Here is a 70796-nt window from a genome sequence, read left to right on the forward strand (position 1 = left end):
GTGGGGTTGGGGACATGGGGACATTGGTGGGGACATGGGGACAGTGATGGGGACATGGGGACATTGGTGGGGACATGGGGACAGTGATGGGGACATGGGGACATTGGTGGGGTTGGGGACATGGGGACAGTGGTGGGGACATGGGGACAGTGATGGGGACATGGGGACAGTGGTGGGGACATGGGGACACCAGTGGGGACATTGGTGGGGTTGGGGACATGAGGACACCAGTGGGGTTGGGGACATGGGGACATGGCTGGGGACATGGGGACACTGGTGGGGTTGGGGATGTGGGGATGTGGGGACATGGGGACACTGGTGGGGTTGGGAACATGAGGACACCAGTGGGGTTGGGGACATGGGGACACTGGTGAGGTTGGGGATGTGGGGACAGGGGTGGGGACATGGGGACATTGGTGGGGTTGGGTACATGGGGACACTGGTGGGGACATGGGACACCAGTGAGGTTGTGGACATGGGGACACTGGTGGGGCTGGGGACATGGGGACATTGGTGGGGACATGGGGACACCAGTGGGAATATGGGGACATTGGTGGGGACATGGGGACACTGGTGGGGACATTGGTGGGGACATGGGGACATTGGTGGGGATGTGGGGACATTGGTGGGGACATGGGAACACTGGTGAGGACATGGGGACACCAGTGGGGTTGGGGACATGGGGACACCGGTGGTGTTGGGTATATGGGGACTTTAGTGGGGACATAGGGACATTGGTGGGGAATATGGGGACACTGGTGGGGTTGGGGACATGGGGACATTGGCGGGGACATGGGGACACCAGTGGGAATATGGGGACATGAGGACATTGGTGGGGACATGGGGACACTGCTGGGGATGTGGGGACATTGGTGGGGTTGGGGACATGAGGACACTGGTGGCGTTGGGAATGTGGGGACATTGGTGGGGACGTGGGGACACTGGTGGGGAATATGGGGACACGGGTGGGGTTGGGGACATGGGGACATTGGTGGGGACATGAATGGGGTGGGGAATATGGGGACACTGGTGGGGTTGGGAATATGGGGACATTGGTGGGGCTGGGGACACTGGTGGGGCCATGGGGACACTGGTGGGGTTGGGGATGTGGGGACATTGGTGGGGACATTGGTGGGGCCATGGGGACACTGGTGGGGTTGGGGATGTGGGGACATTGGCGGGGCCATGGGGGCACTGGTGAGGTTGGGGACATGGGGACATTGGGGTTGGGGACATGGGGACACTGGTGGGGTTGGGGATGTGGGGACATTGGTGGGACATGGGGACACTGGTGGGGAATATGGGGACACGGGTGGGGTTGGGGACATGGGGACATTGGTGGGGACATTGGTGGGGTTGAGAATATGGGGCCACTGGTGGTGTTGGGAATGTGGGGACATTGGTGAGGTTGGGGACATTGGTGGGGACATGGGGACACTGGTGGGGACATGGAGACATTGGTGGGGCCATGGGACACCAGTGGGAATATGGGACGTTAGGACAATTGGGGGGGACATGGGGGGGCATGGGGACATTGGTGGGGACATGGGGACAGCAGTGGGGTTGGGGACATGGGGACATTAATGGGGACATGGGGACATTGGTGGGGACATGGGGACATTGGTGGGGACATGGGGACACCAGTGGGGCTGGGGACATGGGGACATTGGAGGGGACATGGGGACACTGGTGGGGACATGGGGACATTGATGGGGTTGGGGACATGGGGACACTGGTTGGGTTGGGGACACTGGGGGGGACATTGGTGGGGACATGGGACACCAGTGGGGTTGGGGATGTGGGGACTTTAGTGGGGCCATGGGGACATTGGTGGGACATGGGGACACTAGTGGGGTTGGGGCCATGGGGACATCGTTGGGGCCATGGGACACTTTGTGGCCGTGGTGACCCCGTGTGAGCCGCTCGTCTCGTGCAGCTGGAGGGGAAGATCCCGGAGGTCGCGTTTCTCAAGTGAGCGCCGCCCGTTCCGCTCCCGCTCCCGTTCCCGCGTTTTATCCCGCGTTTTGTAAATAAAGCCGGATCGACCCAGCCGGGCTGCGGGCGCTTTAAGAGCGGGGGGGGCGAGGGCAGCGCGGCGTCACGCCCGACACAAACATGGCGGCCGGAAGAGACGGCGGCGGCCGCGCCGGAAGAGACGGCGGCGGCCGCGCCGGAAGAGACGCCGGCCGCGCCGGAAGAGACGGCGGGCCTCATTCCTGGCCTCATTAATACTCATTATTGGCTTCATTAGCCTCGTTGGTCGCCCCCGTGGGGACCCTCCCCCCCCCCCAATTGCACCGTGTGGGTTTGGGCTCCTGTGGCCCCTTCCCCGGCCTCATTAGCCACATTAGTAGCCTAATTAGTAGCTTCATTAGCCTCATTAGCGCCATTACTAGCCTCATTATAAGCCTTATTAGCCTCAGCTTCATTAGCCTCATTACTAGCCTCATTATTAGCCGCATTAGACTCACTATTAGCCTCATTAGCCACATTACTAGCCTCATTATTACCCTCATTAGCTCCATTACTAGCCTAATTATTAGCTTCATTAGCCTCATTAGCGCCATTACTAGCCTCATTATAAGCCTTATTAGCCCCAGTTTCATTAGTCTTATTACTAGCCTCATTATTAGCCACATTAGACTCATTATTAGCCTCATTAGCCACATTACTAGCCTCATTATTAGCCTCATTAGCCTCACTGGCCTCATTATTAGCCGCATTAGCTTCAGCCTCATTAGTCCCATTACTAGCCTAATTAGTGGCATTACTAGCCTCATTATTAGCCTCAATAGACTCATTATTATCCTCAATAGCCTCATTGTTAGCCTCATTATTAGCTGCATTAGCCTCATTACTAGCCTCATTAGACTCATTATTAGCCACATTCGCCTCAGCCTCATTAGCCAGATTACTAGCCTCATTATTAACTGCATTAGCCTCATTAGCCAGATTACTAGCCTCATTAGCCTCATTATTAGCCGCATTATACTCATTATTAGCCTCAAGAGCCTCATTATTAGCCTCATTAGCCAGATTACTAGCCTCATTATTCATTATTAGCCTCATTAGCCTCATTATTAGCCGCATTATACTCATTATTAGCCTCATTAGCCACATTATTAGCCGCATTAGCCTCACTACAAGCCCCACTGGCCTCATTATTAGCGTTATTAGCCTCAGCTTCATTAGTCCCATTACTAGCCTCATTAGTGGCATTACAGCCTCATTATTAGCCGCATTAGCCTCATTATTCATTATTAGCCTCATTAGCCTCATTATTAGCCGCATTAGACTTATTATTAGCCTCAATAGCCTCATTATTAGCCTCATCATTAGCCTCATTAGCCTCACTACGAGCCTCACTGGCCTCATTATTAGCCTTATTAGCCTCAGCCTCATTAGCCTCCTTACTAGCCACATTATTAGCTGCATTAGCCCCATTACTAGCCTCATTAGTCTCATTACTAGCCTCATTAGCGGCCTCATTATTAGCCGCGTTAGACTCATTCCTAGCCTCATTAGCCTCATTATTAGCCTAATTAGCCTCATTATTAGCCTTATTAGCCTCAGCTTCATTAGTCTCATTACTAGCCTCATTATTAGCCGCATTAGACTCATTATTCGCCTCAATAGCCTCATTAGTAGCTTCATTACCCTCATTACTAGCCTCACTGGCCTCATTATTAGCCTTATTAGCCTCAGCCTCATTAGTTTCATTATTAGCCTCATTAGTGGCATTACTAGCCTCATTATTAGCCGCATTAGACTCATTATTCGCCTCAATAGCCTCATTATTAGCCTCATTATTGGCTTCATTAGCCTCATTAGCCTCACTACTAGCCTCACGGGCCTCATTATTAGCCTTATTAGCCTCAGCTTCATTAGCCTCATTAGCGGCCTCATTATTAGCCTCATTAGCCTCATTATTCCCCTCATTAGCCACATTACTAGCCTAATTATTAGCTTCATTAGCCTCATTAGCCTCATTATTCCCCTCATTAGCTCACCCACTGAAGCCGCAGCTCCCCAACCCCCTGAGCCCCATTGGGGCAACAGCAACCTGCTCCTGGGCAACCGGACGGACACACGGACGGACACACACGGATGGACACACAGACAGACACACACGGACGGACACACACGGATGGACACACGGACGGACACACACGGACGGACACACGGACAGACACACACGGACGGACACACACGGATGGACACACGGACGGACACACACGGACGGACACACGGACAGACACACACGGACGGACACACGGACAGACACACACGGACGGACACACACAGACAGACACACACGGATGGACACACACAGACAGACACATGGACGGACACACGGACGGACACACACGGACGGACACACGGACAGACACACAGACGGACACACGGACGGACACACACGGACGGACACACGGACAGACACACAGACGGACACACACAGACGGACACACACGGACGGACACACGGACGGACACACGGACAGACACACACGGACGGACATACACAGACAGACACATGGACGGACACACGGACAGACACACACGGACGGACACACGGACAGACACACACGGACGGACACACGGACGGACACACGGACGGACACACGGACAGACACACACGGACGGACACACACGGACGGATGCACGGACAGACACACACGGACACACACACAATGGACAGACACATGGACACCAGGGATGCGGCAACCAACAGGTTTATTGCCCGGCGACGGTGGTGACGCTGGTGACACCGATGACACCGATGATGCTGGTGACACCGGTTGACACTGGTGATGCCAGTGACATCAGTGACGCCAGTGACACCGATGACACTGGTGATGCCGGTGACGCCAGTGACATTGGTGAGACCAGTGACACCAGTGATGCCAGTGTCACCTGTGCCACCATGTGACGCTGGTGACACCAGTGACACCGATGACACTGGTTGATGCCAGTGACACCAGTGGTGCCGGTGTCACCAGTGCCACTGATGACACTGGTGATGCTGGTGACGCCAGTGATACCGGTGTCACCGGTGATGCCAGTGACACCAGTTGACGCTGGTGACACCGATGACACTGGTGATGGCGGTGACATCAGTGACGCCAGTGACACCGATGACACCAGTGACACCAATGACACTGGTGATGCCAATGACACCAGTTGACGCTGGTGACACCAGTGATGCCGGCGTCACCAGTGCCACCGGGTGACGCTGGTGACACCGATGATGCTGGTTGATGCCAGTGACACCAGGACACCGGTGACACCGCTGCCGCCGCTGCCGCCAGTTGACACCAGTGACACCAGTTGACACCAGTGACGCCGGTGACGCCGCTTGTTGCCGCTGCCGCTGGTGCCGCCGCCGCCGCTGCCGCCGCCGCCGCCCCTCATAGCGGCAGCAGCAGCGAGTACTCGGCCCGGGCCGCCCTGGTCGCCGCGCGCGCCGCGCGCCCGATGACCGGCAGCCGGTGCGCCGCGCGGGCGCCGGGGCCGGGGGGCGCAGGCGAGTGCGCGAAGCTGGTCTGGAAGCGCCGGCCCTGGCAGCGCCGCCCCACCGGCCGCCCCGCGATGACGAAGCTGAAGCGCGGCGCCCCCCGCGCCGCCGAGCGCCAGCGCGGGAACACGTCGGGCACGCGCGGCCGCGCCGACCGGTTCGACGGTCGCACTGTCGTCGTTGCGGTTGTTGCGTTGTCGTGGTGACGGTGACACGGGCTGCCCGCCGAATCGGCCGTGAGCTGCGGCATCTTGCGGGTGTTGTTGTTGGGTGTCGCGGCGGCACGGGGGGGGCGCTGGGGGGTGGGTGTTGGGGGGGCGCCGGTGCCGAAGCGCGTGGCCAAACTGTCGCCGAAGAAGTCGTAGAGCTCGGCGTACATGCGGGGGAGGGGGGGGGAGGGGGGATTGGGGGGCGGGGGGGATGAGGGGGGGGCGGGGGGGGTGGGGGGAGTGGGGGGAGTGGGGGTGGGGGTGGGGGGGGGTTGGGCTTTCATCTTCAGCAGGCGCTCCACGGCCACCTATGGGGGGGGTTGGGGGGTAAATTGGGGGCCTCACAACAGAACAATTGGGGGGGCGCAGGGAAATTGGGGACCAAGCAACAGCCTAATTGGGGGTCCCCCCCAAGAGCACAATTGGGGGTCCCACAACAGCCAAATTATGGGGGGTGTGCAGCCAAATTGGGGGTGGCCAAGGAACAGCCAAACTGGGGGTCCCCCCAAAAGCCCAACTGGGGGGGGGTCCCACAAGAGCCGATTGGGGATCCACCAACAGCCCAATTGGGGGTCCCCCCCACAGCCTAATTGGGGGGTCCCCCAACAGCACAATTAGGGGGAGCGCAGGCAAATTGGGGGCCCAAGCAACAGCCTAATTGGGGGGTCTCAGCCCCATGGGGATCCCCCACCAGCCCAATGGGGATCCCCCAGCAGCACCATTGGGCTGCTCAGCCCCATGGGGACCCCCCATCAGCCCCATTGGGGGGTCTCAGCCCCATGGGGATCCTCCACCAGCCCCACTGGGGGGTGCTCAGCCAATGGGGACCCCCGCACTCACCAGGATGGCCCCGTAGACCTTGTGGCCGTCGGCCTTGACCTGCGCGTTGGACACGGAGCCGTCGTCCAGCACGGGCTGCAGGTTGGTCCAGAACGCGGGGAGGTGGGGGAGAAGCACGCGCTCGACGGCCTGGACGGACGGACAACGGACAGATGGACAGACGGACAATGGACAATGAACCAACCCAATGGACTGACCCCAATGAACTGACCCCAATGAACTGACCCCAATGAATGAACTGACCCCAATGAATGAACTGACCCCAATGAACTGACCCCAATGAACTGACCCCAATGAATGAACTGACCCCAATGAACTGACCCAATGAACTGACCCCAATGAATGAACTGACCCCAATGAATGAACTGACCCCAATGAACTGACCCTAATGAATGAACTGGCCCCAATCAATGAACTGACCCCAATGAACTGACCCCAATGAATGAACTGACCCCAATGAACGAACTGACCCCAATGAACTGACCCCAATGAATGAACTGACCCCAATGAACTGACCCCAATCAATGAACTGACCCCAATGAACTGACCCTAATGAATGAACTGACCCCAATGAATGAACTGACCCCAATGAACTGACCCCAATGAATGAACTGACCCCAATGAACTGGCCCCAATGAATGAACTGACCCCAATGAATGAACTGACCCCAATGAATGAACTGACCCCAATGAACTGACCCCAATGAACTGACCCCAATGAATGAACTGACCCCAATGAACTGACCCTAATGAATGAACTGACCCCAATGAATGAACTGACCCCAATGAATGAACTGACCCCAATGAACTGACCCCAATGAATGAACTGACCCCAATGAACTGACCCAATGAACTGACCCCAATGAATGAACTGACCCCAATGAATGAACTGACCCCAATGAACTGACCCTAATGAATGAACTGACCCCAATGAATGAACTGACCCCAATGAACTGACCCAATGAACTGACCCCAATGAATGAACTGACCCCAATGAACTGGCCCCAATGAATGAACTGACCCCAATGAATGAACTGACCCCAATGAACTGACCCAATGAACTGACCCAATGAACTGACCCCAATGAACGAACTGACCCCAATGAATGAACTGACCCCAATGAACTGACCCCAATGAACTGACCCCAATGAATGAACTGACCCCAATGAACTGACCCCAATGAACTGACCCCAATGAACTGACCCCAATGAATGAACTGACCCCAATGAACTGACCCCAATGAACTGACCCCAATGAACGAACTGACCCCAATGAATGAACTGACCCCAATGAACTGACCCCAATGAACTGACCCCAATGAACTGACCCCAATGAATGAACTGACCCCAATGAACTGACCCCAATGAATGAACTGACCCCAATGAACTGACCCCAATGAATGAACTGACCCCAATGAACGAACTGACCCCAATGAATGAACTGACCCCAATGAATGAACTGACCCCAATGAATGAACTGACCCCAATGAACTGACCCCAATGAATGAACTGACCCCAATGAACGAACTGACCCCAATGAATGAACTGACCCCAATGAACTGACCCCAATGAACTGGCCCCAATGAATGAACTGACCCCAATGAATGAACTGACCCCAATGAACTGACCCCAATGAATGAACTGACCCCAATGAACGAACTGACCCCAATGAATGAACTGACCCCAATGAACTGACCCCAATGAATGAACTGACCCCCATGAAGGGACCCCCATGGTTGTACCTTCCAGCCCAGCGCGTGCAGCCCCGCGACGGCTCCGTAGTGGGAGCAGAGGGGGCGCACGGGGTCGACCAGCACCCTCTGCAGCGCCAGCAGGATGTGCTGGCACAGCCCGCTCACCGACTCGCCGTGCGTCCTGCGGGTCAATGGGGACAATGGAGATGATGGGGGACAATGGGGGCCATGGGGGCCATGGGCGAGATGGGGTTGATGGGGTCATTGGGGACGATGGGGGTGATGAGGGCATTGGGGGTGATGGGGTCAATGGGGACAATGGAGACAATGGAGACAATGGGGGTGATGGGGCCAATGGAGACAATGGGGGTGATGGGGGCCAGTGGAGACAATGGGGCCAATGGAGACAATGGGGGTGATGGGGCCAATGGGGCCAGCGGGGGCCAATGGAGACAATGGGGCCAATGTGGACAATGGGGGTGATGGGGTCAATGGGGCCGATGGAGACAATGGGGGCCAATAGAGACAATGGGGTCAATGGGGGCCAATGGGGCCAATGGAGACAATGGGGCCAATGTGGACAATGGGGCCAATGGGGCCATTGGGCTCAATGGAGACAATGGGGGCCAATGGGGTCAATGGAGCCATTGGGGTCAATGGGGCCATTGGGGCCAATGGGGCCATTGGGGCCAATGGAGACAATGGGGCCAATGGAGACAATGGGGCCAATGGAGACAATGGGGGTGATGGGGTCAATGGGGCCAATGGGGGCCATGGAGACCATGGGGACCAATGCTGCCAATGGGGCCATTGGGGCCAATGGGGCCAAAGGAGAATATGGGGGCCAATGGAGACAATGGGGGTGATGGGGTCAATGGGGTCAATGGAGACAATGGGGGCCAATGGGGCCATTGGGGTCAATGGAGACGATGGAGACGATGGGGCTGATGGGGGTGATGGGGGACAATGGAGACAATGGGGTTGATGAGGTCAATGGGGCCAATGGGGGCAATGGGGTCAATGGGGGCCAATGGGGGCCAATGGGGGCCAATGGGGGCCAATGGGGGCAATGGGGCCAATGGAGACAATGGGGGCCAATGGAGACAATGGGGGCCAATGGGGGCCAATGGGGCCAATGGGGGCCAATGGAGACAATGGGGCCAATGGAGACAATGGGGGCCAATGGAGACAATGGGGTCAATGGGGCCAATGGGGCCAATGCGGGCCAATGGGGGCCAATGGGGCCATTGGGGGCCAATGGAGACGATGGAGATGATGGGGGCCAATGGAGACAATGGAGACAATGGGGGCCAATGGGGCCAATGGGGGCCAATGGGGACCATGGGGCCATGGGGTCAATGGGGCCGATGGAGACGATGGGGGACCATGGAGATGATGGGTGCCAATGGAGATGATGGAGATGATGGGGGCCAATGGAGACGATGGGGGTGATGGGGGCCAATGGAGACGATGGGGGTGATGGGGGCCAATGGGGGCCAATGGAGATGATGAGGGTGATGGAGTCAATGGGGCCAGTGGAGATGATGGGGGTCAATGGGGCCAATGGAGATGATGGGGGCCAACGGGGGCCAATGGGGGCCAATGGGGGGCGGGCCCCTCACCAGAAGATGCGTGCCAGCAGCATGGCGGCGTAGTCGCGCAGCGGCCAGTGGTCGTTGAGCGGGTTGATGGAGGCGGCCAGCGGCTCCAGCGCGCAGTACAGGACGCTGGCGCTCAGGCTGCGCGCGTAGGGGCCCAGCGCCACGAACGGGTTGTGGAGGAGGCTGCGCGCCACGTGCAGGAGGCGGTGGAGCTGGGGGAGGTCGTGGCTGATGGACTTCACCTGGGGGGGAAGAAAAGGGACCCAGGAGTGCCCCAGGGACACAGGAGTTCAGGAAAGGGGACCCAGGAGTGCCCCAGGGACCCAGGAGTTCGGGAAAGGGACCCAGGAGTTCGGGAAAGGGACCCAAATAGGGGATCCAGGCATCTGGGGGGACCCAGGAGTTCGGGAAAAGGGACCCAGGAGTTCAGGGGGACACGGAAGTTCAGGAGAGGGGACCCAGGAGTTCAGGAGGGACCCAGGCGTTCGGGAAAGGGACCCAGTCGGTCGGGGGAACACGGGAGTTCGGGAAAGGGACCCAGGAGTTCAGGGGGACACGGGAGTTCGGGAGAGGGGACCCAGGAGTTTGGGGGGGGGGACCCAGGAGTTTGGGGAGGACCCAGGAAACCAGGGGGACCCAGGAGTTCGGGGGGGGACCCAGGAGTTCGGGAGAGGGACCCAGGAGTTCAGGGGGACCCAGGAGTTTGGGAGGGACCCAGGAGTTTGGGAGGGACCCAGGAGTTCGGGAAAGGGGACCCAGGAGTTCAGGGGGACCCAGGAATTCGAGGGGACATGGGAGTTTGGGAGGGACCCAGGAGTTCGGGAAAGGGGACCCAGGAGTTCGGGAAAGGGACCCAGGCGTCCGGCAAAGGGACCCAGGCGTCCGGGCGCCCCCGCTCTCACCCCGCTGACCACGTAGACGAAATATGGCAGGAGGGCGGCGATCTTGGCGTTGCTCTGCAGGTCCTGCAGGGCCACCTGGGGACACCGGGGACACCCCGTGGGGTCACCCCGCACCATTGGGGGGGTGTCCCCGTGGGGTCACCCTGTGGGGTCACCCCGCACCTTTGTGGGGGGGTGTCCCGGTGTCTCCATTGGGGTCCCTGGGGTGTCCCAAATTGGGCCATTGGGGTCCCCGGGTGTCTCCATTGGGGTCCCTGGGTGTCTCCATTGGGGTCCCTGGGTGTCCCCATTGGGCCATTGGGGTCCCTGGGTGTCCCCATTGGGGTCCTCGGGGTGTCCCCCATTGGACCATTGGGGTCCCTGGGTGTCTCCATTGGGCCATTGGGGTCCCTGGGTGTCCCCATTGGGGTCCCTGGGTGTCTCCATTGGGCCATTGGGGTCCATGAGTGTCCCCATTGGGGTCCCTGGGTGTCTCCATTGGGCCATTGGGGTCCCTGGGGTGTCCCCATTGGGGTCCCCGGGGTGTCCCCCATTGGACCATTGGAGTCCCTGGGGTGTCCCCCACTGGGGTCCCTGGCTGCCTCCATTGGGGTCCCGGGGTGTCCCCATTGGGACATTGGGGTCTCTGGGTGTCCCCATTGGGGTCCCTGGGTGTCCCCCATTGGGACATTGGGGTCCCTGGGGTGTCCCCATTGGGGTCCCCGGGGTGTCCCCCATTGGACCATTGGAGTCCCTGGGGTGTCCCCCACTGGGGTCCCTGGGTGCCTCCATTGGGGTCCCGGGGTGTCCCCATTGGGCCATTGGGGTCCCTGGGTGTCTCCATGGGGGTCCCTGGGTGTCCCCATTGGGGTCCCTGGGTGTCTCCACTGGGGTCCCGGGGTGTCTCCATTGGGCCATTGGGGTCCCTGGGTGTCTCCATGGAGGTCCCTGGGTGTCCCCATTGGGGTCCCTGGGTGTCCCCATGGGGGTCCCGGGGTGTCCCCATTGGGCCCGTGGGGTCTCCCCGCACCATTATGGGGGTGTCCCGGGGGGTCCCCCGGCACCATTGTGGGGTGTCCCGGGGGGTCACCCCGCACCATTATGGGGTGTCCCGTGGGGGTCCCCCGCACCACTGGGGGGTCCCGGGGGTCACCCCGCACCATTGTGGGTGTCCCGGGGGTCCCCCGCACCATTGGGGGGTGTCCCGTGGGGGGTCACCCCGCACCATTGGGGGTGTCCCCATGGGGGGGTCCCCGGCACCCACCTTCATGAGCTGCGCGTCGTCGCCCAGCGCCGCGCGGGTGACGTGGTGGTAGTACTGGAGCAGGTCGTCGCTCAGCGAGGACACGGCGCTGGGGACTGGGGGGCACACCCCCAAAGTTTGAGGGGGGGGGGAATGGCGGGAAAGTTAGCTCGGAGGGAAATGGCGGGAAAATCAGCTCAGGGTCAAAATGGCGCCAAAATCACCTCAGGATCAAAATGGCAGCCCCAGGGGCACCAATTTGAGGGTTTTAAGCCTCGATTTCATGATATAATGGAAGAAAATGTATAAAAAGTGACTAATGTGGGAATTATCAATTAATAGAGTGACCCCCAAAGTGCCTCAATATGGCGCCAAATCACCTCAGGGTCAATATGGCGGTCCCAGGGGCACCAATTCTGGGAGTTTCAGCCTCGATTTCATGATATGATGGAAGAAAATGTACAAAAAGTGACTAATGTGGGAATTATCCATGAATAGAGTGACCCCCAAAGTGCCTCAAAATGGCACCAGAATCACCTTAGGGGCAAAATGTCATTAAAATCACCTCAGGGTCAAAAGGGGGCCAAAGCACCTCAGGGGGAAATGGCGGGAAAATCACCTCAGGCTCAAAATGGTGCCAAATCACCTCAGGGGGGAAATGGTGGGAAAATCAGCTCAGGGGGGAAATGGCACCAAATCACCTCAGGGCTCAAAATGGCGCCAAAATCACCTCAGGCTCAAAATGGCGCCAAATCAGCTCAGGGGGAAAATGGCGGGAAAATCACTTCAGGGGGGAAATGGCGGGAAAATCAGCTCAGGCTCAAAATGGCGCCAAATCACCTCAGGGGCAAAATGGAGGGAAAAATCAGCTCAGGCTCAAAATGGCGCCAAATCACCTCAGTGTTAAAATGTCACTAAAATCACCTCAGGGGGAAAATGTCGGGAAAATCAGCTCGGGGGGAAAATGGCGCCAAATCACCTCAGGGGGAAAATGGCGGGAAAATCAGCTCGGGGGAAAATGGCGCCAAAATCACCTCAGGGGGGAAATGGCGGGAAAATCAACTCAGGGGAAAATGGCGGGAAAATCAGCTCAGGGTCAAAATGGCGCCAAAATCACCTCAGGATCAAAATGGCACCAAAATCACCTCAGGGGGAAATGGCAGGAAAACCAGCTCGGGGGGAAATGGCGGGAAAATCACCTCAGGGTCAAAATGGTGGGAAAATCAGCTCAGGGTCAAAATGGTGGGAAAAATCACCTCAGGGGGAAAATGGCGGGAAAATCACTTCAAGGGGGAAATGGCGGGAAAATCAGCTCAGGGGGAAAATGGGGCCAAATCAGCTCAGGGGGAAAATGGCGGGAAAATCAGCTCGGGGAAAATGGCGGGAAAATCAGCTCGGGGAAATGGCGGGAAAATCAGCTCAGGGGCAAAATGGCGCCAAATCACCTCAGGGGGGAAATGGTGGGAAAATCAGCTCAGGGGGAAAATGGTGTCAAATCACCTCAGGCTCAAAATGTCACTAAAATCACCTCAGGCTCAAAATGTCGCCAAATCACCTCATGATCAAAATGGCGCCAAATCACCTCAGGGTCAAAATGGCGCCAAATCACCTCAGGGTCAAAATGGCGCCAAATCACCTCATGATCAAAATGGCGCCAAATCACCTCATGATCAAAATGGAGCCAAATCACCTCAGGCTCAAAATGGCGCCAAATCACCTCAGGGTCAAAATCTCACTAAAATCACCTCAGGCTCAATATGGCGCCAAAATCACCTCAGGGTCAAAATGGTGGGAAAATCAACTCAGGGTCAAAATGGCGCCAAATCACCTCAGGGTCAAAATGGCGCCAAAATCACCTCAGGGTCAAAATGGTGGGAAAATCACCTCAGGCTCAAAATGGTGCCAAATCACCTCATGATCAAAATGGCGCCAAATCACCTCAGGGGTCCCCCCCCCATCCCCCCCATGTCTCACCAGTGCCCTGCGGCTCCACGTTTCCTTTCCCATCCAGATACGCCACGTGCACTGTGGGGGAGGCGGCCATGAGTGGGGTGTCCCCATTGGGGTCCCAGGGTGTCCCTATTGGGCCGAGGGGTCCCCGGGGTGTCCCCATTGGGGTCCCTGGGTGTCCCCATTAGGCCGGTGGGTCCCGGGGTGTCCCCATTGGGCCACTGGGGTCCCAGGGTGTCCCCATGGGGCCATTGGGGTCCCTGGGTGTCTCCATTGGGCCATTGGGGTCCCTGGGTGTCTACATTGCGGTCCCTGGGTGTCCCCATTGGGGTCCCTGGGTGTCCCCATTGGGCCATTGGGGTCCCTGGGTGTCTACATTGGGGTCCCTGGGTGTCCCCATTGGGCCGGTGGGTCCCGGGGTGTCCCCATTGGGGCCATTGGGGTCCCCATTGGGCCGGGGGTCCCGGGGTGTCCCCATTGGGTTCTGGTGTGTCCCCATTGGGGCCATTGGGGTGTCCATTGGGCCGGTGGGTCCTGGGGTGTCCCCATTGGGGTCCCTGGGTGTCTCCATTGGGCCATTAGGGTCCCCGGGTGTCTCCATTGGGGTCCCTGGGTGTCCCCATTGGGGTGCCGGGGTGTCCCCATTGGGGACATTGGGGTTCCTGGGTGTCCCCATTTGGGCCATTGGGGTCCCAGGGTGTCCCCATTGGGGCCATTGGGGTCCCCATTGGGCCGGTGGGTCCCTGGGTGCCCCCATTGGGCCGGTGGGTCCCGGTGTGTCCCCATTGGGGTCCCTGAGTGTCCCCATTGGGCCATTGGGGTCCCTGGGTGTCCCCATTGGGGTCCCCGGGTGTCTCCATTGGGGTCCCTGGGTGTCCCCATTGGGGACATTGGGGTCCCCATTGGGCCGGGGGTCCCTGGGTGTCCCCATTGGGGTCCCTGGGTGTCCCCATTGGGCCATTGGGGTCCCTGGGTGTCTCCATTGGGGTCCCTGGGTACCCCAATTGGTCCGGTGGGTTCCCGGGGTGTCCCCATTGGGGACATTAGGGTCCCTGGGTGTCCCCATTGGGTCCCTGGGTGTCCCCATTGGTCCGGGGGTCCCCGGGTGTCCCCATTGGGGTCCCGGGGTGTCCCCATTGGGGCCATTGGGGTCTCCATTGGGCTGGTGGGTCCCTGGGTGTCTCCATTGGGCCATTGGGGTCCCTGGGTGTCTCCATTGGGGTCCCTGGGTGTCCCCATTGGGGTCCCCGGGTGTCTCCATTGGGGTCCCTGGGTGTCCCCATTGGGCCATTGGGCTCCCTGGGTGTCTCCATTGGGGTCTTGGGGTGTCTTCATTGGGGTCCCTGGGTGTCTCCATTGAGACATTGGGGTCCCTGGGTGTCTCCATTGGGGTCCCTGGGTGTCCCCATTGGGCCATTGGGGTCCCTGGGTGTCTCCATTGGGGTCCCGGGGTGTCCCCATTGGTGTCCCGGGGTGTCCCCCATTGGGGTCCGGGGTGTCCCCCATTGGGGATATTGGGGTCTCCATTGGTCCGTGGGTCCCTGGGTGTCACCATTGGGGTCCCCGGGTGTCTCCATTGGGCCATTGGGGTCCCTGGGTGTCTCCATTGGGGTCCCTGGGTGTCCCCATTGGGGTCCCCGGGTGTCCCCATTGGGTCATTGGGGTCCCTGGGTGTCTCCATTGGGGTCCCTGGGTGTCTCCATGGGGGTCCCTGGGTGTCCCCATTGGGGAGATTGGGGTTCCTGGGTGTCCCCATTTGGGCCATTGAGGTCCCGGGGTGTCCCCATTGGGGTCCCTGGGTGTCTCCATTGGGGTCCCTGGGTGTCCCCATTGGGCCATTGAGGTCCCGGGGTGTCCCCCATTGGGCCATTGGGGTCCCTGGGTGTCCCCATTGGGGTCCCGAGGTGTCCCCATTGGGGCCATTGGGGTCCCCATTGGGCCGGTGGGTCCCTGGGTGTCCCCATTGGGCCGGTGGGTCCCGGGGTGTCCCCATTGGGGTCCCTGAGTGTCCCTATTGGGCCATTGGGGTCCCTGGGTGTCCCCACTGGGGTCCCCGGGTGTCTCCATTGGGGTCCCTGGGTGTCCCCATTGGGGACATTGGGGTCCCCATTGGGCCGGGGGTCCCTGGGTGTCCCCATTGGGGTCTCTGGGTGTCCCCATTGGGCCATTGGGGTCCCTGGGTTGTCTCCATTGGGGTCCCTGGGTGTCCCCATTGGGGTGCCGGGGTGTCCCCATTGGGCCATTGGGGTCCCCGGGTGTCTCCATTGGGGTCCCTGGGTGTCCCCATTGGGGTGCCGGGGTGTCTCCATTGGGGTCCCTGGGTGTCCCCACTAGGGTCCCCGGGTGTCTCCATTGGGGTCCCCGGGTGTCCCCATTGGGGACATTGGGGTCCCCATTGGGCCATTGGGGTCCCTGGGTGTCTCCATTGGGGTCCCTGGGTACCCCAATTGGTCCGGTGGGTTCCCGGGGTGTCCCCATTGGGGACATTAGGGTCCCTGGGTGTCCCCATTGGGTCCCTGGGTGTCCCCATTGGTCCGGGGGTCCCCGGGTGTCCCCATTGGGGTCCCGGGGTGTCCCCATTGGGGCCATTGGGGTCTCCATTGGGCTGGTGGGTCCCTGGGTGTCTCCATTGGGCCATTGGGGTCCCTGGGTGTCTCCATTGGGGTCCTTGGGTGTCTCCATTGGGGTCCCTGGGTGTCCCCATTGGGGTCCCCGGGTGTCTCCATTGGGGTCCCTGGGTGTCCCCATTGGGCCATTGGGCTCCCTGGGTGTCTCCATTGGGGTCTTGGGGTGTCTTCATTGGGGTCCCCGGGTGTCTCCATTGAGACATTGGGGTCCCTGGGTGTCTCCACTGGGGTCCCTGGGTGTCCCCATTGGTGTCCCGGGGTGTCCCCCATTGGGGTCTGGGGTGTCCCCACTGGGGATATTGGGGTCTCCATTGGTCCGTGGGTCCCTGGGTGTCCCCATTGGGGTCCCCGGGTGTCTCCATTGGGCCATTGGGGTCCCTGGGTGTCTCCATGGGGGTCCCTGGGTGTCCCCATTGGGGAGATTGGGGTTCCTGGGTGTCCCCATTTGGGCCATTGAGGTCCCGGGGTGTCCCCATTGGGGTCCCTGGGTGTCTCCATTGGGGTCCCTGGGTGTCCCCATTGGGCCATTGAGGTCCCGGGGTGTCCCCCATTGGGCCATTGGGGTCCCTGGGTGTCCCCATTGGGGTCCCGAGGTGTCCCCATTGGGGCCATTGGGGTCCCCATTGGGCCGGTGGGTCCCTGGGTGTCCCCATTGGGCCGGTGGGTCCCGGGGTGTCCCCATTGGGGTCCCTGGGTGTCCCCATTGGGTCCCGGGGTGTCCCCATTGGGTCCCGGGGGGTCCCCGGGGTGTCCCCATTGGGGCCATTGGGGTCCCTGGGTGTCCCCATTGGGTTCTGGGGTGTCCCCATTTGGGATATTGGGGTCCCGGGGTGTCCCCATTGGGGACAGGGGGTCCCACCTCGCACGGCGGCGGCGCCGCAGCCCTTGGGGATGTTGGTGGCCAGCGCCAGCTCGGGCAGGTTGACCTCGCGCTCCTCGGCGAAGAACAGCTCGGCCTCCTTGGCCACGCGGAACTGGAGCGCGTCCTGGGAGCCGGAGCCGCACACCGCCTGGGGGACAATGGGGACGATGGGGGGGATGTGGGGACATTGGGGGTGATGGGGGCGATGGGGACATTGGGGATAATGGGGGACAATGGGGGACAATGGGGGACATTGGACATAACAGGGGCAATGGGGACATTGGGGGCATTGGGGGACAATGGGGGCATTGGGGGACAATGGGAAAATGGGCGGATAATGGGGGCAATGGGGACATTGGGGACGATGGGGGAGATGGGGGACAACAGGGAAAATGGGGGGATAATGGGGTCAATGGGGGCCATGGGGATATGGGGGCAATGGGGACATTGGGGATATTGGGGACGATGGGGGATATGGGGACATTGGGGGCAATGGGGGCGATGGGGACAATGGGGACAATGGAGATGATGGGGATGATGGGGATGATGGGGGCGATGGGGATGATGGGGGCAATGGGGGCAATGGGGGCGATGGGGATATTGGGGACGATGGGGGAGATGGGGACATTGGGGGACAATGGGGGCCAATGCGGGTGATAGGGACAATGGGGGCAATAGAGATGATGGGGGACAATGGGGACATTGGGGGCAATGGGGACGATGGGGACAATGGGGGCGATGGGGGACAACAGGGAAAATGGGGGGATAACGGGGGCAATGGGGATGATGGGGCGATGGGGACAATGGGGTTATTTGGGATATTGGGGACAATGGGGGTGATGGGGACAATGGGGGATATTGGGGGACAACAGGGAAAATGGGGGGATAACAGGGGCAATGGGGACAACGGGGGACGATGGAGAGATGATGGGGGGACGATGTTCCCATGTCCCCATGTCCCCACCAATGTCCCCATGGCCCCAACTCCACCAGTGTCCCCATGTCCCCACCAATGTCCTGACATCCCCACCAATGTCCCCACAATGCCCCCATGTCCCCACCAATGTCCCCATGTCCCCATTAGTGTCCCCATGGCCCCAACCCCACTGGTGTCCCCATGTCCCCACTAATGTCCCCATGTCCCCAACCCCACCAATGTCCCCAACCCCCACAATGTCCCCATGTCCCCACTGGTGTCCCCATGTCCCCACTGGTGTCCCCAACCCCCACAATGTCCCCACGTCCCCACCAATGTCCCCAACCCCCCCAATGTCCCCATGTCCCCAACCCCACTGCTATCCCCATGTCCCCACCAGTGTCCCCATGTCCCCAACCCCACCAGTGTCCCCATGTCCCCCCCAGTGTCCCCATGTCCCCAACCCCACCAGTGTCCCCATGTCCCCACCAATGTCCCCATGTCCCCAACCCCACCAGTGTCCCCATGTCCCCACCAATGTCCCCATCCCCCCAATGTCCCCCCGTGTCCCCGTCACCTCCACGTTGCTCCAGCGCAGGGCTCTGTTAAAATCCTCCACCGTGAGCCGGCGGCGCCGCGTGTGCCGGAGGAACTGGGAGCTGTTCTGGGGACACACGGCCACCGACATGGACACACGGACACACGGACCCGGCGCCATCAGCACCGCCAATAAGTGAACTATGGTGCCCCATAAGTGACTCAGGGCCCCATAAGTGACAAATAGAGCCCCATAAGTGCCCCATAGAGATCCTTGGGTCCCTTGGGGCACTCCTGGGTCCCCTCTCCCGAACTCCTGGGTCCCTCTCCCAAACTCCTGGGTCCCCTATTTGGGTCCCTCTCCCGAACTCCTGGGTCCCTTGGGACACAAAAGTTCGGGAGGGACCCAGGAGTTCGGGAGAGGGACCCAGGAGTTCGGGAGAGGGACCCAAATAGGGGACTCAGAAGTTCGGGGAGGGACCCAGGAGTGCCCCAAGGGACCCAAATAGGGGACTCAGGAGTTCGGGATGGACCCAGGAGTGCCCCAAGGGACCCAGGAGTGCCCCATAGAGCCCCATAATTGACCCACAGAGCCCCATAAGTGACTCATAGAGCCCCATAAGCGCCCCGTAGCGTCTCCCCCGTACCCCATAGAACCCCCTCCCACCCCGCCCCAACCCCCCCCCTTCCCGCCCCCCCCCCCCACCTGCGTGGCCTCCCTCAGCCGGTAACAAACGTCCTCGGCCAGCAGCGCCGCCACCTCGTCGCTGAGCTCCAGCCCCGCGCTCTCGGCCATCAGCCGAACCGACTCCCGCGGCAGCTCCACGAACCGCCGCTCCTCCCGCTCCGCCATGCCGGCCAGGCCCCGCCCACTGCCGGCCACGCCCACGCTCCGCCCACTCGGGGGGCGTGGCCACGCCCACCGCGCTGCTCCTCCCGCTACGCTGGGGCTCCCGCCGGCCGCGCCCACGCTCCGCCCACCGCCGGGGCGTGGCCACGCCCATCGCGCCGCTCCGCCCGCTACGCTGAGCCTGCCGCTGGCTCCGCCCCGCCGCTGGCCACGCCCACCACGCCGCTCCTCCCGTTGCGCTGCGGCTGCCGCCGGCCCCGCCCACGCTCCGCCCACTCGGGGGCGTGGCCACGCCCACCGCGCCGCTCCGCCCGCTGCGCTGGGGTTGCCGCAGGCCCCGCCCACCCCCGGCCACGCCCACCGCGCCGCTCCTCCCGCTGCGCTGCGGCTGCCGCGGACCCGCCCACCGCCGGCCACGCCCACGCTCCGCCCACCGCCCCGGGGCGTGGCAACGCCCACCCCGCCGCTCCTCCCGCTGCGCTGGGGCTGCCGCGGCTCCGCCCACCGCCGGGGCGTGGCCACGCCAACCGAGCCGCTACTCCCGCTGCGCTGGGGCTGCCGCGGACCCGCCCACCGCCGGCCACGCCCACGCTCCGCCCACCGCCCCGGGGCGTGGCCACGCCCACCCCGCCGCTCCTCCCGCTGCGCTGGGGCTGCCGCAGGCCCCGCCCACTCCGGGTCCTGGCCACGCCCACCGCGCCGCTCTTCCCGCTGCGCTAGGGCTGCCGCAGACCCCGCCCACTCCGGGCCCTGGCCACGCCCACCACGCCACTCCCCATAAGTGCCACATAGAGCCCCATAAGTGACGCAAAGAGCCCCATAAGTGCCGCATAGAGGCCCATAAGTGACACATAGAGCCCCATAAGTGACTCATAGAGCCCCATAAGTGACGCATAGAGCTCCATAAGTGACACATTGTGCCCCATAAGTGACTCATAGAGCCCCATAATTGACACATGGTGCCCCATAAGTGACGCATAGAGGCCCATAAGTAACGCAGAGTGACCCATAGAAACCCATAATCTATGGGGCCCGGATGCCTGGGTCCCTTCTCTGTCAAATCTATGGGGCCCGGACGCCTGGGTCCCTCCTGAGTCAAATCTATGGGGCCCGGACGCCTGGGTCCCTCCTCGGACGAATCTATGGGGCCCGGACGCCTGGGTCCCTCCTTGGTGCAATCTATGGGGCCCGGACGCCTGGGTCCCTCCTGAGTCAAATCTATGGGGCCCGGACGCCTGAGTCCCTCCCCAGTGCAATCTATGGGGCCCGGACGCCTGGGTCCCTTCTCGTTCAAATCTATGGGGCTCGGACGCCTGGGTCCCTTCTCGTTCAAATCTATGGGGCCCGGATGCCTGGGTCCCTCCCCAGTGTAATCTATGGGGCCCGGACTCCTGGGTCCCTTGTCGGTCAAATCTATGGGGCCCGGACGCCTGGGTCCCTTTTCTGTGAAATCTATGGGGCCCGGACGCCTGGGTCCCTTCTCAGTGAAATCTATGGGGCCCGGACGCCTGGGTCCCTTCCTGGTCAAATCTATGGTGCCTGGACGTCTGGGTCCCTCTTCATTCCAATCTATGGGGCCTGGACGCCTGGGTCCCTCCCCAGTGCAATGTATGGGGCCCGGACGCCTGGGTCCCTCCTTTTTTCCCCAAAAATGCCTCTTAGGGAACCCAGGAGTGCCCCAGAGGGACCCAGGAATGCCCCTTGGGGACCCAGTCTCCACTCGGGACCCTTCGGTGTTATTCGGGTCCATTCGGGTGCGTTCGTGTTTCCTTCGGGTGCGTTCGGCTCCACTCGGGTCCCTTCGGATTCGTTCGGGCCCCTTCGCGTTCGTTCGGGCCCCTTCGGGTTCGTTCGGGCCCCTTCGGGTTCGTTCGGGCCCCTTCGGATTCGTTCGGGCCCCTTCGGGTTCGTTCGGGCCCCTTCGCGTTCGTTCGGGCCCCTTCGGGTTCGTTCGGGCCCCTTCGGATTCGTTCGGGCCCCTTCGGGTCCGTTCGGCTCCGCTCGGGTCCGTTCGGCTCCGCTCGGGTCCCGTTCGGCTCTGCTCGGTCCCGTTCGGCTCCGCTCGGGTCCCGTTCAGCTCCGCTCGGGTGCGTTCGGCTCCGCTCGGGTTCGTTCGGCTCCGCTCGGGCGCGTTCGGCTCCGCTCGGGTCCCATTCGGCTCCGCTCGGGTTCGTTCGGCTCCGCTCGGGTCCCATTCGGCTCCGCTCGGGTCCCGTTCGGCTCCGCTCGGGTCCCGTTCGGCTCCGCTCGGGCCCCGTTCGGCTCCGCTCGGGTTCGTTCGGCTCCGCTCGGGTCCCGTTGGGCTTCTTTCGTCTCCGCTCGTTTTCCCGCCCTTTCCCCGCCCGTCCCCTCACAGCGCGAAGCTCGGGGACACCCGGCGACACTTTTTAGTGCTTTTCCCGAGGTGACATTGGGGGGTCAGTGGGGACATTGGGGTCAGTGAGGATAATGGAGACATTGGGGATAACGAGGACATTGGGGGGACATTGAGGACATTGGGGACTTTGGGGTCAATGGGGATAATGGGGACATTGGGGACAAAGGGGACATTGGGGGGACAATGGGGACATTGGGGTCAATGGGGATATTGAGGACATTGGGGTCAATGGGGACATTGGGGTCAATGGGGATAATGGGGACATTGGGGGGACAATGGGGATATTGGGGACATTGGGGTCAATGGGGACATTGGGGTCAATGGGGATAATGGGGACATTGGGGGGACAATGGGGATATTGGGGACATTGGGGTCAATGGGGATAATGGGGACATTTGGGATAATGGGGACATTGGAGTCAATGGGACATTGGGGACAATGGGGATATTGGGGTAATGGGGACATTGGGACATGATAATGGCGTCAATGGGGATATTGGGGTCAATGGGGACATTGGGAACAATGAGGACATTGGGGGGTCAATGGGGACATTGGGGTCAGTGGGGACATTGGGGGTGATGGGGACATTGGGGGGACATTGGGGTCAATGGGGACATTGGGGGGACATTGGGGAGATTGGAGTCAATGGGACATTGGGATCAATGGGACATTGGGGATATTGGGATCAATGGGGATATTGGGGTCAATGGGGATATTGGGGACAATGAGGACATTGGGGGGTCAATGGGGATATTGGGGACATTGGGGTCAATGGGGACATTGGGGATAATGGGGATAATGGGGACATTGGGGGGACAGTGGGGACATTGGGGTCAATGGGACATTGGGGATATTTGGGGCAGTGGGGATATTGGGGATATTGGGGTAAATGGGACATTGGGGATAATGGGGACAATGGGGACATTGGGGACATTGGGGTCAATGGGACATTGGGGTCAATGGGACATTGGGGACAATGGGGATATTGGGGTAATGGGGACATTGGGACATGATAATGGCGTCAATGGGGACATTGGGGGTGATGGGGACATTGGGGGGATATTGGGGTCAATGGGACGTTGGGACATTGGGGTCAATGGAGACATTGGGGGGACAATGAGGACATTGGGGTCAATGGGGTATTGGGGATATTGGGGACAATGGGGATATTGGGGTTAATGGGACATTGGGGGGACAGTGGGGACATTGGGGTCAATGGGGACATTGGGGACATTTGGGTCAGTGGGGATATTGTGGTTAATGGGGACATTGGGAACATGGGGATCAATGGGGATATTTGGGACAATGGGGATATTGGGGACATTGGGATCAATGGGGACATTGGGGGGACAGTGGGGACATTGGGGATATTGGGATCAATGGGGATATTTGGGACATTGGGGTCAATGGGACATTGGGATCAATGGGGATATTGGGGTTAATGGGGACATGGGGACATTGGGGTCATTGGGGTCAATGGGGACATTGGGGATAATGGGGATAATGGGGACATTGGGGGGACAATGGGGACAATGGGGACGTTGGTGATAATGGGGACATTGGGGTCAATGGGACATTGGGGACAATGGGGATATTGGGGCAATGGGGACATTGGGACATGATAATGGCGTCAATGGGGATATTGGGGGCGATGGGGACATTGGGGGGATATTGGGATCAATGGGACGTTGGGACATTGGGGTCAATGGAGACATTGGGGGGACAATGGGGACATTGGGGTCAATGGGGACAATGGGGACGTTGGTGATAATGGGGACATTGGGGTCAATGGGGACATTTGGGACAATGAGGATTATGGGGTAATGGGGACATTGGGACATGATAATGGCGTCAATGGGGACATTGGGGTCAATAGGGATATTGGGGTTAATGGGGACATTGGGGACATGAGCATCAATGGGACATTGGGGATATTGGGATCAATGGGGATATTGGGGTCAATGGGGATAATGGGGACAACTGGGACATTGGAGACATTGGGGTCAATGGGGATAATGGGGACATTGGGGATAATGGGGACATTGGGGTCATTGGGACATTGGGGACATGGGGATATTGGGGTAATGGGGACATTGGGACATGATAATGGCATCAATGGGGACATTGGGGTCAATGGGGTCGATGGGGACATTGGGGTCAATGGGGTCAATGGGGACATTGGGGACAATGAGGACATTGGGGGGTCAATGGGGACATTGGGGTCAGTGGGGACATTGGGGGTGATGGGGACATTGGGGGGACATTGGGGTCAATGGGGACATTGGGGGGACAATGAGGACATTGGGGGGACATTGGGGAGATTGGAGTCAATGGGACATTGGGATCAATGGGGATATTGGGGTTAATGGGGACATTGGGGACGTGGGGATCAATGGGACATTGGGGAGATCGGGGTCAATGGGGATATTTGGGACATTAGGGTCAATGGGGATATTGGGGACATTGAGATCAATGGGGACATTGGGGATAATGGGGATAATGGGGACATTGGGGGGACAGTGGGGACATTGGGGTCAATGGGACATTGGGGATATTGGGGGCAGTGGGGATATTGGGGTAAATGGGACATTGGGGGGACAATGGGGACATTGGGGTCAATGGGGATAATGGGGACATTGGGGTCAATGGGACATTGGGGTCAATGGGACATTGGGGACAATGGGACATTGGGGACAGTGGGGACATTGGGACATGATAATGGCATCAATGGGGACATTGGGGGTGATGGGGACATTGGGGGGATATTGGGATCAATGAGACATTGGGACATTGGGGTCAATGGGGACATTGGGGGGACAATGAGGACAATGGGGACATTGGGGTCAATGGGATATTGGGGATATTGGGGACAATGGGGATATTGGGGTTAATGGGACATTGGGGGGACAGTGGGGACATTGGGGTCAATGGGGACATTGGGGGCAACGGGGATATTGGGGACATTGGGGTCAGTGGGGATATTGGGGTTAATGGGGATCAATGGGGATATTGGGGACAATGGGGATATTGGGGACATTGGGATCAATGGGGACATTGGGGTCAATGGGGACATTGGGGTCAATGGGGACATTGGGGTCAATGGGGATATTGGGGACATTGGGGTCAGTGGGGACATTGGGGGGACAATGGGGAGATTGGGGATATTGGGGTCAATGGGGATATTGGGGTCAATGGGGTCAATGGTACATTGGGATCAATGGGGGTATTGGGGTTAATGGGGACATTGGGGACATGGGGATATTGGGGTCAATGGGGATATTGGGGACATTGGGGTCAATGGGACATTGGGGACATAGGGGTCACCAAACCCAAACACCACACCGTGCTGGGCTACGGGGACACAACCAGCGCCGCGCACGCCAAACCAGCGCCGGCACACACCAAACCAGCCCGCGAACACCAAACCAGCTGTCGAGGGTTTAGATTGCGGGGTGACAGTAACACCGTGGCAGATGTATTGTTAACCTCCTCTCCCCCCTACTTCCCCCTTGTGCCCCTCCCTCTCCCCCCTTCCCACTCAGCACAGGCGATCGGGAGGGAAAGAAGAACAGAGAGAAGAGAGTTGGAAAAATAACAATGTTTTACTAATAAAAATAGAGAAAATAATACAAAATATACAAAACCAATCTTGAAAGTCTCAGCAACTGCAGGACAGGCACCCGAAGTCCTGGACTGGACTCTGCAGCAACCGGAGCTGGATTCAGTCTCTCACTGGGCCTCAGTTCACAAGCCAGCACCCAAAGTCCTGGACTGGACTCTGCAGCCAACTGGAGCTGGATTCAGTCTGTCACTGGCCTCAGTTCACAGGGACAATTAGCAAGGTCCTCTCCTAATGTCGACCATAAGCAGAAGGGACGAGATCCTCGTGATCTCCCACTTTTACATGAAGTATTCACGTGAATGGGATGTTACATACAGTCGGTCAGTTTCTTGGTCACTTGTCTCTCGTTGCCCCTCTCCCGAGATGTCCATCCGTGCTTATCAATAAGTTCACATTCCAGTGCTGTGTTCACCAAAACACGGGTCTGGTTGTCCAGGAAAATGCAGTTAATATGAAGCTTTAGCTGACAGGCAAAATTCACTGAAAGAGAAACTTGTTTGTTAACAAAACCAGGACACCAGCCCGGCACCGGCACCGGCGGCGCAGCCGGACGCTGCGTGTGGAGCAGCGTTTACTGAGTAGCCAGGAAACCAAATCACACCGAAGAAACCAGGTACACTCCCCGGGCAAAAGAGCCGCAAGCAATCGCAGGTGTGAACAGGGCAGGAAACCCCCCGGGCAGAGGAGCCGCCAACGCGGCCGGGGCAGCGCGGTGGGACCGGTGCGGTGGGACCATCGTGGTGGGACTGGTGGCCACCTCCTCCCACTGGCCCCGGGGCAGGGGCCGCATCCAGCCGCATGTCCGGTGCTCAGGCGCTGAGCACTGTGGGGACTGAGGAATAGAGCGCGTCACCCAGGGCCACCTCCCGTCCCCAACCCCGTGTCCCCATTCCCATATCCCCTCCCACAGCCCCATGTCCCCAGCCCCGCGTCACCCAGGGCCACCTCCCCGTCCCCAACCCCGTGTCCCCATCCCCGTATCCCCTCCCACAGCCCCACGTCCCCAGCCCCGTGTCACCCAGAGCCACCTCCCCGTCCCCAACCCCGTATCCCCTCCCACAGCCCCACGTCCCAGGCCCCGTGCCACCCAGGGCCACCTCCCCGTCCCCAACCCCATGTCCCCATCCCCGTGTCCCCCAGGGCCACCTCCCCGTCCCCAACCCCGTGTCCCCAACCCCGTGTCCCCTCCCGCAGCCCCATGTCCCCAGCCCCGTGTCACCCAGGGCCACCTCCCCGTCCCCAGCCCTGCATCCACTCCTGCAGCCCCGTATCTCCCTCCCGCAGCCCTGTGTCCCCGTCCCCAGCCCCGTGTCCCTCTGCTCAGGGTCCCGGGGAGCAGGGAGAGCCGGGGCCGCCCTGTCCCCCCGTCCCCCCCCGGCTCCGTCCCGCGCCGCACCTGGGGCTGCGCTGTTGGAGCCGTTGGAGCCGCCGGACCCCCCGTCCGCACCTGCAGAGAGAACCAGCCGTGAGCGCCGGCGCCGGGAGCCGCGGCCACGCTGCAGCCCCCACAGGCGCCACCAGCACCGGGGGGACAGCGACAGCGGCCACAAAGCGCAGAGAATGCAGCCGGATGCGCCCCCAGTACTCACCGGGCGCCACGCCGTAGCCCTTCTGCGTCTTCCCTAAGGAGACAAAGAGGTGCCGGCACCCACCGCGGGGGATCCCCGAGTGCCCGGCCCCCCGCGCCCTCGCCGGCCCCGCTTTACCTGAGCGGCGCCGCCAGACGGCGACTCCGGCGCCCACGGCGCTGACAAGCAGGACGGCGGTGGCCACGGCCCCCAGGATGGTGAGCAGGCTGGACTCTGGCTCTGGGGAGGGCACGGGTGTGAAGGGGGAACCGAACCCACCGTGCCCCGCGCCCCCGCGCCCACGGGCCTCACCGCTGGCGAACAGCCGCGGCTCGGGCAGGCTGGCGTGCTCCACGCGGCACCGGAACCTGTCCCGCTCCTCCGGCCGCGCCTCGATGGTCGCCCACGTGTAGTAGGTGCCGTCGCCGTTGGGCACGATGCCGCCCCACTCGGTGTCCTGGTCCCGGACCTCGCCGTCCTTGAGCCAGCTGACGCCGATGGGCCGCGGGTAGAAGCCGAACGCGCGGCAGCGCAGGGTCAGGATCCCGTGCGCCTCCGACGCCGACACCCGCACCGTGGGCGGCTCTGGAAGGGCAGCGGTGAGCGCCGGCACATGCGCCATCCCCGGTGGCTCCGGCGTCCCCAGCGTCCCCGGCGTCCCTCACCTTTCCGCTCCAGCACGTCGCACCCGTAGCTCAGGTATCTCCGCAGCCACTCGATGCAGGTGTTCTCCACGAAGTGCTTCACCCACTCGGCTTCAGCCGTGTCCTCCCACCTCCTCTTGGTGTACTGTGCCGCCACGTCCACCGCGGTGAACGTCATGGTGTCCAGGTCCAAGGCGATGTAATCCTTCCCGTCGTAGGCGGACTGAAAATACCCCCTGGTGCTGCCGTCCTCCAGGAGGTCACAGCCGAACATGCCCTGCATGGTGTGAACCCCTGAAACACAACCAGGGACAGGGGGACGTTCAGTGGGGCACAGAGCCCTGGTAGCGCCCCCACCCAGCCCTGCATGAGCCCGGGGGGTCGGGCCCACAGCACCCGGGCTGCCCCACGGAGTGTGACACAGAGCCCTGCACACGGGGCACGGCCAGGCTGCACTGGCCCCATGGCACCCGGGACAGGACGGGCTGGGACGGGGACCCAGGAGCTGGGGGGACAGGAGGGGCTGGGATGGGGGACCCAGGAGCTGGGGGGACAGGAGGGGCTGGGACGGGGACCCAGGAGCTGGGGGGACAGGAGGGGCTGGGACGGGGGACCCAGGAGCTGGGGGGACAGGAGGGGCTGGGACGGGGACCCAGGAGCTGTGTGGACAGGACGGGCTGGGACGGGGACCCAGGAGCTGTGCGGACAGGAGGGGCTGGGACGGGGGACCCAGGAGCTGTGGGGACAGGACGGGCTGGGACGGGGGACCCAGGAGATGGGGGGACAGGAGGGGCTGGGAATGGGGACCCAGGAGCTGTGGGGACAGGAGGGGCTGGGAATGGGGACCCAGGAGCTGGGAGGACAGGAGGGGCTGGGACGGGGGACCCAGGAGATGGGGGGACAGGAGGGGCTGGGACGGGGACCCAGGAGCTGGGGGGACAGGAGGGGCTGGGACGGGGACCCAGGAGCTGTGGGGACAGGAGGGGCTGGGAATGGGGACCCAGGAGCTGTGGGGACAGGAGGGGCTGGGAATGGGGACCCAGGAGCTGGGGGGACAGGAGGGGCTGGGACGGGGACCCAGGAGCTGTGGGGACAGGAGAGGCTGGGACGGGGGACCCAGGAGCTGGGGGGACAAGAGGGGCTGGGACTGGGGACCCAGGAGCTGGGGGGACAGGAGGGGCTGGGAATGGGGACCCAGGAGCTGGGGGGACAGGAGGGGCTGGGACGGGGACCCAGGAGCTGTGTGGAGAGGACGGGCTGGGACGGGGGACCCAGGAGCCCCCCAGACCTAGGACATGGGTGCTGGTGGGGGGATGTGCTGGGCTGGGCTAGGGGATCCAGAAGCCCCCCCCCGGCTCTGGGACGGGGGATCCAGAAGCCCCCCACCCAGCCCCACGGAGCCCCCCCCCCAGCCCCACGGAGCCCCACGGAGCCCCCCCCCAGCCCCACGGAGCCCCACCCGGCCCCACGGAGCCCCCACCCGGCCCCACGGAGCCCCACCCGGCCCCACGGAGCCCCCACCCGGCCCCACGGAGCCCCCACCCGGCCCCACGGAGCCCCACGGAGCCCCCCCCCAGCCCCACGGAGCCCCCACCCGGCCCCACGGAGCCCCCACTCACCCCGGCTCTGGTTGTAGTAGTCCCGCAGAATTTCCAGGTGCTCGCGGTTAATCTGCTGACAGTCCAGTGCGATCTGGGTCTCTCCGTTCCAGTAGTGCTGGTCCAGATTCGCCGCCATCCAGTTGGCCCGGGGCACCGCCCGCCCGGTGTCGCTGTCGTACTGCATGATGGGGTTCCCGTCCACGTACCCCATGGCCATGAACTCAGGCACCCCCGGGCTGGGCTCCGACACCCCAACACCAAAGTAGCGCAGGGAGTGGGGCCCTGCGGGGACGGGGGGGCAGTGAGACGGGGTGAAGGTGCCGGGACGGGTGGGGGGCCCGGGGAGCAGATGGGGTGCGGGGCAGCGTCAGGGGGGACGTGACTGGGGAGGGATATTGGGGGGGCGAGTTGTGTCCTGGGTCCAGGAACGGAAGCCCAGAAGTGGTTGGGGGACCCGAGTTGCCCAGGAAGGTGGATCCAGGGGGTCCCGGTGCCCTGGGAAGGGGGTTCAGGGGTTCCAGGGGGTCCCGGTGCCCTGGGAAGGGGGTTCAGGGGTTCCAGGGGGTCCCGGTGCCCAAGGCAAACAGTCCAGGGGGTCCTGGTGCCCAGGGAAAGGGGGTTCAGGGGGGTCCAGGGGGTTCCAGTGCCCAGGAAAGGGGGGTCCAGGGGGTCCCGGTGCCCAGGAAAGGGGGTTCCAGGGGGGTGAAGGTGGATCCAGGGGGTCCCGGTGCCCTGGGAAGGGGGTTCAGGGGTTCCAGGGGGTGCCGGTGCCCAAGGCAAAGGGTCCAGGGGGTCCCGGTGCCCAGGAAAGGGGGGTCCGGGGGGTCCAGGGGGTCCCGGCCCCCGCGCTCACCGCTCGCCGCCCCGCCCAGGGCCCCCAGCAGCAGCCGCAGAACCGCCGCCCGTCCCGGCCCCATGGCTGCGCGGCTCCGCTCCGCTCCTCTGCCGCTGCTCTCCTCAGGGGACCCGCCGCAAAGCCCCGCCCCGAGCTCCGGCTCCACCCCCGCCCCTCTCCGCCATTGGCCCCGCCGCCGCCCGCCAATGGCCGCACGGTCAGTGCCTGACGTCACCAAGCGCCAGGCAGATCCCGGCTCCGCAGGTTGGAGGCGAAAGCGAAAGCGCCGGAGGCAGCGCGGGGGGCGGGGACAGGGAACGGGGACCCCGTGACCCCCTGGCGGCCCCGCCCCGCCGGGAACCTCGGGCCGGGACCCCCACGGGGCAGCCCCGCCCCCAGCGCCCCGGACCCCTCACCAGGGTCGAGACCCCCGACCCCCCAACTCCCGGTGTCCCCTGTGCCCAGTGTCCCCTGTTTCAACTGGAATTTTAGCAATTTTGACGTGAAATTGTAAACATGTGGACGTGGATTTTCAAAATTCTAGAGAGAAGTTTCAAACTTTCAACAGAATTTCAACAATTTTGAGAGGGATTTGAAAAGGTTCAATGGGAATGTGAAGAATTGGGACGAAAATTGGAAAATTTTTAAGGGACTTTGAAAAAATTTCAACTGGAATTTTAGCAATTTTGACGTGAAATTGTAAACATGTGGACATGGATTTTGAAAATTCTTGAGAGAATTGTAAAAGCTTCATCAGGATTTCAACAATTTTGAGAGGGATTTGAAAGTTTCGTCCCAGTTCTTCACATTCAAATTGAAAATTTTCAAATCCCTCTCAACATTGTTGAAATCCTTTTGAAAGTTTAAATGCTGTTGAAGCTTTTACAATTCTCTCTAGAATTTTCAAAATCCACCTCAACATGTTTACAATTTCACGTCAAAATTGCTAAAATTCCAGTTGGAGTGTTGACAAGTTTCGAGTTCTTTTCGACCATTTGGACATCCCGGAGAAACTTCTGACACTCTCTCACAGTTTTCCAAATCCCCGACAAGACGTTGAAACTTTCACGTCAGAATCTCTAAAACTCCTTTTGAGAAACATAAAATCAATGTTGACATGTTCAGAGTTTTTTCCACCGTTTTAGATATCCCGGGGAAACTTTTGACATTCTCGCAGTTGCAAATCGCCGACAAGATTTTGATACTTTCACGTCAAAATCTCTAAAACTACTTTTGAGAATCATAAAATCAATGTTGACATGTTTCGAGGTTTTTTTCAACATTTTGGTAAACCCGGGGAGACATTTGAAATTTTCAGAAAATATTCCAAAACCCCGATAAAATGGTGACACTTTCACGTGAAAATCTCTAAAACTCCAGTGGAGATTCTTAAAATCAATGTTGACATGATTGGTATTCCCTGCAAAATGTTGAAAGTCCCGGTGAACCTTTTGAAATTCTCGGGAAATGTTCCAAATCCCCGACAAAATTGTGACACTTTCACGTCAGAATCTCTAAAACTCTAGTTGAGAATCATAAAATCAATGTTGACATGTTCAGAGTTTTTTCCACCGTTTTGGATATCCCGGGGAAACTTTTGAAATTCTCGCAAAGTTTTCCAAGTCGCCAACAAGATTTTGATACTTTCACGTCAAAATCTCTAAAACTCTTCTTGAGAATGATAAAATCAATGTTGACATGTTTCGAGGTATTTTTCAACATTTTGGTAATCCCGGTGAAACTTTTGACATTCTCGCAAAGTTTTCCAAAGCGCCGACAATATGGTGACACTTTCACCTGAAATTCTCTGAAACTCCAGTGGAGATTCTTAAAATCAATGTTGACAGCTTTGGAGTTCCCTTCAAAATTTTGAAAATCCCTGTGAAACTTTTGAAATTCTCCGGAAATTTTCCAAATCCCCGACAAAATGGTGACACTTTCATGTCAAATTCTCTAAAACTTCAGTGGAGATTCTTAAAATCAATGTTGACAGCTTTGGAGTTCCCTTCAAAATTTTGAAAATCCCGGTGAAACTTTTGAAATTCTCCGGAAATTTTCCAAACCCCCGAGAAAATTGTGACACTTTCACGTCAGAATCTCTAAAACTCCACTTGAGAATCATAAAATCAATGTTGACATGTTTCGAGGTTTGTTGACATGTTTAGAGTTTTTTCCAACATTTTGAAAATCCCGGTGAAACTTATGACATTCTCGCAAAGTTTCAAATCGCCGACAAGATTTTGATACTTTCAAGTCAAAATCTCTAAAACTCTTTTTGAGAATCATAAAATGCATGTTGACATGTTTCGAGGTTTTTTTCAACATTTTGGAAATCCCGAGGAAACATTTGAAATTTTCAGAAAATATTCCGAATTCCCGACAAAATGGTGACACTTTCACGTCAGAATCTCTAAAACTTTTTTTGAGAAACATAAAATCAGTGTTGACATGTTTCGAGTTCTTTTCGACAATTTGGAAATCCCGGTGAAACTTCTGACATTCTCGCAAAGTTTTCCAAATCCCCGAAAAGGTTTTGACACTTTCACGTCAAAATGTCTGAATCTCCAGTGGAGATTCTTAAAATCAATGTTGACATGATTGGAATTCCCTGCAAAATGTTGGAAATCCCGGTGAAACTTTTGAAATTCTTGGAAATTTTCCAAATCTCCGAGAAAATTGTGACACTTTCACGTCAGAATCTCTAAAACTCCACTTGAGAATCATAAAATCAGTGTTGGCATGTTTCGAGTTCTTTTCGACCATTTGGACATCCCGGACAAACTTCTGACATTCTCGCAAAGTTTTCCAAGTAGCCAACAAGATTTTGATACTTTCAAGTCAAAATCTCCAAAACTCTTTTTGAGAGTCATAAAATCAATGTTGACATGTTTCGAGGTTTGTTCACATGTTTAGAGTTTTTTCCAACATTTTGGGAATCCCGGTGAAACTTTTGACATTCTCGCAAAGTTTTCCAAATCGCCGACTAGATTTTGATACTTTCACGTCAAAATCTCTAAAACTCTTCTTGAGAATCATAAAATCAATGTTGACATGTTTCGAGGTATTTTTCAACGTTTTGGTAATCCCGGTGAAACTTTTGACATTCTCGCAAAGTTTTCCAAATCCCCGACAAGACGTTGAAACTTTCACGTCAAAATATCTAAAACTCCTTTTGAGAAACATAAAATCAATGTTGACATGTTTCGAGGTTTTTTTCAACATTTGGGAAATCCCGGGGAAACATTTGAAATTTTCAGAAAATATTCCAAAACCCCGACTAAATGGTGACACTTTCACGTGAAAATCTCTAAAACTCCATTGGAGATTCTTAAAATCAATGTTGACATGATTGGTATTCCCTGCAAAATGTTGAAAGTCCCGGTGAACCTTTTGAAATTCTCGGGAAATGTTCCAAATCCCCGACAAAATTGTGACACTTTCACGTCAGAATCTCTAAAACTCCAGTTGAGAATCAGAAAATCAATGTTGACATGTTTCGAGGTTTGTTGACATGCTTAGAGTTTTTTCCAACATTTTGAAAATCCCGGAGAAACTTATGACATTCTCGCAAAGTTTCAAATCGCCGACAAGATTTTGATACTTTCACGTCAAAATCTCTAAAACTCTTCTTGAGAATGATAAAATCAATGTTGACATGTTTCGAGGTATTTTTCAACATTTTGGTAATCCCGGTGAAACTTTTGACATTCTCGCAAAGTTTTCCAAATCGCCGACAAGATTTTGGTACTTTCACGTCAAAATCTCTGAAACTCCAGTGGCGATTCTTAAAATCAATGTTGACATGATTAAAATTCCCTGCAAAATGTTGGAAATCCCGGTGAAACTTTTGAAATTCTTGGAAATTTTCAAAATCCCCGAGAAAATTGTGACACTTTCACGTCAGAATCTCTAAAACTCCTTTTGAGAAACATAAAATCAGTGTAGACATGTTTCGAGTTCTTTTCGACCATTTGGACATCCCGGACAAACTTCCGACATTCTCGCAAAGTTTCCAAATCGCCAACAAGATTTTGATACTTTCAAGTCAAAATCTCCAAAACTCTTTTTGAGAATCATAAAATCAATGTTGACATGTTTCGAGGTTTTTTTCAACATTTTGGAAATCCCGAGGAAACATTTGAAATTTTCAGAAAATATTCCAAATTCCCGACAAAATGGTGACACTTTCACGTCAGAATCTCTAAAACTCCACTTGAGAATCATAAAATCAAAGTTGACATGTTTCGAGTTCTTTTCTACCATTTGGAAATCCCGGTGAAACTTCTGACATTTTCGCAAAGTTTTCCAAATCCCCGAAAAGGATTTGACACTTTCACGTCAAAATCTCTGAAACTCCAGTTGAGAATCATAAAATCAATGTTGACATGTTTCGAGGTTTGTTCACATGTTTAGAGTTTTTTCCAACATTTTGGAAATCCCGGTGAAACTTATGACATTCCGCAAAGATTCAAATCGCCGACAAGATTTTGATACTTTCACGTCAGAATCTCTAAAACTCTTCTTGAGAATCATAAAATCAATGTTGACATGTTTCGAAGTATTTTTCAACATTTTGGTAATCCCGGTGAAACTTTTGACATTCTCGCAAAGTTTTCCAAATCGCCGACAAGATTTTGGTACTTTCACGTCAAAATCTCTAAAACTCCTTTGGAGAAACATAAAATCAATGTTGACATGTTTCGAGGTTTTTTTCCACCGTTTTGGTAATCCCAGGGAAACATTTGAAATTTTCAGAAAATATTCCAAAACCCCGACAAAATGGTGACAATTTCACGTGAAAATCTCTAAAACTCCATTGGAGATTCTTAAAATCGATGTTGACATGTTTCGAGGTATTTTTCAAAATTTTTGAAATCCCGGTGAAACTTTTACTATTCTTGGAAATTTTCCAAGCCCCCGAGAAAATTGTGACACTTTCACGTCAGAATCTTTAAAATTCCACTTGAGAATCATAAAATCAATGTTGACATGTTTCGAGTTCTTTTCGACCATTTGGAAATCCCGGTGAAACTTCTGACATTCTCGCAAAGTTTTCCAAGTCCCCGATAGGGCTTTGACACTTTCACGTCAAAATCTCTGAAACTCCATTTGAGAATCATAAAATCAATGTTGACATGTTTCGAGGTTTGTTGACATGTTTAGAGTTTTTTCCAACATTTTGGAAATCCCGGTGAAACTTATGACATTCTCGCAAAGTTTCAAATCGCCGACAAGATTTTGATACTTTCACGTCAAAATCTCCAAAACTCTTCTTGAGAATGATAAAATCAATGTTGACATGTTTCGAGGTATTTTTCAACATTTTGGTAACCCCGGTGAAACTTTTGACATTCTCGCAAAGTTTTCCAAATCGCCGACAAGATTTTGGTACTTTCACGTCAAAATCTCTGAAACTCCAGTGGAGATTCTTAAAATCAATGTTGACATGATTGGAATTCCCTGCAAAATGTTGGAAATCCCGGTGAAACTTACGACATTTTCGCAAAGTTTCAAATCGCCGACAAGATTTTGATACTTTCACGTCAAAATCTCTAAAACTCCCTTGGAGAAACATAAAATCAATGTTGACATGTTTCGAGGTTTGTTGACATGTTTAGAGTTTTTTCCAACATTTTGGAAATCCCGGTGAAACTTATGACATTCTCGCAAAGTTTCCAAATCGCCAACAAGATTTTGATACTTTCAAGTCAAAATCTCCAAAACTCTTTTTGAGAATCATAAAATCAATGTTGACATGTTTCGAGGTTTTTTTCAACATTTTGGAAATCCCGAGGAAACATTTGAAATTTTCAGAAAATATTCCAAATTCCCGACAAAATGGTGACACTTTCACGTCAGAATCTCTGAAACTCCAGTTGAGAATCATAAAATCAATGTTGACATGTTTCGAGGTTTGTTGACATGTTTAGAGTTTTTTCCAACATTTTGGAAATCTCGGTGAAACTTATGACATTCCGCAAAGTTTCAAATCGCCGACAAGATTTTGATACTTTCACGTCAAAATCTCTAAAACTCTTCTTGAGAATCATAAAATCAATGTTGACATGTTTCGAAGTATTTTTCAACATTTTGGTAATCCCGGTGAAACTTTTGACATTCTCGCAAAGTTTTCCAAATCGCCGACAAGATTTTGATACTTTCACGTCAAAATCTCTAAAACTCCCTTGGAGAAACATAAAATCAATGTTGACATGTTTCGAGGTTTTTTTCCACCGTTTTGGTAATCCCGGGGAAACATTTGAAATTTTCAGAAAATATTCCAAAACCCCGACTAAATGGTGACACTTTCACGTGAAAATCTCTAAAACTCCATTGGAGATTCTTAAAATCAATGTTGACATGATTGGTATTCCCTGCAAAATGTTGAAAGTCCTGGTGAACCTTTTGAAATTCTCGGGAAATGTTCCAAATCCCCGACAAAATTGTGACACTTTCACGTCAGAATCTCTAAAACTCCTTTTGAGAATCATAAAATCAATGTTGACATGTTTCGAGTTCTTTTCGACCATTTGGAAATCCCGGTGAAACTTCTGACATTTTCGCAAAGTTTTCCAAATCCCCGATAAGGTTTTGACCGTGTCCCCCAGGGCCACCTCCCCGTCCCCAGCCCCATGTCCCCAGCCCCGTGTCACCCAGGGCCACCTCCCCGTCCCCAACCCCGTGTCCCCATCCCCGTATCCCCTCCCACAGCCCCACGTCCCCAGCCCCGTGTCACCCAGGGCCACCTCCCCGTCCCCAGCCCTGCATCCACTCCTGCAGCCCCGTATCTCCCTCCCGCAGCCCTGTGTCCCCGTCCCCAGCCCCGTGTCCCTCTGCTCGGGGTCCCGGGGAGCAGGGAGAGCCGGGGCCGCCCTGTCCCCCCGCCCCCCCCCGGCTCCGTCCCGCGCCGCACCTGGGGCTGCGCTGTTGGAGCCGTTGGAGCCGCCGGACCCCCCGTCCGCACCTGCAGAGAGAACCAGCCGTGAGCGCCGGCGCCGGGAGCCGCGGCCACGCTGCAGCCCCCACAGGCGCCACCAGCACCGGGGGGACAGCGACAGCGGCCACAAAGTGCAGAGAATGCAGCCGGATGCGCCCCCAGTACTCACCGGGCGCCACGCCGTAGCCCTTCTGCGTCTTCCCTAAGGAGACAAAGAGGTGCCGGCACCCACCGCGGGGGATCCCCGAGTGCCCGGCCCCCCGCGCCCTCGCCGGCCCCGCTTTACCTGAGCGGCGCCGCCAGACGGCGACTCCGGCGCCCACGGCGCTGACAAGCAGGACGGCGGTGGCCACGGCCCCCAGGATGGTGAGCAGGCTGGACTCTGGCTCTGGGGAGGGCACGGGTGTGAGGGGGGAACCGAACCCACCGTGCCCCGCGCCCCCGCGCCCACGGGCCTCACCGCTGGCGAACAGCCGCGGCTCGGGCAGGCTGGCGTGCTCCACGCGGCACCGGAACCTGTCCCGCTCCTCCGGCCGCGCCTCGATGGTCGCCCACGTGTAGTAGGTGCCGTCGCCGTTGGGCACGATGCCGCCCCACTCGGTGTCCTGGTCCCGGACCTCGCCGTCCTTGAGCCAGCTGACGCCGATGGGCCGCGGGTAGAAGCCGAACGCGCGGCAGCGCAGGGTCAGGATCCCGTGCGCCTCCGACGCCGACACCCGCACCGTGGGCGGCTCTGGAAGGGCAGCGGTGAGCGCCGGCACATGCGCCATCCCCGGTGGCTCCGGCGTCCCCAGCGTCCCCGGCGTCCCTCACCTTTCCGCTCCAGCACGTCGCGCCCGTAGCTCAGGTATCTCCGCAGCCACTCGATGCAGGTGTTCTCCACGAAGTGCTTCACCCACTCGGCTTCAGCCGTGTCCTCCCACCTCCTCTTGGTGTACTGTGCCGCCACGTCCACCGCGGTGAACGTCATGGTGTCCAGGTCCAAGGCGATGTAATCCTTCCCGTCGTAGGCGGACTGAAAATACCCCCTGGTGCTGCCGTCCTCCAGGAGGTCACAGCCGAACATGCCCTGCATGGTGTGAACCCCTGAAACACAACCAGGGACAGGGGGACGTTCAGTGGGGCACAGAGCCCTGGTAGCGCCCCCACCCAGCCCTGCATGAGCCCGGGGGGTCGGGCCCACAGCACCCGGGCTGCCCCACGGAGTGTGACACAGAGCCCTGCACACGGGGCACGGCCAGGCTGCACCGGCCCCATGGCACCCGGGACAGGACGGGCTGGGACGGGGACCCAGGAGCTGTGGGGACAGGACGGGCTGGGACGGGGACCCAGGAGCTGGGGGGACAGGAGGGGCTGGGACGGGGGACCCAGGAGCTGGGGGGACAGGAGGGGCTGGGACGGGGACCCAGGAGCTGGGGGGACAGGAGGGGCTGGGAATGGGGACCCAGGAGCTGGGGGGACAGGAGGGGCTGGGACGGGGGACCCAGGAGATGGGGGGACAGGACGGGCTGGGACAGGGGACCCAGGAGCTGTGGGGACAGGAGGGGCTGGGACGGGGACCCAGGAGCTGTGGGGACAGGACGGGCTGGGACGGGGGACCCAGGAGCTGTGTGGACAGGACGGGCTGGGACGGGGGACCCAGGAGCCCCCAGACCTAGGACATGGGTGCTGGTGGGGGGATGTGCTGGGCTGGGCTAGGGGATCCAGAAGCCCCCCCCCGGCTCTGGGACGGGGGATCCAGAAGCCCCCCACCCAGCCCCACGGAGCCCCCCCCCCAGCCCCACGGAGCCCCACGGAGCCCCCCCCCAGCCCCACGGAGCCCCACCCGGCCCCACGGAGCCCCCACTCACCCCGGCTCTGGTTGTAGTAGTCCCGCAGAATTTCCAGGTGCTCGCGGTTAATCTGCTGACAGTCCAGTGCGATCTGGGTCTCTCCGTTCCAGTAGTGCTGGTCCAGATTCGCCGCCATCCAGTTGGCCCGGGGCACCGCCCGCCCGGTGTCGCTGTCGTACTGCATGATGGGGTTCCCGTCCACGTACCCCATGGCCATGAACTCAGGCACCCCCGGGCTGGGCTCCGACACCCCAACACCAAAGTAGCGCAGGGAGTGGGGCCCTGCGGGGACGGGGGGGCAGTGAGACGGGGTGAAGGTGCCGGGACGGGTGGGGGGCCCGGGGAGCAGATGGGGTGCGGGGCAGCGTCAGGGGGGACGTGACTGGGGAGGGATATTGGGGGGGCGAGTTGTGTCCTGGGTCCAGGAACGGAAGCCCAGAAGTGGTTGGGGGACCCGAGTTGCCCAGGAAGGTGGATCCAGGGGGTCCCGGTGCCCTGGGAAGGGGGTTCAGGGGTTCCAGGGGGTCCCGGTGCCCAGGGAAGGGGGTTCAGGGGTTCCAGGGGGTCCCGGTGCCCAAGGCAAACAGTCCAGGGGGTCCTGGTGCCCAGGGAAAGGGGGTTCAGGGGGGTCCAGGGGGTTCCAGTGCCCAGGAAAGGGGGGTCCAGGGGGTCCCGGTGCCCAGGAAAGGGGGTTCCAGGGGGTCCCGGTGCCCAAGGCAAAGGGTCCAGGGGGTCCCGGTGCCCAGGAAAGGGGGGTCCGGGGGGTCCAGGGGGTCCCGGCCCCCGCGCTCACCGCTCGCCGCCCCGCCCAGGGCCCCCAGCAGCAGCCGCAGAACCGCCGCCCGTCCCGGCCCCATGGCTGCGCGGCTCCGCTCCGCTCCTCTGCCGCTGCTCTCCTCAGGGGACCCGCCGCAAAGCCCCGCCCCGAGCTCCGGCTCCACCCCCGCCCCTCTCCGCCATTGGCCCCGCCGCCGCCCGCCAATGGCCGCACGGTCAGTGCCTGACGTCACCAAGCGCCAGGCAGATCCCGGCTCCGCAGGTTGGAGGCGAAAGCGAAAGCGCCGGAGGCAGCGCGGGGGGCGGGGACAGGGAACGGGGACCCCGTGACCCCCTGGCGGCCCCGCCCCGCCGGGACCCTCGGGCCGGGACCCCCACGGGGCAGCCCCGCCCCCAGCGCCCCGGACCCCTCACCAGGGTCGAGACCCCCGACCCCCCAACTCCCGGTGTCCCCTGTGCCCAGTGTCCCCTGTTTCAACTGGAATTTTAGCAATTTTGACGTGAAATTGTAAACATGTGGACGTGGATTTGGAAAATTCTAGAGAGAATTGTAAAAGCTTCAACAGGATTTCAACAATGTTGAGAGGGATTTGAAAAGTTTCAATGGGAATGTGAAGTATTGGGACGAAAATTGGAAAATTTTTCAGGGACGTTGAAAAAATTACAACTGGAATTTTAGCAATTTTGACATGAAATTGTAAACATGTGGACATGGATTTTGAAAATTCTTGAGAGAATTGTAAAAGCTTCATCAGGATTTCAACAATTTTGAGAGGGATTTGAAAGTTTCGTCCCAGTTCTTCACATTCAAATTGAAAATTTTCAAATCCCTCTCAACATTGTTGAAATCCTTTTGAAAGTTTAAATGCTGTTGAAGCTTTTACAATTCTCTCTAGAATTTTCAAAATCCACCTCAACATGTTTACAATTTCACGTCAAAATTGCTAAAATTCCAGTTGGAGTGTTGACAAGTTTCGAGTTCTTTTCGACCATTTGGACATCCCGGAGAAACTTCTGACACTCTCTCACAGTTTTCCAAATCCCCGACAAGACGTTGAAACTTTCACGTCAGAATCTCTAAAACTCTAGTTGAGAATCATAAAATCAATGTTGACATGTTCAGAGTTTTTTCCACCGTTTTAGATATCCCGGGGAAACTTTTGACATTCTCGCAGTTTCAAATCGCCGACAAGATTTTGATACTTTCACGTCAAAATCTCTAAAACTACTTTTGAGAATCATAAAATCAATGTTGACATGTTTCGAGGTTTTTTTCAACATTTTGGTAAACCCGGGGAGACATTTGAAATTTTCAGAAAAGATTCCAAAACCCCGATAAAATGGTGACACTTTCACGTGAAAATCTCTAAAACTCCAGTGGAGATTCTTAAAATCAATGTTGACATGTTTAGAGTTTTTTCCAACTTTTTGGAAATCCCTGTGAATCTTTTGAAATTCTACGGAAATTTTCCAAATCCCCGACAAAATGGTGACACTTTCATGTCAAATTCTCTAAAACTTCAGTGGAGATTCTTAAAATCAATGTTGACAGCTTTGGAGTTCCCTTCAAAATTTTGAAAATCCCGGTGAAACTTTTGAAATTCTCCGGAAATTTTCCAAACCCCCGAGAAAATTGTGACACTTTCACGTCAGAATCTCTAAAACTCCACTTGAGAATCATAAAATCAATGTTGACATGTTTCGAGGTTTGTTGACATGTTTAGAGTTTTTTTCAACATTTTGGTAATCCCGGGGAAACTTTTGACATTCTCGCAAAGTTTTCCAAGTCGCCAACAAGATTTTGATACTTTCACGTCAAAATCTCTAAAACTCTTTTTGAGAATCATAAAATCAATGTTGACATGTTTCGAGGTTTTTTTCAACATTTTGGAAGTCCCGAGGAAATGTTTGAAATTTTCAGAAAATATTCCAAATTCCCGACAAAATGGTGACACTTTCACGTCAGAATCTCTAAAACTCCACTTGAGAATCATAAAATCAAAGTTGACATGTTTCGAGTTCTTTTCGACCATTTGGAAATCCCGGTGAAACTTCTGACATTCTCGCAAAGTTTTCCAAATCCCCGAAAAGGTTTTGACACTTTCACGTCAAAATCTCTGAAACTCCAGTTGAGAATCATAAAATCAATGTTGACATGTTGCGAGGTTTGTTGACATGTTTAGAGTTTTTTCCAACATTTTGAAAATCCCGGTGAAACTTATGACATTCTCGCAAAGTTTCAAATCGCCGACAAGATTTTGATACTTTCAAGTCAAAATCTCTAAAACTCTTTTTGAGAATCATAAAATGCATGTTGACATGTTTCGAGGTTTTTTTCAACATTTTGGAAATCCCGAGGAAACATTTGAAATTTTCAGAAAATATTCCAAATTCCCGACAAAATGGTGACACTTTCACGTCAGAATCTCTAAAACTTTTTTTGAGAAACATAAAATCAGTGTTGACATGTTTCGAGTTCTTTTCGACAATTTGGAAATCCCGGTGAAACTTCTGACATTCTCGCAAAGTTTTCCAAATCCCCGAAAAGGTTTTGACACTTTCACGTCAAAATGTCTGAATCTCCAGTGGAGATTCTTAAAATCAATGTTGACATGATTGGAATTCCCTGCAAAATGTTGGAAATCCCGGTGAAACTTTTGAAATTCTTGGAAATTTTCCAAATCTCCGAGAAAATTGTGACACTTTCACGTCAGAATCTCTAAAACTCCACTTGAGAATCATAAAATCAGTGTTGGCATGTTTCGAGTTCTTTTCGACCATTTGGACATCCCGGACAAACTTCTGACATTCTCGCAAAGTTTTCCAAGTAGCCAACAAGATTTTGATACTTTCAAGTCAAAATCTCCAAAACTCTTTTTGAGAATCATAAAATCAATGTTGACATGTTTCGAGGTTTGTTCACATGTTTAGAGTTTTTTCCAACATTTTGGGAATCCCGGTGAAACTTTTGACATTCTCGCAAAGTTTTCCAAATCCCCGACAAGACGTTGAAACTTTCACGTCAAAATCTCTAAAACTCCTTTTGAGAAACATAAAATCAATGTTGACATGTTTCGAGGTTTTTTTCAACATTTGGGAAATCCCGGGGAAACATTTGAAATTTTCAGAAAATATTCCAAAACCCCGACTAAATGGTGACACTTTCACGTGAAAATCTCTAAAACTCCTTTGGAGATTCTTAAAATCAATGTTGACATGATTGGTATTCCCTGCAAAATGTTGAAAGTCCCGGTGAACCTTTTGAAATTCTCGGGAAATGTTCCAAATCCCCGACAAAATTGTGACACTTTCACGTCAGAATCTCTAAAACTCCAGTTGAGAATCATAAAATCAATGTTGACATGTTTCGAGGTTTGTTGACATGTTTAGAGTTTTTTCCAACATTTTAAAAATCCCGGTGAAACTTATGACATTCTCGCAAAGTTTCAAATCGCCGACAAGATTTTGATACTTTCACGTCAAAATCTCTAAAACTCTTCTTGAGAATGATAAAATCAATGTTGACATGTTTCGAGGTATTTTTCAACATTTTGGTAATCCCGGTGAAACTTTTGACATTCTCGCAAAGTTTTCCAAATCGCCGACAAGATTTTGGTACTTTCACGTCAAAATCTCTGAAACTCCAGTGGCGATTCTTAAAGTCAATGTTGACATGATTAAAATTCCCTGCAAAATGTTGGAAATCCCGGTGAAACTTTTGAAATTCTTGGAAATTTTCAAAATCCCCGAGAAAATTGTGACACTTTCACGTCAGAATCTCTAAAACTCCTTTTGAGAAACATAAAATCAGTGTAGACATGTTTCGAGTTCTTTTCGACCATTTGGAGATCCCGGACAAACTTCTGACATTCTCGCAAAGTTTCCAAATCGCCAACAAGATTTTGATACTTTCAAGTCAAAATCTCCAAAACTCTTTTTGAGAATCATAAAATCAATGTTGACATGTTTCGAGGTTTTTTTCAACATTTTGGAAATCCCGAGGAAACATTTGAAATTTTCAGAAAATATTCCAAATTCCCGACAAAATGGTGACACTTTCACGTCAGAATCTCTGAAACTCCAGTTGAGAATCATAAAATCAAAGTTGACATGTTTCGAGTTCTTTTCTACCATTTGGAAATCCCGGTGAAACTTCTGACATTTTCGCAAAGTTTTCCAAATCCCCGAAAAGGTTTTGACACTTTCACGTCAAAATCTCTGAAACTCCAGTTGAGAATCATAAAATCAATGTTGACATGTTTCGAGGTTTGTTGACATGCTTAGAGATTTTTCCAACATTTTGGAAATCCCGGTGAAACTTATGACATTCCGCAAAGATTCAAATCGCGGACAAGATTTTGATACTTTCACGTCAGAATCTCTAAAACTCTTCTTGAGAATCATAATATCAATGTTGACATGTTTCGAAGTATTTTTCAACATTTTGGTAATCCCGGTGAAACTTTTGACATTCTCGCAAAGTTTTCCAAATCGCCGACAAGATTTTGATACTTTCACGTCAAAATCTCTAAAACTCCTTTGGAGAAACATAAAATCAATGTTGACATGTTTCGAGGTTTTTTTCCACCGTTTTGGTAATCCCGGGGAAACATTTGAAATTTTCAGAAAATATTCCAAAACCCCGACAAAATGGTGACACTTCCACGTGAAAATCTCTAAAACTCCATTGGAGATTCTTAAAATCAATGTTGACATGTTTCGAGGTATTTTTCAAAATTTTTGAAATCCCGGTGAAACTTTTACTATTCTTGGAAATTTTCCAAGCCCCCGAGAAAATTGTGACACGTTCACGTCAGAATCTTTAAAATTCCACTTGAGAATCATAAAATCAATGTTGACACGTTTCGAGTTCTTTTCGACCATTTGGAAATCTCGGTGAAACTTCTGACATTCTCGCAAAGTCTTCCAAGTCCCCGATAGGGCTTTGACACTTTCACGTCAAAATGTCTGAATCTCCAGTGGAGATTCTTAAAATCAATGTTGACATGATTGGAATTCCCTGCAAAATGTTGGAAATCCCGGTGAAACTTTTGAAATTCTTGGAAATTTTCCAAATCTCCGAGAAAATTGTGACACTTTCACGTCAGAATCTCTAAAACTCCACTTGAGAATCATAAAATCAGTGTTGGCATGTTTCGAGTTCTTTTCGACCATTTGGACATCCCGGACAAACTTCTGACATTCTCGCAAAGTTTTCCAAGTAGCCAACAAGATTTTGATACTTTCAAGTCAAAATCTCCAAAACTCTTTTTGAGAATCATAAAATCAATGTTGACATGTTTCGAGGTTTGTTCACATGTTTAGAGTTTTTTCCAACATTTTGGGAATCCCGGTGAAACTTTTGACATTCTCGCAAAGTTTTCCAAATCCCCGACAAGACGTTGAAACTTTCACGTCAAAATCTCTAAAACTCCTTTTGAGAAACATAAAATCAATGTTGACATGTTTCGAGGTTTTTTTCAACATTTGGGAAATCCCGGGGAAACATTTGAAATTTTCAGAAAATATTCCAAAACCCCGACTAAATGGTGACACTTTCACGTGAAAATCTCTAAAACTCCTTTGGAGATTCTTAAAATCAATGTTGACATGATTGGTATTCCCTGCAAAATGTTGAAAGTCCCGGTGAACCTTTTGAAATTCTCGGGAAATGTTCCAAATCCCCGACAAAATTGTGACACTTTCACGTCAGAATCTCTAAAACTCCACTTGAGAATCATAAAATCAATGTTGACATGTTTCGAGGTTTGTTGACATGTTTAGAGTTTTTTCCAACATTTTAAAAATCCCGGTGAAACTTATGACATTCTCGCAAAGTTTCAAATCGCCGACAAGATTTTGATACTTTCACGTCAAAATCTCTAAAACTCTTCTTGAGAATGATAAAATCAATGTTGACATGTTTCGAGGTATTTTTCAACATTTTGGTAATCCCGGTGAAACTTTTGACATTCTCGCAAAGTTTTCCAAATCGCCGACAAGATTTTGGTACTTTCACGTCAAAATCTCTGAAACTCCAGTGGCGATTCTTAAAGTCAATGTTGACATGATTAAAATTCCCTGCAAAATGTTGGAAATCCCGGTGAAACTTTTGAAATTCTTGGAAATTTTCAAAATCCCCGAGAAAATTGTGACACTTTCACGTCAGAATCTCTAAAACTCCTTTTGAGAAACATAAAATCAGTGTAGACATGTTTCGAGTTCTTTTCGACCATTTGGAGATCCCGGACAAACTTCTGACATTCTCGCAAAGTTTCCAAATCGCCAACAAGATTTTGATACTTTCAAGTCAAAATCTCCAAAACTCTTTTTGAGAATCATAAAATCAATGTTGACATGTTTCGAGGTTTTTTTCAACCTTTTGGAAATCCCGAGGAAACATTTGAAATTTTCAGAAAATATTCCAAATTCCCGACAAAATGGTGACACTTTCACGTCAGAATCTCTGAAACTCCAGTTGAGAATCATAAAATCAAAGTTGACATGTTTCGAGTTCTTTTCTACCATTTGGAAATCCCGGTGAAACTTCTGACATTTTCGCAAAGTTTTCCAAATCCCCGAAAAGGTTTTGACACTTTCACGTCAAAATCTCTGAAACTCCAGTTGAGAATCATAAAATCAATGTTGACATGTTTCGAGGTTTGTTGACATGCTTAGAGATTTTTCCAACATTTTGGAAATCCCGGTGAAACTTATGACATTCCGCAAAGATTCAAATCGCGGACAAGATTTTGATACTTTCACGTCAGAATCTCTAAAACTCTTCTTGAGAATCATAATATCAATGTTGACATGTTTCGAAGTATTTTTCAACATTTTGGTAATCCCGGTGAAACTTTTGACATTCTCGCAAAGTTTTCCAAATCGCCGACAAGATTTTGATACTTTCACGTCAAAATCTCTAAAACTCCTTTGGAGAAACATAAAATCAATGTTGACATGTTTCGAGGTTTTTTTCCACCGTTTTGGTAATCCCGGGGAAACATTTGAAATTTTCAGAAAATATTCCAAAACCCCGACAAAATGGTGACACTTCCACGTGAAAATCTCTAAAACTCCATTGGAGATTCTTAAAATCAATGTTGACATGTTTCGAGGTATTTTTCAAAATTTTTGAAATCCCGGTGAAACTTTTACTATTCTTGGAAATTTTCCAAGCCCCCGAGAAAATTGTGACACGTTCACGTCAGAATCTTTAAAATTCCACTTGAGAATCATAAAATCAATGTTGACACGTTTCGAGTTCTTTTCGACCATTTGGAAATCTCGGTGAAACTTCTGACATTCTCGCAAAGTCTTCCAAGTCCCCGATAGGGCTTTGACACTTTCACGTCAAAATCTCTGAAACTCCATTTGAGAATCATAAAATCAATGTTGATATGTTTCGAGGTTTATTGACATGTTTAGAGTTTTTTCCAACATTTTGGAAATCCCGGTGAAACTTACGACATTTTCGCAAAGTTTCAAATCGCCGACAAGATTTTGATACTTTCACGTCAAAATCTCTAAAACTCTTCTTGAGAATGATAAAATCAATGTTGACATGTTTCGAGGTATTTTTCAACATTTTGGTAATCCCGGTGAAACTTTTGACATTCTCGCAAAGTTTTCCAAATCGCCGACAAGATTTTGATACTTTCACGTCAAAATCTCTAAAACTCCTTTGGAGAAACATAAAATCAATGTTGACATGTTTCGAGGTTTGTTGACATGTTTAGAGTTTTTTCCAACATTTTGGAAATCCCGGTGAAACTTATGACATTCCGCAAAGTTTCAAATCGCCGACAAGATTTTGATACTTTCACGTCAAAATCTCTAAAACTCTTCTTGAGAATCATAAAATCAATGTTGACATTTTTTCGAGGTATTTTTCAACATTTTGGTAATCCCGGTGAAACTTTTGACATTCTCGCAAAGTTTTCCAAATCCCCGACAAGACGTTGAAACTTTCACGTCAAAATCTCTAAAACTCCTTTTGAGAAACATAAAATCAATGTTGACATGTTTCGAGGTTTTTTTCAACATTTGGGAAATCCCGGGGAAACATTTGAAATTTTCAGAAAATATTCCAAAACCCCGACTAAATGGTGACACTTTCACGTGAAAATCTCTAAAACTCCATTGGAGATTCTTAAAATCAATGTTGACATGATTGGTATTCCCTGCAAAATGTTGAAAGTCCTGGTGAACCTTTTGAAATTCTCGGGAAATGTTCCAAATCCCCGACAAAATTGTGACACTTTCACGTCAGAATCTCTAAAACTCCTTTTGAGAATCATAAAATCAATGTTGACATGTTTCGAGTTCTTTTCGACCATTTGGAAATCCCGGTGAAACTTCTGACATTTTCGCAAAGTTTTCCAAATCCCCGATAAGGTTTTGACCGTGTCCCCCAGGGCCACCTCCCCGTCCCCAGCCCCATGTCCCCAGCCCCGTGTCACCCAGGGCCACCTCCCCGTCCCCAACCCCGTGTCCCCATCCCCGTATCCCCTCCCACAGCCCCACGTCCCCAGCCCCGTGCCACCCAGGGCCACCTCCCCGTCCCCAACCCCGTGTCCCCTCCCGCAGCCCCATGTCCCCAGCCCCGTGTCACCCAGGGCCACCTCCCCGTCCCCAGCCCTGCATCCACTCCCGCAGCCCCTTATCTCCCTCCCGCAGCCCTGTGTCCCCGTCCCCAGCCCCGTGTCCCTCTGCTCGGGGTCCCGGGGAGCAGGGAGAGCCGGGGCCGCCCTGTCCCCCCGCCCCCCCCCGGCTCCGTCCCGCGCCGCACCTGGGGCTGCGCTGTTGGAGCCGTTGGAGCCGCCGGACCCCCCGTCCGCACCTGCAGAGAGAACCAGCCGTGAGCGCCGGCGCCGGGAGCCGCGGCCACGCTGCAGCCCCCACAGGCGCCACCAGCACCGGGGGGACAGCGACAGCGGCCACAAAGTGCAGAGAATGCAGCCGGATGCGCCCCCAGTACTCACCGGGCGCCACGCCGTAGCCCTTCTGCGTCTTCCCTAAGGAGACAAAGAGGTGCCGGCACCCACCGCGGGGGATCCCCGAGTGCCCGGCCCCCCGCGCCCTCGCCGGCCCCGCTTTACCTGAGCGGCGCCGCCAGACGGCGACTCCGGCGCCCACGGCGCTGACAAGCAGGACGGCGGTGGCCACGGCCCCCAGGATGGTGAGCAGGCTGGACTCTGGCTCTGGGGAGGGCACGGGTGTGAGGGGGGAACCGAACCCACCGTGCCCCGCGCCCCCGCGCCCACGGGCCTCACCGCTGGCGAACAGCCGCGGCTCGGGCAGGCTGGCGTGCTCCACGCGGCACCGGAACCTGTCCCGCTCCTCCGGCCGCGCCTCGATGGTCGCCCACGTGTAGTAGGTGCCGTCGCCGTTGGGCACGATGCCGCCCCACTCGGTGTCCTGGTCCCGGACCTCGCCGTCCTTGAGCCAGCTGACGCCGATGGGCCGCGGGTAGAAGCCGAACGCGCGGCAGCGCAGGGTCAGGATCCCGTGCGCCTCCGACGCCGACACCCGCACCGTGGGCGGCTCTGGAAGGGCAGCGGTGAGCGCCGGCACATGCGCCATCCCCGGTGGCTCCGGCGTCCCCAGCGTCCCCGGCGTCCCTCACCTTTCCGCTCCAGCACGTCGCGCCCGTAGCTCAGGTATCTCCGCAGCCACTCGATGCAGGTGTTCTCCACGAAGTGCTTCACCCACTCGGCTTCAGCCGTGTCCTCCCACCTCCTCTTGGTGTACTGTGCCGCCACGTCCACCGCGGTGAACGTCATGGTGTCCAGGTCCAAGGCGATGTAATCCTTCCCGTCGTAGGCGGACTGAAAATACCCCCTGGTGCTGCCGTCCTCCAGGAGGTCACAGCCGAACATGCCCTGCATGGTGTGAACCCCTGAAACACAACCAGGGACAGGGGGACGTTCAGTGGGGCACAGAGCCCTGGTAGCGCCCCCACCCAGCCCTGCATGAGCCCGGGGGGTCGGGCCCACAGCACCCGGGCTGCCCCACGGAGTGTGACACAGAGCCCTGCACACGGGGCACGGCCAGGCTGCACCGGCCCCATGGCACCCGGGACAGGACGGGCTGGGACGGGGACCCAGGAGCTGTGGGGACAGGACGGGCTGGGACGGGGACCCAGGAGCTGGGGGGACAGGAGGGGCTGGGACGGGGGACCCAGGAGCTGGGGGGACAGGACGGGCTGGGACGGGGGACCCAGGAGCTGGGGGGACAGGAGGGGCTGGGACGGGGACCCAGGAGCTGTGGGGACAGGAGGGGCTGGGAATGGGGACCCAGGAGCTGTGGGGACAGGAGGGGCTGGGACGGGGACCCAGGAGCTGGGGGGACAGGAGGGGCTGGGACGGGGACCCAGGAGCTGTGGGGACAGGAGGGGCTGGGACTGGGGACCCAGGAGCTGGGGGGACAGGAGGGGCTGGGACGGGGACCCAGGAGATGGGGGGACAGGACGGGCTGGGACAGGGGACCCAGGAGCTGTGGGGACAGGAGGGGCTGGGACGGGGACCCAGGAGCTGTGGGGACAGGACGGGCTGGGACGGGGACCCAGGAGCTGTGCAGACAGGAGGGGCTGGGACGGGGGACCCAGGAGCTGTGTGGACAGGACGGGCTGGGACGGGGGACCCAGGAGCCCCCAGACCCAGGACATGGGTGCTGGTGGGGGGATGTGCTGGGCTGGGCTAGGGGATCCAGAAGCCCCCCCCCGGCTCTGGGACGGGGGATCCAGAAGCCCCCCACCCAGCCCCACGGAGCCCCCCCCCCAGCCCCACGGAGCCCCACGGAGCCCCCCCCCAGCCCCACGGAGCCCCACCCGGCCCCACGGAGCCCCCACTCACCCCGGCTCTGGTTGTAGTAGTCCCGCAGAATTTCCAGGTGCTCGCGGTTAATCTGCTGACAGTCCAGTGCGATCTGGGTCTCTCCGTTCCAGTAGTGCTGGTCCAGATTCGCCGCCATCCAGTTGGCCCGGGGCACCGCCCGCCCGGTGTCGCTGTCGTACTGCATGATGGGGTTCCCGTCCACGTACCCCATGGCCATGAACTCAGGCACCCCCGGGCTGGGCTCCGACACCCCAACACCAAAGTAGCGCAGGGAGTGGGGCCCTGCGGGGACGGGGGGGCAGTGAGACGGGGTGAAGGTGCCGGGACGGGTGGGGGGCCCGGGGAGCAGATGGGGTGCGGGGCAGCGTCAGGGGGGACGTGACTGGGGAGGGATATTGGGGGGGCGAGTTGTGTCCTGGGTCCAGGAACGGAAGCCCAGAAGTGGTTGGGGGACCCGAGTTGCCCAGGAAGGTGGATCCAGGGGGTCCCGGTGCCCTGGGAAGGGGGTTCAGGGGTTCCAGGGGGTCCCGGTGCCCAGGGAAGGGGGTTCAGGGGTTCCAGGGGGTCCCGGTGCCCAAGGCAAACAGTCCAGGGGGTCCTGGTGCCCAGGGAAAGGGGGTTCAGGGGGGTCCAGGGGGTTCCAGTGCCCAGGAAAGGGGGGTCCAGGGGGTCCCGGTGCCCAGGAAAGGGGGGTCCAGGGGGGTGAAGGGGGTGCCGGTGCCCAGGAAAGGGGGTTCCAGGGGGTCCCGGTGCCCAAGGCAAAGGGTCCAGGGGGTCCCGGTGCCCAGGAAAGGGGGGTCCGGGGGGTCCAGGGGGTCCCGGCCCCCGCGCTCACCGCTCGCCGCCCCGCCCAGGGCCCCCAGCAGCAGCAGCAGCCGCAGAACCGCCGCCCGTCCCGGCCCCATGGCTGCGCGGCTCCGCTCCGCTCCTCTGCCGCTGCTCTCCTCAGGGGACCCGCCGCAAAGCCCCGCCCCGAGCTCCGGCTCCACCCCCGCCCCTCTCCGCCATTGGCCCCGCCGCCGCCCGCCAATGGCCGCACGGTCAGTGCCTGACGTCACCAAGCGCCAGGCAGATCCCGGCTCCGCAGGTTGGAGGCGAAAGCGAAAGCGCCGGAGGCAGCGCGGGGGGCGGGGACAGGGAACGGGGACCCCGTGACCCCCTGGCGGCCCCGCCCCGCCGGGACCCTCGGGCCGGGACCCCCACGGGGCAGCCCCGCCCCCAGCGCCCCGGACCCCTCACCAGGGTCGAGACCCCCGACCCCCCAACTCCCGGTGTCCCCTGTGCCCAGTGTCCCCTGTTTCAACTGGAATTTTAGCAATTTTGACGTGAAATTGTAAACATGTTGAGGTGGATTTGGAAAATTCTAGAGAGAATTGTAAAAGCTTCAACAGGATTTCAACAATGTTGAGAGGGATTTGAAAAGTTTCAATGGGAATGTGAAGTATTGGGACGAAAATTGGAAAATTTTTCAGGGACGTTGAAAAAATTACAACTGGAATTTTAGCAATTTTGACGTGAAATTGTAAACATGTGGACATGGATTTTGAAAATTCTTGAGAGAATTGTAAAAGCTTCATCAGGATTTCAACAATTTTGAGAGGGATTTGAAAGTTTCGTCCCAGTTCTTCACATTCAAATTGAAAATTTTCAAATCCCTCTCAACATTGTTGAAATCCTTTTGAAAGTTTAAATGCTGTTGAAGCTTTTACAATTCTCTCTAGAATTTTCAAAATCCACCTCAACATGTTTACAATTTCACGTCAAAATTGCTAAAATTCCAGTTGGAGTGTTGACAAGTTTCGAGTTCTTTTCGACCATTTGGACATCCCGGAGAAACTTCTGACACTCTCTCACAGTTTTCCAAATCCCCGACAAGACGTTGAAACTTTCACGTCAGAATCTCTAAAACACTAGTTGAGAATCATAAAATCAATGTTGACATGTTCAGAGTTTTTTCCACCGTTTTAGATATCCCGGGGAAACTTTTGACATTCTCGCAGTTTCAAATCGCCGACAAGATTTTGATACTTTCACGTCAAAATCTCTAAAACTACTTTTGAGAATCATAAAATCAATGTTGACATGTTTCGAGGTTTTTTTCAACATTTTGGTAAACCCGGGGAGACATTTGAAATTTTCAGAAAAGATTCCAAAACCCCGATAAAATGGTGACACTTTCACGTGAAAATCTCTAAAACTCCAGTGGAGATTCTTAAAATCAATGTTGACATGTTTAGAGTTTTTTCCAACTTTTTGGAAATCCCTGTGAATCTTTTGAAATTCTACGGAAATTTTCCAAATCCCCGACAAAATGGTGACACTTTCATGTCAAATTCTCTAAAACTTCAGTGGAGATTCTTAAAATCAATGTTGACAGCTTTGGAGTTCCCTTCAAAATTTTGAAAATCCCGGTGAAACTTTTGAAATTCTCCGGAAATTTTCCAAACCCCCGAGAAAATTGTGACACTTTCACGTCAGAATCTCTAAAACTCCACTTGAGAATCATAAAATCAATGTTGACATGTTTCGAGTTTTTTCCACCGTTTTGGATATCCCGGGGAAACTTTTGACATTCTCGCAAAGTTTTCCAAGTCGCCAACAAGATTTTGATACTTTCACGTCAAAATCTCTAAAACTCTTTTTGAGAATCATAAAATCAATGTTGACATGTTTCGAGGTTTTTTTCAACATTTTGGAAGTCCCGAGGAAACATTTGAAATTTTCAGAAAATATTCCAAATTCCCGACAAAATGGTGACACTTTCACGTCAGAATCTCTAAAACTCCACTTGAGAATCATAAAATCAATGTTGATATGTTTCGAGGTTTATTGACATGTTTAGAGTTTTTTCCAACATTTTGAAATCCCGGTGAAACTTACGACATTTTCGCAAAGTTTTCCAAATCCCCGAAAAGGTTTTGACACTTTCACGTCAAAATGTCTGAATCTCCAGTGGAGATTCTTAAAATCAATGTTGACATGATTGGAATTCCCTGCAAAATGTTGGAAATCCCGGTGAAACTTTTGAAATTCTTGGAAATTTTCCAAATCTCCGAGAAAATTGTGACACTTTCACGTCAGAATCTCTAAAACTCCACTTGAGAATCATAAAATCAGTGTTGGCATGTTTCGAGTTCTTTTCGACCATTTGGACATCCCGGACAAACTTCTGACATTCTCGCAAAGTTTTCCAAGTAGCCAACAAGATTTTGATACTTTCAAGTCAAAATCTCCAAAACTCTTTTTGAGAATCATAAAATCAATGTTGACATGTTTCGAGGTTTGTTCACATGTTTAGAGTTTTTTCCAACATTTTGGGAATCCCGGTGAAACTTTTGACATTCTCGCAAAGTTTTCCAAATCGCCGACTAGATTTTGATACTTTCACGTCAAAATCTCTAAAACTCTTCTTGAGAATCATAAAATCAATGTTGACATGTTTCGAGGTATTTTTCAACGTTTTGGTAATCCCGGTGAAACTTTTGACATTCTCGCAAAGTTTTCCAAATCCCCGACAAGACGTTGAAACTTTCACGTCAAAATATCTAAAACTCCTTTTGAGAAACATAAAATCAATGTTGACATGTTTCGAGGTTTTTTTCAACATTTGGGAAATCCCGGGGAAACATTTGAAATTTTCAGAAAATATTCCAAAACCCCGACTAAATGGTGACACTTTCACGTGAAAATCTCTAAAACTCCTTTGGAGATTCTTAAAATCAATGTTGACATGATTGGTATTCCCTGCAAAATGTTGAAAGTCCCGGTGAACCTTTTGAAATTCTCGGGAAATGTTCCAAATCCCCGACAAAACTGTGACACTTTCACGTCAGAATCTCTAAAACTCCAGTTGAGAATCATAAAATCAATGTTGACATGTTTCGAGGTTTGTTGACATGTTTAGAGTTTTTTCCAACATTTTGAAAATCCCGGTGAAACTTATGACATTCTCGCAAAGTTTCAAATCGCCGACAAGATTTTGATACTTTCACGTCAAAATCTCTAAAACTCTTCTTGAGAATGATAAAATCAATGTTGACATGTTTCGAGGTATTTTTCAACATTTTGGTAATCCCGGTGAAACTTTTGACATTCTCGCAAAGTTTTCCAAATCGCCGACAAGATTTTGGTACTTTCACGTCAAAATCTCTGAAACTCCAGTGGCGATTCTTAAAATCAATGTTGACATGATTAAAATTCCCTGCAAAATGTTGGAAATCCCGGTGAAACTTTTGAAATTCTTGGAAATTTTCAAAATCCCCGAGAAAATTGTGACACTTTCACGTCAGAATCTCTAAAACTCCTTTTGAGAAACATAAAATCAGTGTAGACATGTTTCGAGTTCTTTTCGACCATTTGGACATCCCGGACAAACTTCTGACATTCTCGCAAAGTTTCCAAATCGCCAACAAGATTTTGATACTTTCAAGTCAAAATCTCCAAAACTCTTTTTGAGAATCATAATATCAATGTTGACATGTTTCGAGGTTTTTTCCAACATTTTGGAAATCCCGAGGAAACATTTGAAATTTTCAGAAAATATTCCAAATTCCCAACAAAATGGTGACACTTTCACGTCAGAATCTCTGAAACTCCAGTTGAGAATCATAAAATCAATGTTGACATGTTTCGAGGTTTGTTGACATGTTTAGAGTTTTTTCCAACATTTTGGAAATCTCGGTGAAACTTATGACATTCCGCAAAGTTTCAAATCGCCGACAAGATTTTGATACTTTCACGTCAAAATCTCTAAAACTCTTCTTGAGAATCATAAAATCAATGTTGACATGTTTCGAAGTATTTTTCAACATTTTGGTAATCCCGGTGAAACTTTTGACATTCTCGCAAAGTTTTCCAAATCGCCGACAAGATTTTGATACTTTCACGTCAAAATCTCTAAAACTCTTCTTGAGAATCATAAAATCAATGTTGACATGTTTCGAAGTATTTTTCAACATTTTGGTAATCCCGGTGAAACTTTTGACATTCTCGCAAAGTTTTCCAAATCGCCGACAAGATTTTGATACTTTCACGTCAAAATCTCTAAAACTCCCTTGGAGAAACATAAAATCAATGTTGACATGTTTCGAGGTTTTTTTCCACCGTTTTGGTAATCCCGGGGAAACATTTGAAATTTTCAGAAAATATTCCAAAACCCCGACTAAATGGTGACACTTTCACGTGAAAATCTCTAAAACTCCATTGGAGATTCTTAAAATCAATGTTGACATGATTGGTATTCCCTGCAAAATGTTGAAAGTCCTGGTGAACCTTTTGAAATTCTCGGGAAATGTTCCAAATCCCCGACAAAATTGTGACACTTTCACGTCAGAATCTCTAAAACTCCTTTTGAGAATCATAAAATCAATGTTGACATGTTTCGAGTTCTTTTCGACCATTTGGAAATCCCGGTGAAACTTCTGACATTTTCGCAAAGTTTTCCAAATCCCCGATAAGGTTTTGACCGTGTCCCCCAGGGCCACCTCCCCGTCCCCAGCCCCATGTCCCCAGCCCCGTGTCACCCAGGGCCACCTCCCCGTCCCCAACCCCGTGTCCCCATCCCCGTATCCCCTCCCACAGCCCCACGTCCCCAGCCCCGTGCCACCCAGGGCCACCTCCCCGTCCCCAACCCCGTGTCCCCTCCCGCAGCCCCATGTCCCCAGCCCCGTGTCACCCAGGGCCACCTCCCCGTCCCCAGCCCTGCATCCACTCCCGCAGCCCCTTATCTCCCTCCCGCAGCCCTGTGTCCCCGTCCCCAGCCCCGTGTCCCTCTGCTCGGGGTCCCGGGGAGCAGGGAGAGCCGGGGCCGCCCTGTCCCCCCGTCCCCCCCCGGCTCCGTCCCGCGCCGCACCTGGGGCTGCGCTGTTGGAGCCGTTGGAGCCGCCGGACCCCCCGTCCGCACCTGCAGAGAGAACCAGCCGTGAGCGCCGGCGCCGGGAGCCGCGGCCACGCTGCAGCCCCCACAGGCGCCACCAGCACCGGGGGGACAGCGACAGCGGCCACAAAGTGCAGAGAATGCAGCCGGATGCGCCCCCAGTACTCACCGGGCGCCACGCCATAGCCCTTCTGCGTCTTCCCTAAGGAGACAAAGAGGTGCCGGCACCCACCGCGGGGGATCCCCGAGTGCCCGGCCCCCCGCGCCCTCGCCGGCCCCGCTTTACCTGAGCGGCGCCGCCAGACGGCGACTCCGGCGCCCACGGCGCTGACAAGCAGGACGGCGGTGGCCACGGCCCCCAGGATGGTGAGCAGGCTGGACTCTGGCTCTGGGGAGGGCACGGGTGTGAGGGGGGAACCGAACCCACCGTGCCCCGCGCCCCCGCGCCCACGGGCCTCACCGCTGGCGAACAGCCGCGGCTCGGGCAGGCTGGCGTGCTCCACGCGGCACCGGAACCTGTCCCGCTCCTCCGGCCGCGCCTCGATGGTCGCCCACGTGTAGTAGGTGCCGTCGCCGTTGGGCACGATGCCGCCCCACTCGGTGTCCTGGTCCCGGACCTCGCCGTCCTTGAGCCAGCTGACGCCGATGGGCCGCGGGTAGAAGCCGAACGCGCGGCAGCGCAGGGTCAGGATCCCGTGCGCCTCCGACGCCGACACCCGCACCGTGGGCGGCTCTGGAAGGGCAGCGGTGAGCGCCGGCACATGCGCCATCCCCGGTGGCTCCGGCGTCCCCAGCGTCCCCGGCGTCCCTCACCTTTCCGCTCCAGCACGTCGCGCCCGTAGCTCAGGTATCTCCGCAGCCACTCGATGCAGGTGTTCTCCACAAAGTGCTTCACCCACTCGGCTTCAGCCGTGTCCTCCCACCTCCTCTTGGTGTACTGTGCCGCCACGTCCACCGCGGTGAACGTCATGGTGTCCAGGTCCAAGGCGATGTAATCCTTCCCGTCGTAGGCGGACTGAAAATACCCCCTGGTGCTGCCGTCCTCCAGGAGGTCACAGCCGAACATGCCCTGCATGGTGTGAACCCCTGAAACACAACCAGGGACAGGGGGACGTTCAGTGGGGCACAGAGCCCTGGTAGCGCCCCCACCCAGCCCTGCATGAGCCCGGGGGGTTGGGCCCACAGCACCCGGGCTGCCCCACGGAGTGTGACACAGAGCCCTGCACACGGGGCACGGCCAGGCTGCACCGGCCCCACGGCACCCGGGACAGGACGGGCTGGGACGGGGGACCCAGGAGCTGTGGGGACAGGAGGGGCTGGGACGGGGGACCCAGGAGCTGTGGGGACAGGAGAGGCTGGGACGGGGGACCCAGGAGCTGGGGGGACAGGAGAGGCTGGGACGGGGGACCCAGGAGCTGGGGGGACAGGAGGGGCTGGGACGGGGGACCCAGGAGCTGGGGGGACAGGAGGGGCTGGGAATGGGGACCCAGGAGCTGGGGGGACAGGAGGGGCTGGGACGGGGACCCAGGAGCTGGGGGGACAGGAGGGGCTGGGACGGGGACCCAGGAGCTGTGGGGACAGGAGGGGCTGGGACGGGGACCCAGGAGCTGGGGGGACAGGAGGGGCTGGGACGGGGGACCCAGGAGCTGGGGGAACAGGAGGGGCTGGGAATGGGGACCCAGGAGCTGGGGGGACAGGAGGGGCTGGGACGGGGACCCAGGAGATGGGGGGACAGGAGGGGCTGGGACAGGGGACCCAGGAGCTGTGGGGACAGGACGGGCTGGGACGGGGACCCAGGAGCTGTGTGGACAGGACGGGCTGGGACGGGGGACCCAGGAGCCCCCCAGACCTAGGACATGGGTGCTGGTGGGGGGATGTGCTGGGCTGGGCTAGGGGATCCAGAAGCCCCCCCCCGGCTCTGGGACGGGGGATCCAGAAGCCCCCCACCCAGCCCCACGGAGCCCCCCCCCCAGCCCCACGGAGCCCCACGGAGCCCCCCCCCAGCCCCACGGAGCCCCACCCGGCCCCACGGAGCCCCACCCGGCCCCACGGAGCCCCCACTCACCCCGGCTCTGGTTGTAGTAGTCCCGCAGAATTTCCAGGTGCTCGCGGTTAATCTGCTGACAGTCCAGTGCGATCTGGGTCTCTCCGTTCCAGTAGTGCTGGTCCAGATTCGCCGCCATCCAGTTGGCCCGGGGCACCGCCCGCCCGGTGTCGCTGTCGTACTGCATGATGGGGTTCCCGTCCTCGTACCCCATGGCCATGAACTCAGGCACCCCCGGGCTGGGCTCCGACACCCCAACACCAAAGTAGCGCAGGGAGTGGGGCCCTGCGGGGACGGGGGGGCAGTGAGACGGGGTGAAGGTGCCGGGACGGGTGGGGGGCCCGGGGAGCAGATGGGGTGCGGGGCAGCGTCAGGGGGGACGTGACTGGGGAGGGATATTGGGGGGGCGAGTTGTGTCCTGGGTCCAGGAACGGAAGCCCAGAAGTGGTTGGGGGACCCGAGTTGCCCAGGAAGGTGGATCCAGGGGGTCCCGGTGCCCTGGGAAGGGGGTTCAGGGGTTCCAGGGGGTCCCGGTGCCCAGGGAAGGGCGTTCAGGGGTTCCAGGGGGTCCCGGTGCCCAAGGCAAACAGTCCAGGGGGTCCTGGTGCCCAGGGAAGGGGGTTCAGGGGGGTCCAGGGGGTTCCAGTGCCCAGGAAAGGGGGGTCCAGGGGGTCCCGGTGCCCAGGAAAGGGGGTTCCAGGGGGGTGAAGGTGGATCCAGGGGGTCCCGGTGCCCTGGGAAGGGGGTTCAGGGGTTCCAGGGGGTGCCGGTGCCCAAGGCAAAGGGTCCAGGGGGTCCCGGTGCCCAGGAAAGGGGGGTCCGGGGGGTCCAGGGGGTCCCGGCCCCCGCGCTCACCGCTCGCCGCCCCGCCCAGGGCCCCCAGCAGCAGACGCAGAACCGCCGCCCGTCCCGGCCCCATGGCTGCGCGGCTCCGCTCCGCTCCTCTGCCGCTGCTCTCCTCAGGGGACCCGCCGCAAAGCCCCGCCCCGAGCTCCGGCTCCACCCCCGCCCCTCTCCGCCATTGGCCCCGCCGCCGCCCGCCAATGGCCGCACGGTCAGTGCCTGACGTCACCAAGCGCCAGGCAGATCCCGGCTCCGCAGGTTGGAGGCGAAAGCGAAAGCGCCGGAGGCAGCGCGGGGGGCGGGGACAGGGAACGGGGACCCCGTGACCCCCTGGCGGCCCCGCCCCGCCGGGACCCTCGGGCCGGGACCCCCACGGGGCAGCCCCGCCCCCAGCGCCCCGGACCCCTCACCAGGGTCGAGACCCCCGACCCCCCAACTCCCGGTGTCCCCTGTGCCCAGTGTCCCCTGTTTCAACTGGAATTTTAGCAATTTTGACGTGAAATTGTAAACATGTTGAGGTGGATTTGGAAAATTCTAGAGAGAATTGTAAAAGCTTCAACAGGATTTCAACAATGTTGAGAGGGATTTGAAAAGTTTCAATGGGAATGTGAAGTATTGGGACGAAAATTGGAAAATTTTTCAGGGACGTTGAAAAAATTACAACTGGAATTTTAGCAATTTTGACGTGAAATTGTAAACATGTGGACATGGATTTTGAAAATTCTTGAGAGAATTGTAAAAGCTTCATCAGGATTTCAACAATTTTGAGAGGGATTTGAAAGTTTCGTCCCAGTTCTTCACATTCAAATTGAAAATTTTCAAATCCCTCTCAACATTGTTGAAATCCTTTTGAAAGTTTAAATGCTGTTGAAGCTTTTACAATTCTCTCTAGAATTTTCAAAATCCACCTCAACATGTTTACAATTTCACGTCAAAATTGCTAAAATTCCAGTTGGAGTGTTGACAAGTTTCGAGTTCTTTTCGACCATTTGGACATCCCGGAGAAACTTCTGACACTCTCTCACAGTTTTCCAAATCCCCGACAAGACGTTGAAACTTTCACGTCAGAATCTCTAAAACTCTAGTTGAGAATCATAAAATCAATGTTGACATGTTCAGAGTTTTTTCCACCGTTTTAGATATCCCGGGGAAACTTTTGACATTCTCGCAGTTTCAAATCGCCGACAAGATTTTGATACTTTCACGTCAAAATCTCTAAAACTACTTTTGAGAATCATAAAATCAATGTTGACATGTTTCGAGGTTTTTTTCAACATTTTGGTAAACCCGGGGAGACATTTGAAATTTTCAGAAAAGATTCCAAAACCCCGATAAAATGGTGACACTTTCACGTGAAAATCTCTAAAACTCCAGTGGAGATTCTTAAAATCAATGTTGACATGTTTAGAGTTTTTTCCAACTTTTTGGAAATCCCTGTGAATCTTTTGAAATTCTACGGAAATTTTCCAAATCCCCGACAAAATGGTGACACTTTCATGTCAAATTCTCTAAAACTTCAGTGGAGATTCTTAAAATCAATGTTGACAGCTTTGGAGTTCCCTTCAAAATTTTGAAAATCCCGGTGAAACTTTTGAAATTCTCCGGAAATTTTCCAAACCCCCGAGAAAATTGTGACACTTTCACGTCAGAATCTCTAAAACTCCAGTTGAGAATCATAATATCAATGTTGACATGTTTCGAGTTTTTTCCACCGTTTTGGATATCCCGGGGAAACTTTTGACATTCTCGCAAAGTTTTCCAAGTCGCCAACAAGATTTTGATACTTTCACGTCAAAATCTCTAAAACTCTTTTTGAGAATCATAAAATCAATGTTGACATGTTTCGAGGTTTTTTTCAACATTTTGGAAGTCCCGAGGAAACATTTGAAATTTTCAGAAAATATTCCAAATTCCCGACAAAATGGTGACACTTTCACGTCAGAATCTCTAAAACTCCACTTGAGAATCATAAAATCAATGTTGACACGTTTCGAGTTCTTTTCGACCATTTGGAAATCCCGGTGAAACTTCTGACATTCTCGCAAAGTCTTCCAAGTCCCCGATAGGGCTTTGACACTTTCACGTCAAAATCTCTGAAACTCCATTTGAGAATCATAAAATCAATGTTGATATGTTTCGAGGTTTATTGACATGTTTAGAGTTTTTTCCAACATTTTGGAAATCCCGGTGAAACTTACGACATTTTCGCAAAGTTTCAAATCGCCGACAAGATTTTGATACTTTCACGTCAAAATCTCTAAAACTCTTCTTGAGAATCATAAAATCAATGTTGACATGTTTCGAGGTATTTTTCAACATTTTGGTAATCCCGGTGAAACTTTTGACATTCTCGCAAAGTTTTCCAAATCGCCGACAAGATTTTGATACTTTCACGTCAAAATCTCTAAAACTCCTTTGGAGAAACATAAAATCAATGTTTACATGTTTCGAGGTTTGTTGACATGTTTAGAGTTTTTTCCACCGTTTTGGATATCCCGGGGAAACTTTTGACATTCTCGCAAAGTTTTCCAAGTCGCCAACAAGATTTTGAGACTTTCACGTCAAAATCTCCAAAACTCTTTTTGAGAATCATAAAATCAATGTTGACATGTTTCGAGGTTTTTTTCAACATTTCGGAAATCCCGAGGAAACATTTGAAATTTTCAGAAAATATTCCAAATTCCCGACAAAATGGTGACACTTTCACGTCAGAATCTCTAAAACTCCAGTTGAGAATCATAAAATCAATGTTGACATGTTTCGAGTTCTTTTCGACCATTTGGAAATGCCGGTGAAACTTCTGACATTCTCGCAAAGTTTTCCAAATCCCCGATAAGGTCTTGACACTTTCACGTCAAAATCTCTGAAACTCTAGTTGAGAATCATAAAATCAATGTTGACATGTTTCGAGGTTTGTTGACATGTTTAGAGTTTTTTCCAACATTTTGGAAATCTCGGTGAAACTTATGACATTCCGCAAAGTTTCAAATCGCCGACAAGATTTTGATACTTTCACGTCAAAATCTCTAAAACTCTTCTTGAGAATCATAAAATCAATGTTGACATGTTTCGAAGTATTTTTCAACATTTTGGTAACCCCGGTGAAACTTTTGACATTCTCGCAAAGTTTTCCAAATCGCCGACAAGATTTTGATACTTTCACGTCAAAATCTCTAAAACTCCCTTGGAGAAACATAAAATCAATGTTGACATGTTTCGAGGTTTTTTTCAAAATTTTTGAAATCCCGGTGAAACTTTTGACATTCTCGCAAAGTTTTCCAAGTCGCCAACAAGATTTTGATACTTTCACGTCAAAATCTCTAAAACTCTTTTTGAGAATCATAAAATCAATGTTGACATGTTTCGAGGTTTTTTTCAACATTTTGGAAGTCCCGAGGAAACATTTGAAATTTTCAGAAAATATTCCAAATTCCCGACAAAATGGTGACACTTTCACGTCAGAATCTCTAAAACTCCACTTGAGAATCATAAAATCAATGTTGACACGTTTCGAGTTCTTTTCGACCATTTGGAAATCCCGGTGAAACTTCTGACATTCTCGCAAAGTCTTCCAAGTCCCCGATAGGGCTTTGACACTTTCACGTCAAAATCTCTGAAACTCCATTTGAGAATCATAAAATCAATGTTGATATGTTTCGAGGTTTATTGACATGTTTAGAGTTTTTTCCAACATTTTGGAAATCCCGGTGAAACTTACGACATTTTCGCAAAGTTTCAAATCGCCGACAAGATTTTGATACTTTCACGTCAAAATCTCTAAAACTCTTCTTGAGAATGATAAAATCAATGTTGACATGTTTCGAGGTATTTTTCAACATTTTGGTAACCCCGGTGAAACTTTTGACATTCTCGCAAAGTTTTCCAAATCGCCGACAAGATTTTGGTACTTTCACGTCAAAATCTCTGAAACTCCAGTGGAGATTCTTAAAATCAATGTTGACATGATTGGAATTCCCTGCAAAATGTTGGAAATCCCGGTGAAACTTACGACATTTTCGCAAAGTTTCAAATCGCCGACAAGATTTTGATACTTTCACGTCAAAATCTCTAAAACTCTTCTTGAGAATGATAAAATCAATGTTGACATTTTTCCGAGGTATTTTTCAACATTTTGGTAATCCCGGTGAAACTTTTGACATTCTCGCAAAGTTTTCCAAATCCCCGACAAGACGTTGAAACTTTCACGTCAAAATCTCTAAAACTCCTTTTGAGAAACATAAAATCAATGTTGACATGTTTCGAGGTTTTTTTCAACATTTGGGAAATCCCGGGGAAACATTTGAAATTTTCAGAAAATATTCCAAAACCCCGACTAAATGGTGACACTTTCACGTGAAAATCTCTAAAACTCCATTGGAGATTCTTAAAATCAATGTTGACATGATTGGTATTCCCTGCAAAATGTTGAAAGTCCCGGTGAACCTTTTGAAATTCTCGGGAAATGTTCCAAATCCCCGACAAAACTGTGACACTTTCACGTCAGAATCTCTAAAACTCCAGTTGAGAATCATAAAATCAATGTTGACATGTTTCGAGGTTTGTTGACATGCTTAGAGTTTTTTCCAACATTTTGAAAATCCCGGTGAAACTTATGACATTCTCGCAAAGTTTCAAATCGCCGAAAAGATTTTGATACTTTCACGTCAAAATCTAAAACTCTTCTTGAGAATGATAAAATCAATGTTGACATGTTTCGAGGTATTTTTCAACATTTTGGTAATCCCAGTGAAACTTTTGACATTCTCGCAAAGTTTTCCAAATCGCCGACAAGATTTTGATACTTTCACGTCAAAATCTCTAAAACTCCTTTGGAGAAACATAAAATCAATGTTGACATGTTTCGAGGTTTGTTGACATGTTTAGAGTTTTTTCCAACATTTTGGATATCCCGGGGAAACTTTTGACATTCTCGCAAAGTTTTCCAAGTCGCCAACAAGATTTTGATACTTTCACGTCAAAATCTCTAAAACTCCTTTTGAGAAACATAAAATCAATGTTGACATGTTTAGAGGTTTTTTTCAACATTTCGGAAATCCCGAGGAAACATTTGAAATTTTCAGAAAATATTCCAAATTCCCGACAAAATGGTGACACTTTCACGTCAGAATCTCTAAAATTCCACTTGAGAATTATAAAATCAATGTTGACATGTTTCGAGTTCTTTTCGACCATTTGGAAATGCCGGTGAAACTTCTGACATTCTCGCAAAGTTTTCCAAATCCCCGATAAGGTCTTGACACTTTCACGTCAAAATCTCTGAAACTCCAGTTGAGAATCATAAAATCAATGTTGACATGTTTCGAGGTTTGTTGACATGTTTAGAGTTTTTTCCAACATTTTGGAAATCTCGGTGAAACTTATGACATTCCGCAAAGTTTCAAATCGCCGACAAGATTTTGATACTTTCACGTCAAAATCTCTAAAACTCTTCTTGAGAATCATAAAATCAATGTTGACATGTTTCGAAGTATTTTTCAACATTTTGGTAACCCCGGTGAAACTTTTGACATTCTCGCAAAGTTTTCCAAATAGCCGACAAGATTTTGATACTTTCACGTCAAAATCTCTAAAACTCCCTTGGAGAAACATAAAATCAATGTTGACATGTTTCGAGGTTTTTTTCCACCGTTTTGGTAATCCCGGGGAAACATTTGAAATTTTCAGAAAATATTCCAAAACCCCGACAAAATGGTGACACTTTCACGTGAAAATCTCTAAAACTCCATTGGAGATTCTTAAAATCAATGTTGACATGATTGGTATTCCCTGCAAAATGTTGAAAGTCCCGGTGAACCTTTTGAAATTCTCGGGAAATGTTCCAAATCCCCGACAAAACTGTGACACTTTCACGTCAGAATCTCTAAAACTCCAGTTGAGAATCATAAAATCAATGTTGACATGTTTCGAGGTTTGTTGACATGCTTAGAGTTTTTTCCAACATTTTGAAAATCCCGGAGAAACTTATGACATTCTCGCAAAGTTTCAAATCGCCGAAAGATTTTGATACTTTCACGTCAAAATCTCTAAAACTCTTCTTGAGAATGATAAAATCAATGTTGACATGTTACGAGGTATTTTTCAACATTTTGGTAATCCCGGTGAAACTTTTGACATTCTCGCAAAGTTTTCCAAATCGCCGACAAGATTTTGATACTTTCACGTCAAAATCTCTAAAACTCCTTTGGAGAAACATAAAATCAATGTTGACATGTTTCGAGGTTTGTTGACATGTTTAGAGTTTTTTCCAACATTTTGGAAATCCCGGTGAAACTTATGACATTCTCGCAAAGTTTTCCAAATCGCCGACAAGATTTTGGTACTTTCACGTCAAAGTCTCTGAAACTCCAGTGGAGATTCTTAAAATCAATGTTGACATGATTGGAATTCCCTGCAAAATGTTGGAAATCCCGGTGAAACTTTTGAAATTCTTGGAAGTTTTCCAAATCCCCGAGAAAATTGTGACACTTTCACGTCAGAATCTCTAAAACTCCTTTTGAGAAACATAAAATCAGTGTAGACATGTTTCGAGTTCTTTTCGACCATTTGGACATCCCGGACAAACTTCTGACATTCTCGCAAAGTTTCCAAATCGCCAACAAGATTTTGATAATTTCAAGTCAAAATCTCCAAAACTCTTTTTGAGAATCATAAAATCAATGTTGACATGTTTAGAGGTTTTTTTCAACATTTCGGAAATCCCGAGGAAACATTTGAAATTTTCAGAAAATATTCCAAATTCCCGACAAAATGGTGACACTTTCACGTCAGAATCTCTAAAATTCCACTTGAGAATCATAAAATCAATGTTGACATGTTTCGAGTTCTTTTCGACCATTTGGAAATCCCGGTGAAACTTCTGACATTCTCGCAAAGTTTTCCAAATCCCCGATAAGGTCTTGACACTTTCACGTCAAAATCTCTGAAACTCCAGTTGAGAATCATAAAATCAATGTTGACATGTTTCGAGGTTTGTTGACATGTTTAGATTTTTTCCAACATTTTGGAATCCTCGGTGAAACTTATGACATTCCGCAAAGTTTCAAATCGCCGACAAGATTTTGATACTTTCACGTCAAAATCTCTAAAACTCTTCTTGAGAATCATAAAATCAATGTTGACATGTTTCGAAGTATTTTTCAACATTTTGGTAATCCCGGTGAAACTTTTGACATTCTCGCAAAGTTTTCCAAATCGCCGACAAGATTTTGATACTTTCACGTCAAAATCTCTAAAACTCCTTTGGAGAAACATAAAATCAATGTTGACATGTTTCGAGGTTTTTTTCCACCGTTTTGGTAATCCCGGGGAAACATTTGAAATTTTCAGAAAATATTCCAAAACCCCGACAAAATGGTGACACTTTCACGTGAAAATCTCTAAAACTCCATTGGAGATTCTTAAAATCAATGTTGACATGTTTCGAGGTATTTTTCAAAATTTTTGAAATCCCGGTGAAACTTTTACTATTCTTGGAAATTTTCCAAGCCCCCGAGAAAATTGTGACAATTTCACGTCAGAATCTTTAAAATTCCACTTGAGAATCATAAAATCAATGTTGACATGTTTCGAGTTCTTTTCGACCATTTGGAAATCCCGGTGAAACATCTGACATTCTCGCAAAGTTTTCCAAGTCCCCAATAGGGCTTTGACACTTTCACGTCAAAATCTCTGAAACTCCATTTGAGAATCATAAAATCAATGTTGATATGTTTCGAGGTTTATTGACATGTTTAGAGTTTTTTCCAACATTTTGAAATCCCGGTGAAACTTACGACATTTTCGCAAAGTTTCAAATCGCCGACAAGATTTTGATACTTTCACGTCAAAATCCCTAAAACTCTTCTTGAGAATGATAAAATCAATGTTGACATGTTTCGAGGTATTTTTCAACATTTTGGTAACCCCGGTGAAACTTTTGACATTCTCGCAAAGTTTTCCAAATCGCCGACAAGATTTTGGTACTTTCACGTCAAAATCTCTGAAACTCCAGTGGAGATTCTTAAAATCAATGTTGACATGATTGGAATTCCCTGCAAAATGTTGGAAATCCCGGTGAAACTTACGACATTTTCGCAAAGTTTCAAATCGCCGACAAGATTTTGATACTTTCACGTCAAAATCTCTAAAACTCTTCTTGAGAATGATAAAATCAATGTTGACATTTTTCCGAGGTATTTTTCAACATTTTGGTAATCCCGGTGAAACTTTTGACATTCTCGCAAAGTTTTCCAAATCCCCGACAAGACGTTGAAACTTTCACGTCAAAATCTCTAAAACTCCTTTTGAGAAACATAAAATCAATGTTGACATGTTTCGAGGTTTTTTTCAACATTTGGGAAATCCCGGGGAAACATTTGAAATTTTCAGAAAATATTCCAAATTCCCGACTAAATGGTGACACTTTCACGTGAAAATCTCTAAAACTCCATTGGAGATTCTTAAAATCAATGTTGACATGATTGGTATTCCCTGCAAAATGTTGAAAGTCCCGGTGAACCTTTTGAAATTCTCGGGAAATGTTCCAAATCCCCGACAAAACTGTGACACTTTCACGTCAGAATCTCTAAAACTCCAGTTGAGAATCATAAAATCAATGTTGACATGTTTCGAGGTTTGTTGACATGCTTAGAGTTTTTTCCAACATTTTGAAAATCCCGGTGAAACTTATGACATTCTCGCAAAGTTTCAAATCGCCGAAAGATTTTGATACTTTCACGTCAAAATCTCTAAAACTCTTCTTGAGAATGATAAAATCAATGTTGACATGTTTCGAGGTATTTTTCAACATTTTGGTAATCCCGGTGAAACTTTTGACATTCTCGCAAAGTTTTCCAAATCGCCGACAAGATTTTGATACTTTCACGTCAAAATCTCTAAAACTCCTTTGGAGAAACATAAAATCAATGTTGACATGTTTCGAGGTTTGTTGACATGTTTAGAGTTTTTTCCAACATTTTGGAAATACCGGTGAAACTTATGACATTCTCGCAAAGTTTTCCAAATCGCCGACAAGATTTTGGTACTTTCACGTCAAAGTCTCTGAAACTCCAGTGGAGATTCTTAAAATCAATGTTGACATGATTGGAATTCCCTGCAAAATGTTGGAAATCCCGGTGAAACTTTTGAAATTCTTGGAAGTTTTCCAAATCCCCGAGAAAATTGTGACACTTTCACGTCAGAATCTCTAAAACTCCTTTTGAGAAACATAAAATCAGTGTAGACATGTTTCGAGTTCTTTTCGACCATTTGGACATCCCGGACAAACTTCTGACATTCTCGCAAAGTTTCCAAATCGCCAACAAGATTTTGATAATTTCAAGTCAAAATCTCCAAAACTCTTTTTGAGAATCATAAAATCAATGTTGACATGTTTAGAGGTTTTTTTCAACATTTCGGAAATCCCGAGGAAACATTTGAAATTTTCAGAAAATATTCCAAATTCCCGACAAAATGGTGACACTTTCACGTCAGAATCTCTAAAATTCCACTTGAGAATCATAAAATCAATGTTGACATGTTTCGAGTTCTTTTCGACCATTTGGAAATCCCGGTGAAACTTATGACATTCTCGCAAAGTTTTCCAAATCCCCGATAAGGTCTTGACACTTTCACGTCAAAATCTCTGAAACTCCACTTGAGAATCATAAAATCAATGTTGACATGTTTCGAGGTTTGTTGACATGTTTAGAGTTTTTTCCAACATTTTGGAAATCTCGGTGAAACTTATGACATTCCGCAAAGTTTCAAATCGCCGACAAGATTTTGATACTTTCACGTCAAAATCTCTAAAACTCTTCTTGAGAATCATAAAATCAATGTTGACATGTTTCGAAGTACTTTTCAACATTTTGGTAATCCCGGTGAAACTTTTGACATTCTCGCAAAGTTTTCCAAATCGCCGACAAGATTTTGATACTTTCACGTCAAAATCTCTAAAACTCCTTTGGAGAAACATAAAATCAATGTTGACATGTTTCGAGGTTTTTTTCCACCGTTTTGGTAATCCCGGGGAAACATTTGAAATTTTCAGAAAATATTCCAAAACCCCGACAAAATGGTGACACTTTCACGTGAAAATCTCTAAAACTCCATTGGAGATTCTTAAAATCAATGTTGACATGTTTCGAGGTATTTTTCAAAATTTTTGAAATCCCGGTGAAACTTTTACTATTCTTGGAAATTTTCCAAGCCCCCGAGAAAATTGTGACACTTTCACGTCAGAATCTTTAAAATTCCACTTGAGAATCATAAAATCAATGTTGACATGTTTCGAGTTCTTTTCGACCATTTGGAAATCCCGGTGAAACATCTGACATTCTCGCAAAGTTTTCCAAGTCCCCGATAGGGCTTTGACACTTTCACGTCAAAATCTCTGAAACTCCATTTGAGAATCATAAAATCAATGTTGATATGTTTCGAGGTTTATTGACATGTTTAGAGTTTTTTCCAACATTTTGAAATCCCGGTGAAACTTACGACATTTTCGCAAAGTTTCAAATCGCCGACAAGATTTTGATACTTTCACGTCAAAATCCCTAAAACTCTTCTTGAGAATGATAAAATCAATGTTGACATGTTTCGAGGTATTTTTCAACATTTTGGTAACCCCGGAGAAACTTTTGACATTCTCGCAAAGTTTTCCAAATCGCCGACAAGATTTTGGTACTTTCACGTCAAAATCTCTGAAACTCCAGTGGAGATTCTTAAAATCAATGTTGACATGATTGGAATTCCCTGCAAAATGTTGGAAATCCCGGTGAAACTTACGACATTTTCGCAAAGTTTCAAATCGCCGACAAGATTTTGATACTTTCACGTCAAAATCTCTAAAACTCTTCTTGAGAATGATAAAATCAATGTTGACATTTTTTCGAGGTATTTTTCAACATTTTGGTAATCCCGGTGAAACTTTTGACATTCTCGCAAAGTTTTCCAAATCCCCGACAAGACGTTGAAACTTTCACGTCAAAATCTCTAAAACTCCTTTTGAGAAACATAAAATCAATGTTGACATGTTTCGAGGTTTTTTTCAACATTTGGGAAATCCCGGGGAAACATTTGAAATTTTCAGAAAATATTCCAAATTCCCGACTAAATGGTGACAATTTCACGTGAAAATCTCTAAAACTCCATTGGAGATTCTTAAAATCAATGTTGACATGATTGGTATTCCCTGCAAAATGTTGAAAGTCCCGGTGAACCTTTTGAAATTCTCGGGAAATGTTCCAAATCCCCGACAAAACTGTGACACTTTCACGTC

General features: G+C 52.6%; 3 protein-coding genes across 6 annotated transcripts; all 3 read right to left on the minus strand.

The window, feature by feature from the left end:
* Window positions 1-4723: 4723 nt before the first annotated feature.
* Window positions 4724-19739, minus strand: TAF6L (TATA-box binding protein associated factor 6 like). The gene is made up of 10 exons (XM_082077081.1): window positions 19579-19739; window positions 18913-18999; window positions 17417-17567; window positions 13955-14005; window positions 12002-12096; window positions 10759-10833; window positions 9878-10098; window positions 8304-8436; window positions 6564-6692; window positions 4724-6031 (listed from the first exon to the last, which is right to left on the minus strand). The coding sequence occupies exons 1-10, from the start codon at window positions 19723-19725 to the stop codon at window positions 5408-5410; spliced, it is 1713 nt and encodes a 570-aa protein (XP_081933207.1). The 5' UTR covers window positions 19726-19739; the 3' UTR covers window positions 4724-5407.
* A 6503-nt stretch (window positions 19740-26242) lies between these two features.
* Window positions 26243-56827, minus strand: LOC309452457 (uncharacterized protein). Of its 4 annotated transcripts, none has more exons than XM_082077080.1 (18): window positions 56798-56804; window positions 56605-56655; window positions 49544-49816; window positions 49191-49463; window positions 49017-49118; window positions 48900-48932; window positions 48707-48757; window positions 38120-38392; window positions 37767-38039; window positions 37593-37694; window positions 37476-37508; window positions 37283-37333; window positions 27955-28227; window positions 27602-27874; window positions 27428-27529; window positions 27311-27343; window positions 27118-27168; window positions 26243-26553 (listed from the first exon to the last, which is right to left on the minus strand). In XM_082077080.1, the coding sequence occupies exons 3-18, from the start codon at window positions 49803-49805 to the stop codon at window positions 26531-26533; spliced, it is 2208 nt and encodes a 735-aa protein (XP_081933206.1). In that variant the 5' UTR covers window positions 49806-49816; window positions 56605-56655; window positions 56798-56804; the 3' UTR covers window positions 26243-26530. The 4 variants fall into 4 exon arrangements, with proteins under 4 accessions (XP_081933206.1, XP_081933204.1, XP_081933203.1 ...); XM_082077078.1 differs by lacking the exons at window positions 56605-56655; window positions 56798-56804 and adding exons at window positions 50772-51035; window positions 51589-51729 and having other exon boundaries at window positions 26243-26544; XM_082077077.1 differs by lacking the exons at window positions 56605-56655; window positions 56798-56804 and adding exons at window positions 50772-51035; window positions 51589-51729.
* A 3-nt stretch (window positions 56828-56830) lies between these two features.
* Window positions 56831-59639, minus strand: LOC309452459 (class I histocompatibility antigen, F10 alpha chain-like; the record flags this gene model as incomplete). Its single annotated transcript, XM_082077082.1, has 5 exons — window positions 59528-59639; window positions 58694-58957; window positions 57442-57714; window positions 57056-57361; window positions 56831-56955 (listed from the first exon to the last, which is right to left on the minus strand). Exons 1-5 carry the CDS (start codon window positions 59589-59591, stop codon window positions 56831-56833), a joined length of 1032 nt encoding a protein of 343 aa, XP_081933208.1. The 5' UTR covers window positions 59592-59639.
* Between the last annotated feature and the right edge of the window lie 11157 nt (window positions 59640-70796).

This window comes from Streptopelia decaocto (assembly GCF_964273445.1).
Source record: "Streptopelia decaocto genome assembly, contig: HAP1_SCAFFOLD_218, whole genome shotgun sequence".
NCBI lineage: Eukaryota > Metazoa > Chordata > Aves > Columbiformes > Columbidae > Streptopelia > Streptopelia decaocto.

Bases quoted from the DNA above. Each gene is read 5' to 3' on its own strand.
- LOC309452457 (XM_082077077.1), bottom strand. From the start codon at position 51,658: ATGGGGCCGGGACGGGCGGCGGTTCTGCGGCTGCTGCTGCTGCTGGGG. The intron at 38,040-38,119 runs GTGAGGGACGCC...CTGCCCTTCCAG, and splicing joins CGACGTGCTGGAGCGGAAAG to AGCCGCCCACGGTGCGGGTG. The intron at 37,509-37,592 runs GTAAAGCGGGGC...TTGTCTCCTTAG, and splicing joins CGTCTGGCGGCGCCGCTCAG to GGAAGACGCAGAAGGGCTAC.
- TAF6L (XM_082077081.1), bottom strand. From the start codon at position 19,725: ATGGCGGAGCGGGAGGAGCGGCGGTTCGTGGAGCTGCCGCGGGAGTCG. The intron at 8,437-9,877 runs GTGAGGGGCCCG...ATTGACCCGCAG, and splicing joins CTGCTGGCACGCATCTTCTG to GACGCACGGCGAGTCGGTGA. The intron at 6,032-6,563 runs GTGAGTGCGGGG...CCCCCCCCATAG, and splicing joins AGGTCTACGGGGCCATCCTG to GTGGCCGTGGAGCGCCTGCT.